The 59,836-nt window shown below is 41.2% G+C and overlaps 5 protein-coding genes across 5 annotated transcripts; 3 read left to right on the top strand and 2 right to left on the bottom strand.

Annotated features, from left to right (window-relative positions):
* Nucleotides 1-5,862: 5,862 nt before the first annotated feature.
* Nucleotides 5,863-8,548, bottom strand: mzt1 (mitotic spindle organizing protein 1). Its single transcript, XM_084021185.1, has 3 exons — nt 8,257-8,548; nt 7,943-8,088; nt 5,863-6,424 (listed from the first exon to the last, which is right to left on the bottom strand). The coding sequence occupies exons 1-3, from the start codon at nt 8,306-8,308 to the stop codon at nt 6,401-6,403; spliced, it is 222 nt and encodes a 73-aa protein (XP_083877311.1). The 5' UTR covers nt 8,309-8,548; the 3' UTR covers nt 5,863-6,400.
* Nucleotides 8,549-8,622: 74 nt separating this feature from the next.
* Nucleotides 8,623-12,597, top strand: bora (bora aurora kinase A activator). Its single transcript, XM_084021008.1, has 12 exons — nt 8,623-8,729; nt 8,983-9,143; nt 9,247-9,353; nt 9,501-9,546; nt 9,643-9,721; nt 9,816-9,851; nt 9,969-10,025; nt 10,131-10,411; nt 10,642-10,804; nt 10,919-11,490; nt 11,626-11,766; nt 11,962-12,597. The coding sequence occupies exons 2-12, from the start codon at nt 8,988-8,990 to the stop codon at nt 11,980-11,982; spliced, it is 1,659 nt and encodes a 552-aa protein (XP_083877134.1). The 5' UTR covers nt 8,623-8,729; nt 8,983-8,987; the 3' UTR covers nt 11,983-12,597.
* A 773-nt stretch (nt 12,598-13,370) lies between these two features.
* Nucleotides 13,371-20,129, bottom strand: dis3 (DIS3 exosome endoribonuclease and 3'-5' exoribonuclease). The gene is made up of 21 exons (XM_084021230.1): nt 19,826-20,129; nt 19,201-19,358; nt 18,759-18,955; nt 18,439-18,512; nt 18,150-18,317; nt 17,778-17,942; nt 17,423-17,536; nt 17,190-17,327; nt 16,868-17,014; nt 16,671-16,787; nt 16,476-16,577; nt 16,097-16,161; nt 15,860-15,944; nt 15,572-15,699; nt 15,229-15,315; nt 14,928-15,084; nt 14,613-14,827; nt 14,294-14,462; nt 13,997-14,155; nt 13,783-13,905; nt 13,371-13,642 (listed from the first exon to the last, which is right to left on the bottom strand). The coding sequence occupies exons 1-21, from the start codon at nt 20,042-20,044 to the stop codon at nt 13,574-13,576; spliced, it is 2,856 nt and encodes a 951-aa protein (XP_083877356.1). The 5' UTR covers nt 20,045-20,129; the 3' UTR covers nt 13,371-13,573.
* Nucleotides 20,130-20,561: 432 nt separating this feature from the next.
* pibf1 (progesterone immunomodulatory binding factor 1) lies at nt 20,562-36,459 on the top strand. The gene is made up of 18 exons (XM_084020646.1): nt 20,562-21,143; nt 21,355-21,455; nt 21,553-21,751; nt 21,857-21,976; nt 22,897-23,030; nt 23,358-23,466; nt 23,589-23,708; nt 23,808-23,869; nt 24,043-24,168; nt 24,722-24,820; nt 28,762-28,927; nt 29,135-29,285; nt 30,172-30,262; nt 30,660-30,762; nt 32,493-32,623; nt 33,860-33,944; nt 35,363-35,542; nt 35,810-36,459. Exons 1-18 carry the CDS (start codon nt 20,877-20,879, stop codon nt 35,861-35,863), a joined length of 2,298 nt encoding a protein of 765 aa, XP_083876772.1. The 5' UTR covers nt 20,562-20,876; the 3' UTR covers nt 35,864-36,459.
* Nucleotides 36,460-37,314: 855 nt separating this feature from the next.
* Nucleotides 37,315-46,867, top strand: klf5a (Kruppel like factor 5a). Its single transcript, XM_084020857.1, has 4 exons — nt 37,315-37,765; nt 38,827-39,979; nt 41,125-41,184; nt 43,706-46,867. The coding sequence occupies exons 1-4, from the start codon at nt 37,601-37,603 to the stop codon at nt 43,882-43,884; spliced, it is 1,557 nt and encodes a 518-aa protein (XP_083876983.1). The 5' UTR covers nt 37,315-37,600; the 3' UTR covers nt 43,885-46,867.
* The last annotated feature ends 12,969 nt before the right edge of the window (nt 46,868-59,836 follow it).

Here is a 59,836-nt window from a genome sequence, read left to right as displayed (position 1 = left end):
CGTAGGTTGCAGGATGCCCTGGTGGGAAGTGACTTTGTCTCACAACAGGAAGGTCATAGGTTTAATTCAGCTATTGTGCTTAAACTCCCATGAAATGAAACAATGAACCGATACTTGCTGCAAAATCTTTCCAGTTAGCGTAGTATAAAATTACAGCGTAGAGGAGAATATTAAAGGGGAACTCCGACGATTGAACGCATCAAAGTTTGTTTACGGGTCTTTGGGAGCACTTACTTTGCACGGCAGCTGGTTTCTCTCGATATCACGAGATTGCACTAAAATTCGTCTTGATAGGCTTCCAGAAGCCTGATGCATTTGATCCACAGTCGTTCAGACCAATCAGCATCCTGTGAGAAGCTACCGGCAGCTACAGGCGTAGTTTAGACGTGTGTGTGTGTGTGTGTGTGTGTGTGTGTGCTGCATCAGTGGAGGCTCCTGACGAGGTTAGATGCTGCAAAAGAATCAGGTGTATATAACTGGAGAGTATTTCTTCATTGAAAGAAGAATAAAGAACAACACCGAAGGCATTTCTCCATGGACTTCTCCCGACTTGCTCCAGCAAGAGTTTGATTGACAGGTGGTTTATCCAATCACCTGCCAAGCATTAATAGTTTCCAGATTCTCAGATGGTTCTGTGTAAAGGTGTGTTCACACGCCCCTAAGGAAGAAGGATGCAAGGATTTAAAAAAAAGATGATATTTCAGCTTATGGTGCATTGATTTGTATCCTTTAAAAAAAACAACTGTCCATCAGAGTCTGACTATGAGTAATGCGGCTAAACTCTTTCAAGTACTTTAATTTTCTCTTCCTCAGACTTTGCAAACCTGACCACCTGGAAAGATTCTCCCTTCACTGAATATTGCAGACTTAATTCATTTTTATACCTCCTTTGATTAATTGAATAACTTATTTGCTCCAGTACCACATGCATTTTGCCTTGATTCATATTATTGCATCATTTGGTCTACAACAGCTTGTTGTTTGAATGTTTTTGGATGAAATAAGTGGCCCCTGTTTTTTTTGCAGGCCTATGTTGTGATTTCAGGTAGACTTACTGATTAAATTAAAGATTCAGTGGTAAAAAAAAGAATCAGATCCCAAGTGAGTTGCCCTCACCGGACCTATGTGCTTGCCAGACATTTCAATCTGGATTCAGACACCTTTTCCTCATCATTTCCATAAAGAAACCAACTCTATAGTTTTCCTGTTTTCATATTTATCTTGCCATAGTGCTATCACGAGCCAAAGACACAAAGACGATGCTCATGTTGTGTCGCTGTTAGAAAGCCAAGCTCGGGTCCTTTCCACATGTCTGTTTTGGCCGGCGAGCAGCAGAAGCATGAGGGGAAATGTGTAGGTGGTTAGATCAGCCGATGAAGTGTAAATACCACTCAATCTGTTCTCATTAGAGGAGTAAAAACATACGAATCACTTCGCCTCTATTAAAAATGCCCCGGGGTCCTGGTGAAGTGTGTGCGCGTGTGAGTGTGTGTGTGCGTGCGGTTGTGTGAGAGAGAAGGAGGGGATGACAGAATGATGTTTTGGCATTTGGGTCTGCAGAGGGGATCTGAAATGCCACCACCATCAACGCTGCTTAATTCTCAGAAACACACTCTTAATCTGAACAGACAATCCGTTCCGACAGCCACTGTTATGGTTCAAATCAACTTGGAGTGAAGGCTGTGTGTGTGTGTGTGTGTGTGTGTGTGTGTGTGTGTGTGTGTGTGTGTGTGTGTGTGCGTGTGTCGCTCTTGTGAGTGAGTGTATGTCATCGTGTTTTGGTATGTGATTAGGTGTCTGTGTGTGTATGCTCATCTCCCGATGTGTGTGTATGACCAAGATTTCACACATCCATTCCACATTCCCCTATGATAATGTGGATTGATTATGGATATGATAATGAGAGGCCGGCGCGGCGTCGCGACCTTCACAAGGTCTAATTGAAACAAGCGTTGGTCCTCCGAAGCACTTATCAAGTCACACAGCACATCATTAATCACGGAGAATACAAGCTGTCACTGCAACACACATGCACTCACACACACTCACACGTTCTCTATTTTTCTGTTTTTCTAACACACACACACACACACACACACACACACACACACACACACACACACACACACACACACACACACACTTCTCTCTTCTGTCTCTCCCTCCTTCTCTTAAACACACACACACACACACACACACACACACACACACACACACACACACACACACACACACACACAATGCAAGCTGTCACTACAATATGCCTGGCATTGTCTTCTTTTAAGGAGAGTGGACAGCTAGTCCACCCTCCGTCTCTATTTTCTACGTGATAAGTTGAAGAACAACCAGGCTGTTCGAGTTAAACCTTAAGAACCGAAGAAGAAGAAGAAGAAGAAGAAGAAGAAGAAGAAGAAGAAGAAGAAGAAGAAGAAGAAGAAGAAGAAGAAGAGGAGGAGAAGAGGGAGAAGAAGAAGAGGGGAGAAAAAAGGGAGAGGGAATGTTAAAACAATTCAACAAACATGAACAGCTGTTCACTTCACCCAAACTGGCCTGAAATTGAATTAACTCAAGTTGTTTTACTACCTGCTTTTATTGGAAGACAATTTAACAACCAAATGTGATTCCAATGTCTGATTAAGGCAGCATATGGTGCCTACCTGTTAAACACAACGTGCTCAACACCAGCTTAACGCCTCAGTGAGCCACTCGAATAAACTAATAAGCCCAATATCATATTAGTCATTACATAGTCCAACACACAAAATTCCAATCTGATAAAAAGGTGGTTTCATTATCATCACGGGGAAAACACAAGGGAGTTTGCACGTGCTACGTCAATGCCATCACTAACTTTGTTAATTGTTATTCAATTAACCGCTTTTGTTAATGAAACTAATTAATACTTTAAAACAAGCAGGGAGATATATGATTATTATGCATCTATGCAGCAGACAGCTAATTACGACTGTAAATCAATCAATTCTACATTAATCAGCTTGGAAAATGGCCAAAAATAACAAAGTCACTAAAAGACTTTGGAAGTTTTTTTTAAATATTTTTTTTTACATATTTTGATTGCCATGCCATTATCCTGTCTAATGATTGTTAACGATCCTTTAAAGAGTTTATGATCCAATTTCCTTGGTGTGAATTTAATTGGGACCTAAATAGTGTAATCCTACGGTGTTAAAGTGTGGCCTGTAAGGGTGGTGTATTGGAGTAAGAATTAACAAGGTCACAGAGCTCCTCTCAGGGCAGATGCAGTGAGTGAAGCTATACATTGCTGAGGATGAGGGCCAGACACACTTGATCTGTTACAGAAATATTAATAAATAAATAACTTCAGTGCTGGAATACAGACCTACATGAATAGGATCTCTTCAGGACGTACATTACTGTCGAATGTCAATCATTCAGTTACACAAGATTCAGAATATTCTGATATCTATTTAGTTAGTTATGCTGTTTATTATCAACGGTGAACAGAGATATTAAGATTCTTCACTTAAATAAAAATAGAAATACCACAATGTAAAAATAGTCTATTAGAAGTAAAAGGCCGGCCTTCAAAACTTAAAGCACAACAAAAGAAGAAATAGTATTCTTCCCCGAAACTTAAGCTGCATTAAAGCAATTCAATGGTGGCCGCTGTGGAGACAATTCCACTTATTTTAAACACTGTGGTTAAATTGAGTATATAACGATGCATAATATTTTATATGCATATTATAGTGTTTTCAACCCTGAAACAGCGAAATACGTACAGCTCTACAGACGTGGAGTAAACAGCATCTTCCCCCTGAAATGTAATGGAGTAGAAGAATAAAGTAACACACAACTAAAATACTGAAGTAAAGTACAATTACCTCTGAATTTTACATGAGGAAATAGCTCCCAGCTCATGTGGATTCCAAAGAGACCAAAAATAAAGTTCCTTCCTGAACACATAACTGAAGTTTTTCCTTCTTTTTTTAACAATCATCCAACCAGAGGAACTCATCACAAATACAAACATTCTAGCCCTGAAATTATCATATAATTAACAATGAAATGGACATAAACAAAGCCCTGTCTCTGCTGGGAGACCATTAGACCTACCTGTTTGTGGCTAACGATAATTAGTAACCTAAATATAAATGTGCACATAGAGATCTCTGACTTATGGTTAAACTCTCCTTCTACTCCACACTGGAGTTGTTTTCATGAGACATTTTGTTTTTAATTTAGGTCCGTACAAACATCAACAGACCATCTCTTCTTATGCATAAGGAACTTCTAATCAGTCCAGTCCAATTATTTTTCTAATATCCATGGTGCACACCTGAACCGTAATCTTTCACTTTTAAATGAGACTGCCCTCATTTATCAGAAAAATAATCCTCAGCCCGGATAATTATCAGACATACAAACATAAACACCTTTAGAAGTTCAGATAGGAGGACCTGCTTGCCTCTTAAGTTTATACAGTCATGTGACCTGACCAGTGGCCTAGTTGAACACCTCTTAGATGTTTATGCATATATGGACGCTAATCTCTCACTCAGGACTATGGGATTTGAGAATATTTTGTTATATAGAGATCAAAGTAGCTGGCTGGGATCAGGAGCAACCCTTCAAACACATCAAACAGAAAGCAATGCATCCTGAATCCCACGCCCACAGTAGCCAATCAAGCCATGCATAACTCTTTGTAAAAGAAAAGGATTCTCGATGTGGGTCTCCGTCCACAAACATCTCCTGCGGCTCGCCCCCCATGGAGGCCAGGGGTTGTTCAGGCTCGCGAGCTATCAAGGAGAGCCACTGCGCCGTATCTGTATGCCTCTCATACTTGGCTTACACGGCGCTGGTATTGAGGAACAGAGAGATACTGTGTTAAGAGATCAAAGCAGCGGTACACAGATTTAGACTCACAGCCTGTCAGTCAAGATGGCGAGACAAAGCAGAAGAAGACAGAAATGCTTACACACACACACGCACTCACTCTCCTTCGCTCGCTGGCTGGCTTTCTCGGCGGTGTGCCTGTGAGGGGTGAGGCGTGACTGTCAGATGGCTTAGGGGCTACTCATTTGTAGACATCTACAACGCTGTATGAACACCTAAACTCCCCTCTCCCTCACACACACACACACACACACACACACACACTGAAAAGCTACTGATTCAAGCCCTTTCGGATGAGAGGTCGCTTCTAGCCTGTATATTGGCCTGTGGAGGAATGTTTTGTGCTCTCAGCATTTTCCCTCGTCTCGAAGATGAATAGAGCTATTTCACAGACAGTGGAGAAACAAAACAATGCTCTGTGTTGTTAGACACATGATGTAGCGGCTTCATTTCTGGTTGATCAAAGACAGTTTTTTTTTTTGTCAAGTTTGCAATAAATCCCAAATACTTTTTTTTGGTGTGGTGTACAGACATAAAGGGGGAAAAGATTGAAGTTCAACAGGACATCCTGCTGTCAAGAATGACCCTTGTTCATGTCTTCTCTTTTGTGCATGTTGATGTGATCAGCCCTGCATGGTCGGTGTTTGTAACTCTGTCCCTTTCACCTAGTGTGACAGGAAAGATCACTTCCTCTGTAAAATCCTTCAGAAAAATTCAGGTCCCATTTGAAAGCCTGTAAGAATTACATCACTGGGGAAAAATGCTTTGCTATATTCTACAATGGGATCAAGGCCGTTTAGAAAGAAAAAACAGCAATGCCATGGAAAACAAATAGGGGAAATATCATTTCAAAAGTACTTGATGAAATCACATTGTTATTCCCCATCAGGAAAACTATGAGACCAGAAACTTCCACAGTTAAAAACTACAACCTAACAAATACCTATATGCCTCAGATAATAAGAATGACACAACACCACCTTGTGGTCGTTGACTGTAACGTTTTAATTTAGACTTTGTTACATCGTTAATGGTTTAGTGGACAAAGCAAATACCAAAAGGATTAAGTTGAAAAAAATAATTAGGACATTATGCTTACAAAAAAAATAAAAACAATTCCATAACAAATGAGATATTTCCCAAAAAATTGTAAAAACATTTCCTTGTGAAAAGTGCAACTCAGAAATAAGAAGAACGCTCTTAAATTAAGGCAGGATGTCAATGTTCATACAAATCTGATCTTCCACATCCACAAATGGCTGTAGGAGAAACTTGCAAGCATGACTCATGTCAGGAAAACACTTGTGTTTAGGAAGAGGACGTAGGTTGACACCTCCACACAAAAACTCAGGACATAATTCGAACACAGAACAGGAGCGGTTAGTCTCCAAGGAGGCGCAAAGTACACAGTGCCAACACCCAGGCAAGTTTGAGTGGCTGGAGAGCCCGACGTAGGTGCAGATCCAGGAACGGGGCATGATCCCATTGGAGTTCAAACTGAGGTGTTCAGGCTGTGACTTCAGTTAGTGCAGTTTTCAGATGCCTGAAAGAGAAAATGAATACAACAGTATTAGTGATGCATCATCATGATCAATTATGAGATTTCTGTAACATATTTTCCAAATTACACCTGATTTTTGGTGGGCTACAACTGTGCACAGCAAACAATTCTGAAATATGTACATATTTTACTTTTTGTTCAGCCTCTCCGTGTTCACAACATTCTTGACATGTTTCCCATTACCAGATGTCCTCAATAGTGACAGAAATTTTTACAGATGCACTGAAACCGATATCAGATATTGCTCCGATACCGTCTCAAATCACTGGATCTGGTATCTGTGACAACAGGATAATCTGGTATCGGATAACATTATTGTAAAAAAATAACCATTCAGTATTTATATCTATGCCTCCATTTGTTACATTTTGTTTTACAAAGTTAGGAATGCAACATTAATTTAAAGCCTGTTGCCTTAAACTTATTCTCCCAGTCACTTCCACACAGTGAGGCACGTAGATTATTAATTAAACACTGGTAGTGGCCCAGATATTGCTATCGGGACTGAAAAAGTCATTGCATCCCTAGAAATGTTAATGATTCAGTCACTCAGATGATGTAAGCCTTTTATTTTTTTAACACGTTAACAGATATTAAGGTTAATAGAGGTGTAACGATTAATTCGATTAATCGATGAATCGATTGTCAGTCCTATAGATTCTACTAAATCGATCTGCTAAAATAAATAAATAGAATGAATCGTTTTGGCTTCAACAATAATGGATATAAATGCATTTAATCGGATGAATCGTGATTCTTACTTATGATTAATGTTTTAATACGTTTAAGACACACTCTCCCCATCCAGCATGTAGTCTATTGAATAATGTTCAAAATAACTGAGCAATGTTTAATTACATTTTTGTATCCAGCATAAAATATTATGCAGGACGACTTTTTTATAGAATAAATATGTTATTTTTCACCTTTCAGAAGAATACAGATAGTCTCACTTGCATTATTGCATGTTTATTTCATGGATATAGAATTTTGGTTACAAGTTACTGAATCGAATTGTGGTTTACAGAATCGAATCGTTACAAAAACAAACAAAAAAATCATCCTTGAATCGAATCGCCAACTACTGTATCGTTAATCGAAGTGAAGCCAAAGATTCACACCCCTAAAGGTTAATAATTCATATATATATATATATATATATATATATATATATATATATATATATATATGTATATATTCATATATGAATTAATTATATATATTATTGATATTCTCATGGAAAACATGACATATGGTGACATAAAAAAAGGACGCCAAACCCAACAAAGCAAAAGACCACCATAATGTGCAACGACAATGTCCAATTTGATAATATGTTAAAATATGTTTTCTGGAAAATGGACATAGTTTATGGATGATTGACCCTACAAAACAATACCTCAACATTTGTGTAAAACAATGTAGAACACAAACATTTTGTCTACATCTACAGTTTTCTCTTCAATATGAATATGTTGGCTCTTTTGGGGGGTTCTGTACCTTGAGGGTTTCAGAAGCTTTACGCAGTTCCTTGATGACTGCAGACAGAGCTTCTGGGTTGATACCTTGCTCACACAGTCTCACGCATATGGACAGAGACTCCATATCCAAACCCGTGTTCAGCAACCTGGAGATCTCCAGTAGCACTGTTGGAGGAATAAGATGACAGGTTTCCCAAACGTTGTTTACTAACGTTAGTAACAACAATACAGAACGTGCAAGCAATGTGTTATCAATACGGTTACAAACTAGCAGGGACAAGCTAACTTTATGTGTAATATAGATACAACAATTTAAGTAACATATATATTTACCGTCCATAGTCTCACGGACTGCGTTTAGGTTTGCATTTGCTGCACTTGCCATGGTGTAGACTGAATATAACGTTAGCTAGCCAACGCTTGCTAGCAGGAGGCTAACAAATTACACACTTCAAGAGGTCTCCGACGCGAAACGCTATTACGTTTTAAAAACAGTTCAGTCAGATGTTAACCTTTTTGTATTAATTTTAGATACGATCTCCTAACATTACAAACAATCATTAGGGACAGCTGAGCAGCTAGTTAACCACTTTGGCAGCTAAGCTAACTTACGAAACCGTGGGAGGAAGTGACGACAATTCTTCTTTGATTGGTTCCCAAGAACTTCCGGCACTGTTTCTATTGGCTACAGGGTCCTATGGGCGAAATTGAAATAAACGTTTGAACCCTCTCGCTGCTGATTGTTTGGCGACTCCTCAATGAAGATTGTTTTTAGCTGTTTGTCCAAAATCCTGTCGCATTCACTTGTAAGTATTAACGGCAGATCGTGATCTAGCTAATGTCGATGTACCATTCTTATTGAAGTAAAGTGGCGTGTTAAGAAAGTGGACCGAAGGGAACGGACAACCAACTTCCTCCTAGTTATAGCTAAAGGCGTTACGTTACCAAAACTAAAAACGACGCTGCATACTACCAAATAGAGGCTATTGTTTGAGTGTTTGTGCCTTGTCAATTTGATCTGACATGTCCTTTGCTTTTATGCCGACTGGAATATTTCAGCTAAAATGGGGGACCATGTCGAGCTAACGTTACAGATCACCCCAGAGACTCCAGGCAGGCCTTCTGTTAGGAACCCCTTTGAAAGTCCCAATGACTACCAACACCTGCGTGAACCCCTGGTGCCGAGCCCGTCTGTCTTCAAGTCCAAGCCTTGTAAAGCTGTACGTTTGAAAACCTCACACACACACTAGCAACATATTTAAGTGATGATTACTACTAGTATCTGACGGTGTTTTCTTCAATCCTCATCTGTATCTCCCTCAGACTCCACCCAAGTTTAACTGGTCTATTGATGAAATGGCCAGTCTTCTCCCAGTGCACATAGACCCAGAGGATATCCAGCGACAGTCTTTTTACCTCAGCCAGACAAGGTATGTACTGAACCGCAGTATGTAGCTTATGAGGATAACCTTTAAACATGGCAGGGAGAACTCACAAATACCTCACACATAAAATGTAGTTTGCAAATAAATACATTTATTATTATGTGATGAATATGTTTTCCACCAAACATTTAGGATGGACTCTGACATTGAGGAAAAGCGTCAGAATGCCATCGAGCAGGTATGACATCCTAATCAAATTGGATGGAGAAGTTAATATATTAATCATTTATTGATTCAATTTCTTAATATGTAATTTGTTTCTCTCCCAATTAAGTTTTTCACCAAAGGAGCCATCGTTCCTTCACCCTGGGCAGCGCCAGACAGCCGTAAAGGCCCTCCGATGATTATGAAAAGTAAGTCCTCACTATATTCTCTTCCTCATTTGGTTTTCTACATTATTTAAGCATTTCATGTTCATGTTAATATATTCTGTCTTCCCATTTGTAGATGCAATTATAGCAGAGGAGCCAGAAAAAATCTCAGGTTGGTGTGTTCTTTGAGAGGGTTTGACATCACTTTCTACAAACAGGGCTCCATCTCTTCGTCATTCATGCACTTCTAACATGTTTCTGGTCTATCTTTATTATGTTTTGTTTACAGTTGCTTGTCAGACAACTCTTTCGTTGCCTTTGGCTTTTGATTTGGAGAACGTACTAGGTGAGCCTCTAATAAATACCTGCGCAATCAAATGGGAGAGCCTCCATACCAGTATTTTGCCATCACGTCACCATGTTTGGCTGTCTCTTTCTACCCTCTCCTCAGGGGATTATTATCGCTACGAGGAAGCATGTGATGCTGTGCAGGAGAGTCTCAGCTCCTCCTCCTTGAGACGAAAACTCTTCCTCGATGGCCAGGGCTCTTACAGCGGCTCTGACAGCTCCAGCCCACCAAGCCCCGAGAGAAGCCATGCCATGCTGGAGAGGCTTTCTCCAAACCGATTAGAGGGACCTGCAGGGAGGGTTGCAGGTTCAGAGGGAGAAGCTTTATCGTCTATCTTTTCCTCCCCTTTATGCTGTGGTGCGTCGGCTCTGACTCCCTCTACAGTGAGTGATGAATTGTGGTTGTTAATTAGTTCTGGTAATTGACTAATCGTTTCAGCAGTAGAGTACAGTTCAGCAGATGTTGGTCATGCTCAAAAGCAGTAGTGGTAAATGTTTTGCTGAAATAGATTTTTAGCAAGGAGTTACATTCGTTTGTATCTGGAATAGCCTGTTTATTAAATGTAAGAGTTGCACTGTTAAACAAAACTATATTTGCATTATCTTTACTATAGGGTCAGTTTTCGTCCAGTCCCATCCAGCATGGCTGCTTCCGGGACTGCAGCCTCGGCAGCATCCCCAGTCCATTGTTCCCTGATAGGTCGTCTCCTGCTGGTCTCGTCTCGCCCACAATATCTCCTGTTGTTGCACATGCAGAACGCACACCCATATGCTCAGGTAGACTATTTGCTTTGTAACTAAAAAATAACCCTTGATAGGGTTTAAAGACACTGGTTAATGTTCCTAAGTCCATCCTCAATCTGAATCTGTGTTTTTATTTCTTTTTTTTAGCTGAGAAGAAGCAGCTGAGCAGTTTTACACCACTGGGTGTTCCCCTGGACATAAATGGCACTCCTTGCAGTCCATTTGTTGAGGGTTGCTCTCCCATTCGTAGCTGCTCCCCACACCAGCTCCATTGCCACAATGAGCACCAGCACAATGCCAGACCCAAGCCCCGGCCCAGAATCCGCTGCTGGGCCTCCCCTCCGCTCATCTCCCCGATCCTCAACCCTCAGCTCCAGGACTATCAGGACTTCAAGCAAGAACTGTCCGTCCTCTCCCCCTCCTCTTCCTCCTCTTCTCTCATTCCTATGGAGCTAGATACAGCGTCACCCCTGGCCCACGACACTCACCTCCCTGACACTGAGAGGGTTAGCCTGGATCCTATGGAAGCTGTGAACATGGAGAAGGACAAGGAGACGGAGATAGAAGGGAGGTTGGAGGAGGAAGAGGAGGAAGGTGCAGGGCTTTCAGGACAGCTGACCAGCTCTCGTATGGGCAATGTGTCGGCAGCAGAAAGCACTCATATGTTTATATCACTTCTGGCAGAGGGAAGCAGCATACGCTACGATTCCAGCATGCAGGTTCGTGTGAGCGGTTTCATCCAGGCAGAGCTACTTTGTTTTTTCTTTGTTTCACAAGTTCCTCTTAAATGAATAAATTCTTATTCAGCACTTCATGTTTGTATAATGAAATGTGGATATCTTGTGTGCTTTCAGGTGGACAGCGGGTACAACACTACCTCAGCAGGCACCACCAGTCTAATAGATGGTCTCAGCTCAGACTGTCACGGCAAAGAGTCCTTCAGTTCAAACTTGGGAGAAGAAGGCTTCCAAGTCACTCGACACACTAAAGTAAAGGTAAGCTTTTACACACAAGCACAGACTGGTGGATACATGAGTTTGTTTGTGTCTTTGCACAGTATCAGCACTTATTTAAACTGACTTACAGACTTCACAAACAGTGTTGTGCATGCTACAAGGCTTTATCATTTTTCTGTTTTGGTTACTTTTATATTTTAATTTTCATGTCACTAAAAGTTTCTTATTTTACAGGTATTTTATCCTCACTACTGAGCCATCTGATTGATGTATTTAAAGAGACGCCTCTTCCAGTGGAAGCTTAAAATGATTATTTTACAATCAAATACAACAAAGTTTACACTATTTTTTTTTGTTAAAGCATTTATGTTGCATTTGGTTATTGTGCATTGGTCAGTGTGGTTTTACAAGTGGTTGTGAGTCCTATTTAAGGTTCAAGTTGTCATACTGAAAGCCAAATGCTCTACCATAGTATGTCTTATCACAGGTTAGAAGGGAGAAGACTAACTCATAGCTTTATCCTAGTCCCTCTGTAAGACACTGAAAAGCTATAATTGTAAGTGAACAGTTCTTTTGGCCCCAGTACTGTATACTGGCATGATAAAGGGGAAGGGAAAAAAAGAAGTCGATTCTGATCGATAGATCTTGCACAACAGTAACCTCCTTGAATGCTGTATTGTTAATGTCATGGTGCTGACATGATCGACCTGATAGATCCTGACTTTCAGATGACACCACATTTGTACTGTATTTTATCTTTTTCATAAAACAGTTCATCATGATGTTTTTACATGATTTGCTTGATATAAATGTATGTAAATCAGTAATTCAGGTTACTAATGATGCCACTAGTGAATTAAAAGCTGACTGAGCCATTTGTTTTTTCGTGTATACTTAAAAGCATGGGCTGGATCGTTATCACATTAAATTAACTTGAATTCTTTGTCTGGCTTGAGAAGACATTGTTTATTTTTGAGTTTGGTGTTTCTACAATGTATTTTGTATCTTAACTTAATGGCGTGGTCCAGAAATCATACTGTAATATTCAGGATCAATAACTATCATCACTCCATGTTAATGCATTGTGACCATTCTCAATATTGTGCTTAACATCAGTTTAAAATATGTCACTGGGAGATTTGAAATAATTGAGTATATTTTTTCTAATTTATAGGATTTGTATACTAGTTTAAGTAGTAATTATATATAGAATACTTTATACCTTTTTACATTCATAGAGTGAATGCTGTGATATTCATTTGTACATAATTGGGGTTAGCACAATGCCAAACTTGCTTTGCCCGAGGGCCATTTTTGAAAAATAGGGCCAGGGGCCAGATAAAACAATTAGTATTTATCAGATAAAATGAATTCTCTTTAAAATACCTGTTAGGGGGTCTGGGGAATCATCCTCTGGCACTTTAAAAAATAAACAAGTTATATTAGTCTATTTTAAGACTAATGGCACCTTATTTAACCTAATTTCTTTTCACCTTTAAATCCCGATGTGAATACATTTATTTTTATTGTGAATATCTACATGGTCAGTTGGTGACTTGTTTCTATTATGAACCACTTTCTGTAAAAGTACTTTTCTAGATTAATTCATGCAGGGTTTACAAACACACACAGACAATTTGGTTAAAAAAAAACTCTTTAATGATTGAGTCACCTCCTACATCGTTAACAAGTTGCACTGCTCTGTCTAATCAACAAGTGTTCATGTAAAAAGAGCAGAGTGGTTCATGTGATTAGATTAATATTAGCTCCAAAATGGTTCTTTTATAGAATCTTACAACTTCTCGACCTGGATCTTCAGCTGGTAGTTCAGGTGTATTTCTGCTTGTCAGCGGTCCAGTTTTGGTTTCTTCGCCTGTGGTTCAACCTTTGGGGCTGGGACACTTACACCAGGGATCTGAAATGAAGACGATTCACTTTCAAAGGGCTCGTAGATTTGAGTTAATTGAACAAATTCTGAAAAACAGCATGTGAAGCCACAGTTGTGTACCACTAGTTATGAAAGTGAAAGCCATGTTCGATTTAGTCAGTCCTTACCACAGGCTCAATCAGAGACATGCGGATCTTCTGGTGCTGAATATTGGAGGCATCCAGGCTGATGGTGACCTTCACCGTGTCAAATATGTGGAAGGTGTGCTGCTCCACGATCAGACTGGGACCCTAAACACACATTGAGGAGAGATCTTTAAAGCACAGCATCCTCTGATGATTTTGGTTTATCAGTGTTGATATAGCCAGCTTGTGTTTATACCGCTTCATCAAAAACAAGATGTGGAGCCGCCTTGTCTTTGGTGTCAAAGAAGACCGTTCCCTCCAGGCCAAACTTTGGGATGAGTACAATGATTGCGTTCTTCCTCACAAACAGAACAAAGCCCTCTTCATTCAGTATCCCTCGACTCTTGAAGAACAACTGGAAAGAGATCATTTGCATTATAAGCATGGATTTGCAGCGTGGGGTCTAATTGATTCTTTTACTAAAACATGTTAATTATTATTAGTGAACATTATTTTTACATAAACATAAACCAGGGTGTCCACATGTGTTTACCTGTGTATGGAAAGCCACTGATGCCCTCTGTGCATACTGGGACATTTTGTGTCTGTAGTTGAGGTTGTTGGAGAGAGCAGACTGCTTGTGTTTGTCCATCAAATCTGGGTAGGTACTGTCTGCGGCTATGGCCACTGCCAGCAGGCGGTGTACTATAATATCTGCGTACCTGAGCAGATGAAGAGGGAGAGGAAGAGAGGTGGTAAAGGTTTAGGGAGAAAAGAGGATTAATGTGGATGACATAAGGAAGTTAGTAAGAACTGTGCTGTGGTAGTTTCTCAATTGTGCTGTGCTTTGTTACGAATATCTATTTTCATACCTCCTAATAGGTGACGTGAAGTGTGTATAAATGGGTGAAGCGAGGCCGTAGTGGTGGAATTCGCTGTCCATGCCGGAGCAAAAGTAGACAGCCTGCATCATGCAGCGAGTGGCCAAGATGCGCAGTAGCGTGTTGAAGTATGGGAAGCCATCCACCTTGGCCCCATCAAGGGAGTCTGCCAACGCCTTGGCTGAATCTGTATGAATTTCCACATCCTGGAGAGAAAAGCAAACAAAGTGTTGACTCCTGAACATATAGTTAAAGAAGAAATCATGGGCATGGTCCATTTCTGCATGACCGTCCCTCTCCACTCACCTTGGACTTGGCAGCTTTGAGCAGGATGTCGTAGTTAGATGGAGGTGGTGGGGGATGTTTCCTCAGCATTGCACAGTCTGGAAATTCGTCGTAAATCTTCTGCGCAACTGAAATGTTGGCCAGCAACATGAACTCCTCTACCATGGAGTTCGTCTCCCTAAGAACCAAGAGATTGCTTTATTTGCATATGTCCGAAACGGACAGCACCACAAACTGAAAAGGCATTAAACAAAATGGGATTCTGTGAAGAAACAGGCTTCAAAAAGGATTCTGCAGAATGCTCCTTTTTGAAGTTACCTACATGAGTTCTTTGGTCTGGAGGTCAATGGGGTCGTGAGTTTCACTGTCGATGTGGAATCGGACCTCTAATGATGACAGGGTCAGCGCCCTGAAGGATACAAAATGCAACATAAAACACAACTCATGTTAAACATAGTCAATTTAAATATATAGCAGTGACCGTTATGATCAACTAAATGATGTTGTTGATTATTTCCTCATATCTCGCAGTTGCTTCTACAAACACTTTTGATTTGTATTTTTAAGTTGTTGTATAAACCAATAAGCAATTTCTGTCCATAGCATTCAAATGCACCATCCTACGTTTTCTTCTACCTCTACTACTCCTAACCTCTGGTCCTTACCCGTTCGCTATCCTCTGCTTCTTGAGGACTTTGGCTAGTTTGTTGAGACCTCGCAGGCTCTTGGTGATGTCATCATTTTTGGTGGCGTCATCGATCCTCATTTGGGCCTCAGCATAAGTCAAAGATGCCTGTAAAACAAGCAAACATTAAATCACACTTGGAAATATCAGGAATAGATAATGACAGCAGGTGGTAGTAGTCACACTTGGGATATGATTCACACATCAGCAACACACACACACACACAGTGTATTTTCAGTCATCGTATATCATGTGTTAGTACTTTACCTTGGAGTTAATGACACTTTTTGTAAACCGGGTCTTAAGAATTTCAGCCTTGTGGTTCATCTCCCAGATACATGAGAAAGCCAGCCTGGTCAAAAAAAATAGAATCAGGGAAACATTTTATCAGCATTCAGATAAATTCATACATTGGTTTATTCACTGACATATTTTGGGAGAAAAAGTAGCATTGATGGTATTGATGATTGTGTGAGTATGGATGTATGTTTCTCTAGTCCTCACCTTTCCACATTAGAGCGTAGAGAACAAAGATTGGAGCTGAGCAGCTCAGGAACCATATCGATCCTCTGAGGGACACAACATTAAACATTATTTAAGTCATTTTGGTGTCAAAGAGTCTTTTTAGGAATCAATCAATTTCTAAGGAAAGCATACATTTAACATAAAATACCCCAAATATCAACACAAGCCCCAACAAATAAAATACAATGCAGAACTAGCTGAAAACATGGCCAAAGTGTCAGATAGTCTACTACATTGTAAACAGGTTATCTTTTCACCAACTTTTTCCAAATGACAAGGCTTAATTAAGGGGGTCTTGTGAAACATGATGTTGGTAGTGAGGTTCCAACTGTGATGGTGTGGAAATGTTTTTGCTTACTTTGCCACACAAGTAGACAGTGGTGCCACGGTTCGCTGCCTCTTTGTCCATAGCGTTGCCAGGTCTGATGAAATGACTGACATCCGCGATGTGGACGCCCACCTACAAAACAAACAAATGAAATGCTATAGGCTCATATGAAATACAAACACAAATGTTCTTCTACTCTATAATGCATGTGTCCAGTATGTGCACCTCAAGGTTTCCATTTTCCAGCTCTCGGCAGTGCAGGGCATCATCTATGTCTGTACATCCAGGAGGATCAACACTGCACACTGTCAGATTCCTCAAGTCCTCTCTCTTCTGCATTTCCTGTTAAGCAACATCAAATTAAACTGTGATACTAATACTGCTAATACTGCTCAGCGTATCTCAAGAAAAGCTGTCATTACCTCTGGTGTGATGACCCACGGCATCTTGGGAAGGAAACTGAGCACAGCCTGTGAGAAGGCCTGGTGGGGGACGTCATGCTCCAGCAGCAGCACCTCCTGCTCTGTGTCCTTCACCCCTGCATCTCCCAAACTGCGCACAAAGTGACCCTAACGAAGAAGAAAAGACTTGATTTATCTCCGTGGACAGATTTAGTGTTTTTGTGCACGTTATTACGTTTCATGATAGAGAAATGCAATATTTCAAAAATGATCAATATTTTTAAGGTGAAAATGTAGGATTTCTAAGCTCTAAAGATTTGACAGTCTGAGGGTTCCAACTCACATTTGGATATCTGGAGTGTTTGGGCCAGCCATCGATAGCAACCATAATCCTCTGGCCTGCCAGCGTGGATGCCTGACGTGTTTCAATACGAATGCGTGGGATGCGGCGGTCTGCCGGGGTGAAAAGATGGCGGGTTGACTGTATCAAAAGAAAAGAAAAGAAATCGTCAACACTAAGGGCAACAAACAAGGAATTTCAAACCAAGCAAACCGTGTATGACAGTCTAGAGTTACCTCTTTGATTTGGGAGGCATTGAGCATGCCACAGAATGGCCTCCAGTTCCTTTTGATGATTCCCACTACTTTGCCTGTTGGCTTTCTGGCTGATTCAGCTGCTGATATCCTCAACTGCTCAGAAACACAGAGGAATGTGGAAATCAACAAGACACTTTAGCTAGCAAAGGCCAAATTGGGGTTGTCATTCAATTGAAATTTAATTGGTGGAAGACAGCACCCAGATACTGTCCAACCACGCCAGTAAACACCCTCCTGAATTGAATGTTGACTATAGCACTATAAGAAACAGCATACACCTCCTCCAACTGTAAGGAGAGCCAAAACCTGTCTAATTAGTTAAACCCAAACTCACAGCTTTCTCCTCCTCCTCTTCCTCCTCATCGTCGTCCTTTGCGGCGCCTTCATCCTGCAGCACGACTGAGGAGGGTGCCACCCACTGATTGCGCGGCAACAACTGCACAGCAACCACATCCTGGTATACTGCTCGGTTGAGGTTCTGGAGACCCTGGATGAGAACCTGGCAGCAAGCCAAACGCACAGTACCGTGCTTTTAACATTTGCATGTTTTCCTAATACTGACATTAACTCGTTAACTTACAGTACTCTAATTGGGAAGTTACATCTCAAAACAACATGACAAATTCTCACCAAAACCCTCAAGGTCTGATAGATTCTTCCAGATTATGAACAGAAAAACATTGTGCGTTCACACAGACAGACGCACCTCTGTGCTGTCTTCCCCCTCTCCCTGGACAAAGACCGTGGCCTCCAGATAGTTGTCCCTGCTGGCCCGAAAGGTGCCCTGGAGGAAAGAGCCACTCTTGATTCCTGCTTGGATCCTGGACAGAGGAAGGTGCTCTGGGAATAACACCTTACTGCTAGTGATCTCATGCTGAGAGAAGGCGAAAAAATTGGAAGGAGAAAAACACAAAAAAAGGAGGTAAAGACACAAATCATGTGATAGGGAATTGTATTTGTATATGTAAATAGTAGAGAATTGTTTAAGTGTTTACCTTGTCATCATTGGACAAAGCCAGACGATCCACAAGCTCGGGGTTCGCGATCAGACCCTTGATGTACTCCTCAACTAGAATGTAAGTGAACATCTGCTCATGACATTTGAAAGCATGCTAGTATCCAGAAAATACAGAGGAAGCTTCTACCTGCTGAAACATGGATGGTGGCTGAACCAGAACTGTAAACAGTCTGTCTGCAAGTTGTGGTATAATTCACAACAAGCAGAACGCTTGACATGCAGAGTGTTTTTGAACTGATGAAACAAAGTGCTGGTGTGCCCCATGAGACTGTCTTTGTCTGAACGAGGACCACTTACATCTGTACACCAGCAAGTCACTCTCCGCTGCCTTCTGCTTGTTCTCTTGATCATTGGTGAGGAGGACCACCTTGAGTCCGTCCTCTGTTGACTCAGACGTCTTGAGGTGCTGGCTGTACCATTTTGCCGCCACACGGATTGCACGGTCGTTGCGATTGTTGGCGCTCTCCCCTGGTTCACGTTCAATGAACGTCTCTCTGGAAGAGTAGAAATGACAAAGATGAATGTGTAAGGGTGACACAAAAAAAATGACAAAAACGTATGTTGTTCTTTTTACTATCATGAGGGAGGTCTGATAAGGAGATATTTGTGTTAAATGAGTAATAACAACATGCACCTGGGCATGTCATTGAATACTTTTACATGCTATTGCTTTTTACATATTACTACTGTGCATTTAAGATGTTGTGATGCAGCAACAAGGTCAGTGGTGTCTTTTTACCTGTGGTGCTCGTTGGTAAAGGTATAGAAGTTTTTCTCCTTCTTGTGTACGATATCCTTGAGGCGTTTATAGACTGGTGCACTGCGGTGGCGTACCTCCTGCAGCACAGTCTGAAGGATGATCACATTACGAATCACAGGGTCTTCCAATACGTCAATCTGCAGGACACGGACATTGTAAACATAAGAGTTATGAGAAACAGAGCTGTTCAGAATCAGTTGTATTTGTGTGAATAAAAAGGGACGTGATAATGGCCTAGAATCAGAGAATCACCATCATCTACATGTTAAACATCCACTGCAACTGGTCAACAGGCTGATAATACAGTCATGTAAAGACCAGGAAAACACACACACACACACACACACACACACACACACACACACACACACAGAATAGATAGTATATAGCTGTTTAAAAAGTAAAATATCAGCACAGTAACCAGGGGATACCATACTAATGTCTGTATTATCAAAATTCATGAGACACAATCCGGGGCTACAAGTCTGTATGAAAATTGCAGGTCAAGATACCTGGAAATCATCATATTAGACTGCTTGACGGTCAAAAGGTCGTTTTCAGTACACACATACAATTAGATATCCAAGTGTCAAACGCGTTTTACCTGGTGCAGCACAACATTCGTGTCAGGGATCAGATAATGTGGATAAGGGCACAGGTTGCTCTCGATCAACGCGTCTCCCTGCAGCACCGTGGACTCCTGTTTGCATTCAACGCAAACTTCACTTCCGCACCAAATATCATCTCTCAGATAATGCTCGCGCACTATCTTCATGACCCCACCCGACCGGGTCTTCTTCATGAAGGTTTTAGATTTCAGCATGATGGCGATAAAAACCTCAAAAGATTAAAATCCCAATGTTTTCTCCTACCATCTGATGGCAAGCAGGGAGTTAGCTGCCCATGTGTTGGTAGTGGGCCGACAATACCTTGCCAGAGATTCGATGAATACGGGAAGGCAGATTGTAGGTGTTCTTTATCAATATTGCACGTTGATATTTTTACTACTATTATTGAAGACAATACACTGGCACTGTGTGAAGAAATAACGATAGTTTGAGATTTGTATGTTAAAAAATAATAAGAAATGTATTTGACGTTAGTTTTGTTTGGCCATCAAATAGTCGTTCAATGAAAACAAAGCAGAGGAAGGCTGACGAGAGACTGCTTGGGCGAATGTATAGCGACCCCTGTATCTAGGAGGACATACTGCATGTATTTGCATCGTAACGAGTGGACGTTCGTTGTACTGCAGGTCCATTGCCACAGAGGGCGCTGTAGTCAACGTCACTTAACACCATCGCATTCGAGCCGTTGGCGGCTAGCAGGCTGCTCGGAGCGGGACCCTTAAAAGTAATAATATTTCACAGTAAGCTCTGGTCAGCTCCGGTGTGTCACGTAAACGGCGTATTGGGTTGTATATCGTATTTTCACGAGTATAAGGACACTGCTACTACGTTTAAAACGTGTATAATAGCTAGACTCGTGTACGGTCGGGATTTATTTACGGTTCTCTCTACTGCAAACTAACGTTAAAGTATCATATCGCGATGTCCGTTAACGCTTGATTAGCGCAGCAGACTTTTCTAATCCCCGTTTTAGTAGCTGCCTCGCATGCTAGCTAGTCGAAAAAGGAGAACAGAAAACAACAGAAAATGCCTCCCAAGAAGCAACAGCTGAGGTCGACAGCCGCCAACGTCTCCACCTCCCTGGACCTGGAGTCCGAGGATATCAGCCTGGAGACAACCGTGCCCACCACCGAGGACATATCCTCGTCCGACGAACAGCGGGACGGCTCCCAGAAGGTGACCCGCCAGCTGATCGAGAGGAAGGAGCTGCTGCACAACGTCCAGCTGCTGAAAATCGAACTTTCTCAGAAAAACCTGATCATTGACAACATGAAGGCCGACCATATGTCCAAGGTAGGAGGGAGGAAACATGCACGGTGTTTGTACGGGTGTTAACAGCTAGTTTGTGCCTCTCGTATATAATATTCTGACTTTATGAGAGGTTACCGCTATGTCATGCCCAACTGATAAAGACAGGGGGAGGCAGTAACTACCATTTCCAAAATGATCTTTAACGCAGTAATAGCCCTATGATTATTTCCATGCATGTGATTATACATGTCAGGCTGAGGAGCTGGAGGAGAGGTTGAATGATGCTCTACACCAGAAACAAGTTTTGGCCCTGAGACTGGACAGCCAGCTGAAACTTACTCAAGAGGAGAACAGGTGAGGAAAAGTGAAGTTGGGGATGGACAGTGAAATGCACTGTGGGAAAACTGCCATGCCATTGTAATGGTTGATAACAAAAGATTGTCATCACCAGGAAACAGCAAACTCTGCGTAAGCAAGAGATGGAGGCCATCCTGCTCAGGCAGCAGCAGCTAGAGGAGACCGACCGACAGCTGTGTGAGAACGCTGGAGAGCTGCGGAGGTCCCTCAGGAATCTGGACATCTCCCAGGACAAGTACCAGGAGCTCCGTGACCTCCCCGATGACAAAATCTCCATACAGGAATACGTAGCGGTGAGTATGGGGAAGCACTCCCTGATCTCTACACCACCTTGTTGGAACAACTACGATACAGTGCATGATGAATCTAACATGGTGGCCCTTTGTCTGTGTGTTTAGATGCGTTTTTATGAGGCGGTCGCTCCTCTGCGGACTCAGCTAGCTGACCTCAGTGTGAAGAGAGGCAGTTTGACTGAAGACCTGGATACACACAGAACCCAAATGAAGGCTTTGATGGAGGTACGGCACACAAGTATACAAGCTTATACTACACCTCCATGTTTATTTTTTTCACCTTTCTGTATGATTTCACATGCTTTAAAGTTACACACATTTTATCTCACTTATGCATTATTGTATTCTTTATATTTTGTTACCATTTTTTGTTTCATTTCTGTTGAAATCACAGACTGTGTAGGGCGTAAAGTTCAAATAACCATAACTGTTGAACAGCATAACAACAAGTCACTGCTTATTGTAACCTTTTTCCAGGTGTATTTGAGCTACATGTTTTGCTTTATTTAAACACTTAAGAGCGAACACACTTTAAACAAACACTTATTCTTCAGACAATGAGTCACATGTTTAGAAAACAGACAGGAAGAATGCAGAAAGTGTCAAGTGGGGCACTTACCTTTAACTTAAATGTGGAAGACATGTAAGCTAACGTTCTGTTCATACTAGACGGGTCAGTTACAGCGTTCCTGAAATGGTTGTTTCCTCAGCCTTCAGTGTTTAGAATGAGAGTCGTATAATTTACAAAAAATGCCTTCCAGTCAATCAAGTCAGTAGTTGCCCTTTAGGCGGAAATGACACATTGATGAGATCATGATGCAATGTGCTGTAGGCATGGTGAGAATTTGGAGGAAAAAAATGACATGACAATGGAAATCCTGAGACCCCTTGAGACTAAATCAGCATTGTTTAAATGCCTCAGCGTACCTAGACATAATTACTGTATAGGTGTTTGCCTTTGTTATCAGTTTCCTTTCCCCACTTAGAAACATCCAGCAGGTAAATTCAGTGCAAGTTTGCTTGTTTAAATTCCTGTCTGAAAAGATGTAGGGTGTTCATGAGTTAAAAAGCCTGCTTATAACATAGTGTATCTAATGTGAATACTCCATAATGAAAAAGTTGTCTGTTCATGCGTATATCCACAGAGCTACGAGGAGGAGCGGCGGCTACGTACTGAGCTGGAGTTGAGGAGCCAGAGACTGACTCTAGAACTAGCCGATACCAAACAGCAGATCCAGGAAGGAGACTTTCGCCGAGACAACTACCCTGCCATCAAACGGTGTGTGTGTGTGTGTGTGTGTGTGTGTGTGTGTGTTTGTGTGACACAATGAGAGATCGTACCTGCATGTTTGATGAGGAGGGTTCAGCCATCAAATTTTGACTCCATTTGAAGGCTGCTGTATAGTTTTGTAGATTGTGTTGTTTGAAGGATGCAGCACTTGAATGAGTCAGGCAGCCAAAAGTCTTTGTCTTTGTTTTTAAGGATAATCTGGAGAATATCTGATGTTTTAGGGATCATGAAAACAAAATCCAAAACAATTTTAGTCAGATCTAGTTTCCCCTGTGCCAGTTCAAATGTATCCTATTTAACGTTGTGATTTTATAGTGAACGTGACAACTTTGAGGCAGAACTGAAGGAGTTAAAGAGAAGATTTGAGACACTAGACTTGACTCACACTGCAGTGACCAGAGAGAGGAACACACTCACTAAAGAGGTGCTTCACACACATCTGCACAAACACACATACACACTCTCACAGTATATTTTGTGTTGAAATACTCACTGAAGTTTCTTTGGGTATAATGTCATTGTAATATTTCTCTTCTTGCCCTCCAGGTGGCGACATTGCAGCAGTCAGTGACTCTCCTGCAGAAGGACAAGGAGTACCTACACAGGCAGAACATGGAGCTAAGTGTCCGCTGTGCACATGAAGAAGACCGCCTGGAGAGGCTGCAGGTCCATGGAGTTCATCAGCTACGACGCTCATCTTATATAACAGACATTCAATAAGGAGGAGTCTTCTAATGTGCTCTCATTTCCTGATTCTGTGTCCAGGTGCAATTAGAAGATGCAAAGAAGGCGAGGGAGGATGCCTATGAAAAATATGTAGCATCCAGGTTAGGCTCTGCTGTTTTACACCAGTCACCAGCAGCAGATATTCTAGTGTTTTTAATGTGGGAGACCTACCCTGTGCAAAAATCCCAACAATGATGTTTCATCTGCCAAATGGCATTATGATCCAGTCAGTTCATAAAAAAAACAAAAAAAAAAAACAATCTCTTCATTACAGAGACCACTATAAGTCAGAGTACGAGACCAAGTTGAGAGAGGAGTTGGAGAACATCCGGCTGAAAACCAGTCTGGAGATAGACAATCTGCAGAGAACCTCCAGGGAGATGTACGAGAGGGAGAACAGGTATCAATCTTTTTTTTATATAACGCCTTAGAAATTATATACATGTATATATTTTTGTAAAAAATATAAATAGATCTCAGGGGTGCTATTTAAACCAGAGGAATTTGCATTTTCTTTCTCCTCGTTTCAGACAAGACCACAACACCACGTTGTGTATCTAAAAACAGAAGTCAATTCACGATGTTCATTCTCAATAATCAAGTGCAGCTGTGGCCTGTAATTTTATTGCAGGAAGCTGTGTTTTCATTCTTATTTATAAACTGGAGCAACGGGGAAGAGATGAACTGTGCACACACCAGAATAAGTAAAGACAATTTCTAACCTGGTTTTTTGTTTTCAACCGCACATCTAGTTTAATCAGAAACTGTAATAATGAATTCTTATGCTTATTATTTAAGAAGAGGAAGAACTCTCAAAACAGATTCACAGGAGCATCAAAATAAAAGGAAATACCAACATAGCGTCAAAAGACTAAAGAATTTTTAAATTATTAACGCCATAACTGAACACGCTGATTCCTTTGTACTGCATACTGTGTGCGTGTATTTGACAGGAACTTGCGTGAGGCCAGAGACAATGCAGTGCTGGAGAAGGACAGAGCCCAGGCTGCTGAGAGAGACACCCAGTCCAGATACGACCAAGTGCTGGAACAGTGAGTTTGACCATTCATTCTGTTTTTTCTTTGAAACTTTGACGTTGTTATCTAGCCACACAGATGAATTATATTTGTTTATCATAAAGGGGATTCTATTCACATCGTTTGTCGAAAGACAAAGACAGAAAACACAAATCTGAATAGATAAAACCAAAACTATATGCAAAGTTAGATGACTGGAAGGGAGATAGTAGTAGTTTTTGCAGTTTTATGTTGTTTCTTTTTAGCAATTTAATGTTCCAATACATATCATTATTTAAATAGGGTTTAAAGTGGGAACCAACGCTTTGTCATTGTATTCACCATTTCTCAAATCTTCAGCAGCGACCTGCAGACCAAGTTGGGCTTGACCCTTTTAGATACTTTAGTGAATAAATAATTAAGACATGGTTTATTAAGCAAAACTCACCGTTTGACAGCTCTATTGGCCTTTTGGAAGTTTCTTAAATGTAGGTCACATCCTGGATGCATTCTTAGTAGGCGGTATATACCATGGAAGGAACTTCACCTGAGGGCAACTGTCAAACTGTCAAGAAATCAAAGGCAGTTTAGTGCATTTTTTTGTCATTGTCAACCATGTATGAAATTGAAATATGGCTTTGTGGTTAACCACATCATTCCTGATTTTTTGTAGTTTTAGCTTCAGCTTGTGTATGGAGGTGCCTAAAGCCAAATCATGTGATATATATTTTATAGCAGCACATTGCTGTGCTTATTTGTGACTTGTTTTTATAAAACTTAATGTTATACCATAAGCTTACATTCAGAGTACATTTACATTTACATTTAGGTCATTTAGCAGACGCTTTTGTCCAAAGCGACTTACAATAAGTACATTTGTCAAAAGAAGGAAACAAGGAAACCACAACGTATCATTGCCGATAAAGTAAGAGCTAAGAGAGTATTTTCCTGGAGTTTGTTGTTGCTGTGATGCTGATGTGTGAGCCAGCACAGTCACGTCTTTAGCCCATGTTGTGGGAGCTGCAGGACTGCGGCGGCTGTGGTTCACTTTCTCTTTCTAAAGATCACATGAATGCCTTGCTGTAACTGTGGGGTCAGAACGTCACATAGAAGTCAGAGTTCACTGAAGGTCAGTTTAGCAGCAACTGGTGTCACTGGTCTGGTCATATCCCCATTCAGCGGTGAGGTTTGAACATTTTAAAGGACCGCTCACACCGTGTTCACTCCGCTACCCTCCGGTAAAAAAACCACGCAGGAATATATAACACTTATCCTGAAGCAACCCGTCTCCTAAATGCTTCACTTGTATAAACAAGCACATGCACCTAAACATGTCACTTTAAGGCCACGAGCCATCTGGTGACACTATTGTATTTATTGTTTGGTTACTGTATTGTAATCGTGTCAGTGGGTTTATGTTGCGTGTGCTCTGTGATTATATGTTTTTTTTGTTGAGCTCACTGAAACAAATTCCAAATCAACTGCGGTCTTATGTGAATCAGAATCTTAAAAGTCTTAAGGCTGCCTGCCTTTTGGGAGGGATGTACTTTAAACGCAGGTTGAATGCAAAGTGAGACGGGAAACTGTGTGGTACCGAAGACTACTTAGATGCTGAGGAAATCCCTTTAAACTGTGGGTAAGGAATTTAAATTGCTTCTTTAGACATGCTTTTTTTCTTCTTTTCTTTTTTTGACAAAGCTGATGTCCTTTTGTTTTATTCAGATCTATCATATTTAAATGTAGTGCTACTTTTTAGTCATGTCCCCAGTCCCAAACATCCTTTTAGTGATTTGTTTCCAAGTTGCTATTCACTATCTCTGCCCCAGGCAACAATGCTCATCTCGGTATAGCCTCGAAAGGTGCCTTTGGGTCATGGCCTTGTAGGAAGTTTCAAATCTTGCATGGAAATTGCAACAGATAAATTGTGAGCTTATCTGCACGCACAGTCGCACACACATACTTTAAGGCAGCATTTATTTTTTCCTATTGGAGGTATTTCAGTCATATTCCTGAACAACGTACCCTGTTTTTTATTCTATATATTTCTGCTGCATACATACACGTCTGTCTATGAACAAATTATGTGTATTTGCTTCTGATATTTCTAATCACACACCCATGTTGGAAACATTTTTTTATGTTTTTGAAAGGAATTGTGTAGAAAAACACGTCTAGAAACTCATCTTTCAGTACTTAGGGCATTTTTTCTTATATTTTAAACTTCATTTAACAATATTGTATCAGCAACAAACAGACAGAGGCACAAGTACACACACAGCCACAGCAGCAGCAGCAGCAGCAGCAGCAGTAGCTGTAGTAGTGTCCCTGTCCTGGGTTACTACTACATACCAGTCATTTCTCTAGATCCAAACCACCAGCTGTTGGTCTTTCCATACACACACACACACACACACACACACACACACACACTTCACTCTCTCTCTTTCTCTCTTTCTCTCTCTCTCTCTGCTGCGATCACATTCCCTCTCTGCGTCGCATCGCAAGCCAGCAACGACAGATGCTAGCCACAAGCCCTTAACCCCTAACCCCACGCATGCCCCTATTTTTGGGGCAAAGAATGAGGTGGACAAGCTTGAAATGGCGTCAGATGATTGTAGCATAGAGGACCAGCTTGTATCTCAGTGCTGGCTAACTGGCCAGTTACGTCCATCAACTCGTCCAAAACAAAGACACAGAATTGAGTACGGTTTTCCATGTTCACCACTCTATCAGACCCCAAAAAGTGTTGTAATGAAATTGCCTTTGGGGAGCCCACCTGAATTAAGTGCTCTGTGGCAGTAAATATTGCCATTAAAATTGTCTTTTGAAAATACAGAAAAAGACCGTGGCCCACTTCACTCGTCTGGTAAAGTAAGCTACATTTTTTAGGAACGTTTTTCTTATTTGCGTCTAGATTGCAGCCCCCATTAATAAAAGAAGGCAATGTCGACCATGTGTACATGTCTGTCACTGTGAGCACTCAGCTCAGGCCCGCGCTCCATGGATGATGAAATCCTATCAGGTCAACTGTAATCGAGAGTTATTAATATTATCCAACCAACCTCCATGGTTTAATAGAGTCTGTGTTGGTGCTTGAAAGCTGCCCAGGGAATAACAGTGGGGTCTGCATTGCCTGTCTTTTTACTTTTAGCGCAACGGCAAATGATTATTTTCACTTTCTGTTGATTATTTATTTAAATTAATCCATTAACTGGTAAGGGTTTAAAAAAATCTGAAAATATTGAAAAAAAGTCCTTCATAATTTCCCATAAAATATTTCTTTGAGTTACTTTGACCTGCTGATACTCAATCATGATGTAAAACAGAGCAAAGGAGAAAAATCTCTAACTGTATTTTGGGAAGGAAGGATTAACAGATGTTTGGCTGCCTGATAAATGACTTAAAACATCAATCTTTTATCTGAAGGTAAAATGCTTTTAACTGTCCCTTTGTTGTATGAAAGCGTCATCACACACATTTACGTAACAAGACTTTGACTTAAAGCAGAACTGCGCCATCTGGAAACTGTTGAGATAATATGTAGAATACACTCAATATCTTCTTTGCTAAACATTTATGTCGAAACGCATTTCTCTTGCTGCCAAATAGAATCATCAAAAAAGCAAACAAATATTGCTGCGAGTGTCATTAAGAAATACTCCTCTCTTACCAAATGATTTCAGGCCTGCTTTCCTGCCTGGTGACTTATGGTGTTCATTGTGCAAGGCACGCTAAACAGTCCCTTTTATGCCAATTTCCAAACATGTGATTGTATCTATATAAGCAAATACATTGCAAAATTTGATTGAAACCACCAGACATGCCTGAGCTCAACCAGGGGCCCAGACTTGAGTTCTGTTATATCTTTCTGCACCAAAACACATTAACTCCCTCATTTAACACACCTACTCACATTTATATGGAGTGAGTCGTGTGCCCACAGTCGATGCTCAAACCGTGTGTCTCTATCTACGCAGGTATCGTCGGCTCCAGCTGGGTACCGACGGCCGGGTTGCAGAACTGTCCAACCAGGCCAAGCTGCACTCTTTTGAAGCTGAGCGCGCTGAGATGGTCAAGGAAGAGACCGCTAAGGCCTTGGCCCAGTGCCAGATGGAGTGTGAGAAACAGCAGAAGAAACTGGAGGTACTCTAAACAGGAAAACAATAAAAATCGTCCTTTCATTTAAATGTGTTCCTCCTTTTTTGTTTACACAATGATCTTGTACAATTTGAGGAAATTTTTTTATTTTTCAACTGGCCACAACAGAAATAATTTCTGAAATTTCTGACATTGACTATCTTTCTCCTCTAACTGCTCCTTCTTTTCTCTCTCTCCTCTCCCTCCCTCCAGCTCCTGACCCAGGAGTTTTACAGACTGCAGTCGTCATCAGAGAAGCGGTTGGCGGAGATGCACGCTCAGAATGCCGAGCAGGCGTCTCGGCTCGAGACGTATGAAAAGCTCGAGCAAGAGTTGGACCAAGTCACCATGCAGGCTGCTGAAAGTAAGGACCGTACTCATTACATTACACACATTACGGTGAGGTCAGAAAGATAAAAGCACAAACGGGCACTGCTTCCCAAATGCTTTGGTCTGGCATCAGAGAATGGGTGTAATAATATTAACAGATACCATCGTAGGGGATTAAGATCTAGGGGACAATAATGGAAAGATTAGTAATTGCTGTTGTGGAGCTGTAATGGCCGACCTTGTGACAGAAATTAAGGAGATAAGAAATGTGTTGTTGAACATAACCGAATTGTAATACAGGCTTGTCTGGTAGTAACAAAATACTAACACAGGACAAATGAAAACTAAGCATTGCCACATTGTTATTAAAATGGACACTACTCCAAAAAATCAAGGGAACGCTTAATCATCACAAACTTCAGGGGAAATTAATCAATTTCACCTGCTTTGGTGCAAATGAATGTGACAACAGGTGCAATGGAGAGGCAAAAGCAAGAAAACCTGTGCTCTGTGTCAAAGTCTGTGGCTGCAAAGGACCGCCACAGACTGTCCAGGAGCTCATCGATGCCCTGATTGTCCTGGGGGAACTCCTCCCAGACCTGGGTCAGGGAGGAGATCCTGCAGGACACCGTCCGCTGACTCATCAGGAGCAGGCCAGATGTTGTCGGGAGTGCATACAGGCAGACGGGAGCCAAACACGCTACTGAGTCACATTATGAATACCGTGACGAAATTCAAACAAGTTGGATCAGCCTGTGATTTAAATGTTCGGTGTGATTATGTGATTATGAATCCAGCCCTGAGTGGGCTGATGATTTTGTTCTCAACAAGTTATACAATGTACATCAATAATAGTAGTGTTCCCTTAATGATTTTGAGCAGTGCATTTAGACAGTAATTGTTGTTCTTTCTTTTGCCAGTTGAGAATGAAGAGGAGGCAGAGAGAGTTCTGTTTTCATACGGCTATGGAGCCAATGTTCCCACAACGGCCAAAAGACGACTAAAACAGAGGTACAGCACATGAGAGAGGAGAACACATTGTACGAGATGGCTCTAAAAAACCCTGGAATTTGCTCACATCACACCTGTGTATGCTTTCTGCTGAATATACTGTATTCATTAAGTAGACATGCTAATATAGTACGAGTTAAATTGATATGTTAGTTTGCTGACATATAAAACAGATATTGTTTTTTCTGCCGACCATTATGGACAGATTTGGCATCACAACTGGTGTGATGCTGCATTTTAACCCCACACTTTGAATACGATTCATGCATTTGCCGCCAAAAGCAGTCATTCATCCCAACTGTTTATATCAACTGTAGGGTAAACAACGCGTACACACTAGTGTAAACTTGCTGGTGTAATAATGATTTGGAACTTCCAAACCTTTTTGTTTGTGCAGCGTTCACCTGGCCCGCCGGGTGCTGCAGCTCGAGAGGCAGAACACGTCACTGAGGAGAGAGCTGGAGAGACACAAGTCACAGACAGGACAGATATCTGAAGAGGTAAACACCCACAGAGCATTCAGGTGTGTGCCTGCCCGGGGACCATGACGTTTTTAAAAGAGCGTTTATATAACGTAAAAGAAAAAACAACTCAAAGCACTGCAAGTCGGCACCTGCATCACAAGTTTGTTTTCCCACTATCACAAATCTCCTACAGCAACTCAGATTATGGTTATTCTACAGCTTGGCTATCAAAGCCGTGTGATTTATTTCAGCTATTTTCTACCTCTCTCTCTGATGACATAACATAGTCATTACCACGGAGCCAAGATCGGTGGCTCTTCTCTCTCAACACCCAGCATTTACTTCCAAACACGATCGCACGACACTCCGCTGTGAAAGTCAACGGCGAGAGCAGAGCTTATCGCTGGTTTAAAGTCTGGTCGGTCACCACACGTATCATCATGCACATTTCAGGGTTCCCTAATGAGAGAGCCCTCTGCCTTTTATTTTCTAAAACTTTGGTCTGAGTTTAACAATGGTCCCGGGGGTTCTCTGAACCTTTTTTTTTTTAAAGCCTTGCCCAGAAAATAGAGCAGACAACTCGCACCTCATATGGAAGGGCCAGAAGTTTGTCTTAGTACCTGTCATACTTGTTGGCGCAGTGGGAAACAGTGCCAAAGACTGTGACGGCCACGCTCTTCACTCTCCCAACAACCCAGCAGGCCAATCATTGAGGCTTTTGTTGTGTTTGGCATATGATGTGCATGTGTGTGCAACGCCGAGACTTGTGTGTTTTGTCTGAGCGTGACTGGGTGTGAACCTAAGTCACATGTCTACCACTCATGCCCTGATGCTAACAATCATCCAATAGGGTTTGACACTATGAGAGTGACAGCTCTGGCAACCAGTGTGCTTGCTTTATTTTCTTACTCATTTTCTTATTATAATCTCAATGAGAGGAGCGATTGTGCAAGATAACATAGAGAGGCCGGGCAGGTTTGTGACTAAATAAGCCGGCCATTCAACTGTCAACGGTGTGACTGACTGGCACTCATCTGGAATGCCTCATTATTCATCGAGCGTGAAAGAAAAGGCTGAAAAATTATACTTTTTATTCACTAGAAAGGGTGTTAACCACTTAACCACCCACGCAGATGCTCCACCCACTCACCCAGCTAACTACTGGCTGGCCGTAAAAGTGGTTTAATGTGTAACACCCTAACTTTATCTATTGTTTCGCCGATTGTAAGCACGATACTGACCGAGTAAAAAGTGTAATACACACAGTACATTCAAACGTTTTCATAGCTTGTTAAGTTTGTGAACATTCACTTTATGTCTTCATATGAATACTTTTACATGTTTATCCAAAGGACACATACCTTCATAAAAAGTCACCTTTATGGGCGACCCTGTATGACATCAGAGATAATGAAATCTTGGCTGTGGTTGTAACTTCAAGAGTCGGTCATATATATCAGACAGAATTGCTCTTTTTTATAACTTAAACTGTGTATAAAGTCATTTTTAAATTGGAAATATTCCTATTTTAAGAAAGTTAGTCTAATAAATATGATGACAGATGTTCTCTTTTTGTTGTATCATGTGTGACTCTCCACAGTCTGTGGACCCATACAGCATGTGAAAAAAATGTACACTCATTAGTCTCAGGTGTATCATTAAGTGAGGTTAAAAAAAAAGGAACCTCAGTCGACCCTGACTTGGTGTAGATGATGTATTTTTACTCATAATTGCTCAGTTGTGCACATATGTGTGTTGATCCTCAGTTGTTAGCAGCCAACCAGCTGTTACAGCAGACACAGCAGCCCTATAGCTACCTGATCGAGACGGTGAGACAAAAGGATAAACAGATCATCACGCTGAAGGAGCGTCTCACCTCGGTTGAGGACGATGTCAGGTACATGTACAGAACAGACCAGAGCATACAGCAACACATCTATACAAAGAGGAAGGGAACTTAAAAAGACAAGCATTTGTTTTTAATTTGAGGCAATTAAAGCTTTTGCCTTGCCTGCCAAACGTCTTTCATTAGTTACATTTTGTATCTTGTAATTTACTTATCATGGCAGCAGGCCATACCACCCCACCCTTGATATACATCCCTATCTCTCCCCATGTCCTCATCTGTACCTCTCATAGATAGCTTATTACGGCTTTGTGCAAATCTGCATGTGTGCATGAGTTTGTCTATGCTCAATAAGAGAGTTTCTCACATCAGCACACATGTAGCTTCCTGGCACGGACCTAAATCTCTCCTGCACCACCCCTCCCCCCTCTGTATTTTAACATGAGGAATATGCAAACTGACAGACAGCAGGTTTTCTCTTGCTGCTCTCTACCACTGAGCTCTCACCTGGGGCAAGCAGCAGAGCGAAAAAAATCCTTTAAAAGCCCCATAAGCTCCACAAACCTCCCTATCTGACAGATATATTGAAGTCTTCCTGTGGCTATGCAGTGCAATCTCTTTAACATCAGAAACACAGACTCACCAATTCATGTACTACAGTCTCTCTCTCTTAAATATTAATTGTATTCACAGTTTGTTTGGTGATATTCAAAATTGACAATAACAAAAACAACCATGTCTCTGCAGAGGAAGATATCAGGCCATAAGACGAACATGTTTAATATTTTTGTCTAGAGTTCTCAGCTGCTGTTTAAAGATTTGCAAGACGATCACCCCTCATAATCAGTGGTTAACATGATATGAACTGCTGTTGAGTTTTGATTAAGTTAACGTCATTGTCATCTCACCAATGTTAAATGCAAACGTCAGCTGCTGACAGGTTAGTTCACTTTAACTATAACGTTACCATTAACATAAAACAGTCAGACATTATTTAACTGGTTATGATAAACTTGTCCCAAATTCATTCCCAAATTAGTTTTCAACCTCCCTGATTGTATTTTTTCTGACGGTAAAGGGACGTCCTTCAACTTGAGCCCCGCTCTTCAGCTTATATCTCCAAAACTAGGCAACTCACACCAAAACAATCTTGACCGATACATAGCTCTACAGCAAAGATTAAAAATATTATGATTTTATTTTTGGGTGAACCGACCCTTTAAAATCTGGTGTGTGTGTGTGTGTCTCTCTCTCTCTCTCTCTGCCTGTTTTTGGGTGCAACACCAGTTCCCTGAGGAAAGAACGGACCGCACTGCAACAAGTGAAAAACAACATGGCTGCCGATCTGGAGAGACTCCTCAACCACCAAGAGGTATGCATGAAGAAGGTGCTCGCTGTTGTTTTTGATGTTAGCTATTTGATGTATTCCACTAGGATGGAACGTAGTTCATTCAACGGCTTTGTACTACAGTACATCGGGTTGTTTCAAACGGGCGAGGAACAGGAAATTCCAGCAGAACCTTCCTTTTTGAAAATAAAGATTTATGAGTAAAACCAACACAACGAGTACAGCCGTTGATGTAACTGCTAACCGCGCTGCTAATCCGTTCTTCTGTGCAAAGGCACAGATTCAACCATGCCTCTTCTCCAGTTTTCAAACTAGTAAAAAATGACAACCTTTGTTATTGTGGCTGAAACTAAGGATTATTTTCATCAATGACTAATCTTTCAATTATTTTTTTGATCTATCTATATAATTGTCAAATAATAGCTGACTAATTTTTCCATCGGTCAAGTAATCCAATGTTGTCGGACTGTTTTTTGTCAACGACCCCTAAACTCACACAAATTATACTGCGGACCCCAATTTGATTGATTTTGATTTTGTCCCAGGATCCCCAGTCTACTTCAGAAAGTATATGCTTGACACACATACATTCTGTCTTGTGTTACTCATGGATGGAATTATAGCAGAAAAAACTTCCCCTTTTTGCTGGCGGCCCCCTCAAGGAGCCATGGGGGTCCCCAGCACCCGCTTTGAGAAAGACTGAGCTGGTCGATAAATCAACTAATCGTCACAGCTCCAAAACAAAAATGTAATTTCACCATGTTGCAATGCTTCCTTCAAGATTGCGTATGCTTGTATGTACGTGCGCGTGGGAGTGCCCCCCCCCAACCAGCCGTTTGCCGGTTTGAAGTATGTGCCCTGTCACAGACAGCTGTTCCTCAGCCTGGCTGTTTGGGATGCCACCGGTGTGCATGTGTGTTTTTGTGTACGTGTGTGTGCTCGTGCGTGTGTGTGACATGCCAGGGCTCATGTCCTCGGGGGTGATAAATAGAACCGTGAAATGGTCCAGAGTCCTCCCCTCTGCTCTGCTGCCACCCCTGCAGACCCTTGAGCTTGTTGAGCTTGTTGAGCTTGTTGAGCTCGTTGAGCTTGTTGAGCTTGATGCAAGTTGTCCCATAGTTGGCGTTCAACAGACAAGTGTGTTATCAGAAAGTGGTGATAAAAATTCCTGAAAACCAGCATATTTAAGCAAATGTTTCACAAAAAATGTTGAAAAGGTATTATAAAATATACAATTGTTGGCATTATGGAAAATCAGTCATACAAAATATTTGTAATACATTTATAAGATGAATGTTAAGTTCATCCTTGTTTAACAACATTTCTGTCAAAATGACTTGGTGATTTAGTTGAGATCTTGAGTTACTTCTCATAAAGATCCCTGTTTATTGTTTTACCCTCGTTTTCACATACTTATTTTCATGAACTATGTGAATTTCCAGGAGTTAGCAGTGATGAAGCAGGTCCTGATCAGCATGCGGTCCAGACAGGGAGACGCTCTAAACCTGTTGGAAATGGATAAAACGGCTCTGAGAACCTCGGGTGCAGGAAAACATCAGTCCAAACGTATCAACAGGACCTCAGAAGAAGAGTCGCCAAACAAACCCAAACCCACCGTGTTTGTAAGTGTCTGACTTGGCAACACCCTTTATATGAGTCACACCACCTCAACCTGCCTGGACAGAGGCGCAGACAAAGGAGCAAGAGAGGGCGACACGAAAGTTTAATTTGAGCTTTTCATTGAGCTGAGCAAAGACATAGTTATAAATACTCGAATCACAAGAACGTGAAATAGGTGAAAATATCTTAAGAATTCAAGCAAGAGCTCCTGCTGGAATGCACTTCATTCTTCTAACCAATGTTTTCCTTTCTTTTTCTTTCATTTGTAGACCAACAAAGAAGCTCCCGACTGGTACAAAAAGACGAAGCAGAAACCCAAATGAACGTTAATTTCTGTTGCTATTTATTGTCACTCAGGGTTTTATTATTTCATCGAGGCTTTTCAAATGTCAACTTTTGAAATACAAAAGCAGAAACTGCTACTAGTGTCCGAGTGCTTTGTTGTTCTCATCCTTAGTTACATATTGTTCAGAGAGGATAAATTCCCAGCGTACTGGTCCAAAACCAGAGGTATTACCTTCCACAGGGTACACATTCCTAGCTAACTGACCGCCCAAAAATTCCTCTTTCTTGGCAGTGGTCTATTTTATTAGGTCTGTCTATCATTATTTTCTCATTTTTTCCAGGTTTGCAGATACTGGTGGCTACAGACAAACAGCATTGCAGGAACCTTAGCCTCTGATTTGCACGAGCTGGGGCTCCTTTGGCTTTAAATATAGACATAGTAGGCATACCTTTATCATTTCAGACATGTTCTTATTGGTGTCATATTAAACTCGACCAGAGGAGTGCTTCAAAGCAGTTTTGAGCCTATTGATACATTGCTTTCTTTTCCTGTTTCATGAAATAGCTAGAAAATGTAATATTTTCTAATTTGCTTAAAAAACAAAACGATGTGTATCACTTGTAAGACGTAGCAATTTTTCATACAAACTGAGTTTCTGAGTTGTCATAGCAGAAGGCATTTAAATTAATAAAAAATGTGATGAAGTGTGATTTTAAACACCATTTGTGTTCATGGTACATAGAAGTCCTGCCTAAAATATATATTTAAAGTCCTTCACATATTAAAGGAACACTCTACTCCACCAATTGTGCATATAAAGTTCAGTTTACTTGTCGGTAGGAGTGCTACTCAACCTGTGAAAATGGTTGAATATGTGTTCTGTGGAGGAGCTAAACTCGTCAAATACATCAGTTTGATTACGTATTGTAATACCGGTATATATGTTTTATATATGTTTGCATTATATAGGTATAGATAATATACATACATAAACATATATATATATATATATATATATGCACGCAAACAAGTACTGAGCATTAATAACGTGTTATAAACCATTTATTACATGTTTATGAAGTGATTATTCATGTTTAATAGAGTGTTAATAACTTGCTGTTCACCACAAAGGGAAAGTTTCTGCTTTTATATATATATGTATAGATACACTATTTATATATGTATATATAATATGTATATAATCATATTTATTTATATATATATATTTATATATACATATATATATATATACATATATATATATATATGTATATATACTGTATGTATGTACGTATGTATGCATGTATCTATGTATATATATTATATATACTGTATATGTCTTAAAAAATCTGGTTTTGGTTGAGTTTCTCCTTCCTTTATGCGTGTGTATGAGTGTGTGGCTGGTCCTGTGTACACTTTACGACAGTGTTGTCAGCGTATGTAGATGCAGCGTAGGGCGGTGGCCAGTGAATGAATGATCAAAGCCTCTTTAGAGGTTCGGAGGGCGGTGCGTGTGCAGTATTTACACCGGACCGCTCCGCCCTACAGCAGGAGATAGAAAACTGTCCGCGGGCCGGCGGAGGGATGAAACAAGTGGACGGAGATGTAGCAGACGGGCACGCGTTAATACCTCCACCATACGCACTACACCTCGTCGGCTCCACTCCTTTCACCCCACCACGCTGTAGCATCCTCCCTTCTTTTTTTTTTTTCCTTTTTTTTTTTTTTTGCATAACAGGACGAGCGATCATTTGCGCTGCTGCGTCGGAGCTTCATGGCCGCGACACTCGCGATGAGCGGCGGCGGGCAGGAGGATCCCTTCTATCCGCTCCAGAAGGCGACCCTGCCCGCTGGATTCCCTATGGAGGACTCGGTGTTGTTCGGCTTGGACTGCAAGATCACAGAAACGGACAAGGCTGGACAAAACGACTACACGCAGGTAAAAAAAAAAACGGTTGGAAATAAAACCGACTTTACACATTAGTGATGTATTTCATTGAATGGGCGTGGCAGAGTGGTTGTACATACAGTTTCTCTCCCCCCGCTGGCCTCCAAATGTCTATCTAGCCTAGCTGCGGGATGTTGTTCGCCACTTACTTTTGCATTATTTGCGCTAATAAGCGAGCGACCAGCTGGACGCGAAGCGGAGCCGCTCCGCCTGCCAAACGCGTTCGCCGCATGTTTTCTACGGCAGCCAGTTGGCCACCAGTTGTTGGTCCCCCCCCCCCCCCTCTCCCCATCATACCACGCTGACAACAACTGACTCCAGCTTCGGACAGAAATCTCCCGGCAACTCTGTCCCCCAGTTAGCAGGGAACTTGTGCGGCAGAGGAGAGAGCTGCTTAATAACAGCTGGTGGGATCAGGAGCCTAGAAATAGCAGCCCATCCCCAGACTGCTGCTGCTGCTGCTGCTGCTGCTGCTACTGCAGCGGACAGGGGAGGCATGGGTGTTTCCCCATTCCCTTTCATGTTGCTGTTTCATCCTGTGCTGCAGGGCTTCTCTAACTTTTATACCTGCCCCCAGATTCACACAGGAATTAGACCACACAGCCGAAACCCCAACATAAAGTTGTCCACCCATGGTGACAGTTTGATCAACCGTGTGCTGCTGCTTTCATCCTTTTTTTATTTTAATTGCAGATGTGCAAATTTCCCAATGTTTATACGAGATGTACTATATCAGGTTTTCATGGCCTGATCTTTAACTGTTGGCCTCCCGGCCGGTGGGTTTTTGAGTTCGGCCTTGCAGCCAGAGAGGGAATGTGGCAACTGCCTATTGATGACTACTTGATAAATGTTTTAGCGGTGACTGTCCTATCAAACCTTTTGTCTTCTCAAAATAGTGCCTCCGAATAGTTGCATGGTGGGTCACGAGAAGCAAGTCCAGGCTGGATACATTTAATTTAAGCAGAGTTTACTTTATTACCATAAAATAAGATGTTTCTAAACCAGACTTTAACATTTTTTTTTCTATCTTTGTTTGTCTTTTTATCCAACAGGCAAAGTATGAGATGGGCAGGTATCTCGCTCCTCAGTCTCATCCCCTTCCCCCTCATGCAGACAGCCAGCAGAAGTCACACAGAGACAGTGCGTCTGTGCTGGATCAGTTCTTCACTGCTGATCACACCGGGGCTCCCTACACCCTCAACATGAATCTTTACCTCCCCGACGCCGCCTACCTGAGGATGGGCTTGTGTCAGCAGGTGCGGCACCCTCAGCAGCAGAACCACACGGGTCTCACCCAAATCAAAACAGAATCCGCCTCCCCGTGCTTCTCCCCCAACATACAGCTGCACTGCCCCAACACGGCGTCCAGCGGTAGCTGCAGCACCTCTGGGCACGGCCCCGGCGGTATTGCCATGGAAACCTCAGCCATAAACATGACGCTAACAGGGTTACCAGACTTCACCAGTGTTTTCAACCAGTCGGGGGGTGGCCGTGGCGGCGACCCAGTGCCAGAAGTGTTCATCAAACAGGAAATGTCATCGCAGTTTGAGCAGCATGCTCTCCACCACCATGACAACAGTGGCTCGCTGTTTCAGCTACTGAACTCTGGCTTGGACCATCACCATGGCAATGGTATGGAGGCTCAGCATCAGCAGCAGCAGCAGCATCATCATCATCATCAGCAGCAGCAGCAGATAGAACACACTTCCACTTCCACAATCCACACGCCTTTCCACGATTTGCCGGTAGCTTCTTCTGCATCTCAGCAAGAGCAGACTGCCAAGCCTGCCTACTGCGGCCTGGGTGGTGGTGCGTACACACATCCCCACGCTCAGGCACACCCCCATTTCCTCCAGCAGCAGGTACCCTACCTGCCGCCCTCTCCGCCGAGCTCGGAGCCCGGCAGCCCCGACAGGCAGAAGGAGCTGCTCCACACCATGTCCCCCCCTCCCTCATATGCAGCCACCATCGCCTCCAAGTTGGCAGGCAGCACCCCTGGGCTCGGACCCGGCCCAGGACCGGGCAGCTTAGCCCTGCCCCTCGCTACAGGTCCCACACCGGTCCCAGGCCAAGCCACAGGCCTTCCCCATGCACCTGCCACAACGCCAGCCCCAACCCCAGCTCAGACCACTGTGCCTGCCCGCTACAACCGGAGGAACAACCCGGACCTGGAGAAACGACGGATCCACCACTGTGATTACCCAGGTTAGATCAATAACACAGGTCTGACACCGTGTGTGCAAGTCCTGTCTCTGTTGTGTGCTTGTGTTTATTTTTACAGCGCGCCACTCACAAAGGTCCGCTTTAAAAAAGCAGCATTATTTTTCAGACATCAGTGCTTTTTAAAAAAAATTTAGACATTGTTCATACGATGACTTTCCCAGTTTTACGAGTACTGAAGCCACAGCAGAGCTCCGACTGTACCGGAATTAAAATATTTCATCAATGCAGAAACATCAATCACTGTCTTCCAATTAACCATCGGGTTTAAAACCTACTTTGCCTTTGTTATCTCACCTCAAACGGCTGAAGAACTCTCAGCCCTGAGCTCTCACACATTGTTGTGGCTTTAAAGTAATCACTGGTATGATTGTGGAATGAACCGGCGTGTGTGGCTGCGTTAATTAAATGGATGTTCTCCGTAAGTCATTTGATCTTTTTCCAAAACATTATTTGCATACAGTCACACTTTTAAATTGTTGGCTCAGATTGCGCTTGTATTATGTGCAGCTACTTGTAGGACGTGTAATGTCAACTAGCCTGTGGCGGCGTGTAAAATAGGCTTAAGCGGAGCCTCCCGCAGCATGTTACCACACGTCTAACTTCTATTCCATCATATCCACACAAGGACGCATCCGCACTTTACCCGAGAGTATATTAGTCACACTGCTGCAGCTGCTCACTGTTTAATCTCCAACACGTTGACTTTCTTTTTGAGCTTATTTCATTATTTGAAGCCTGAATAAATCTTTCTACGTCATTTGAAATCCTCATGACCGTTTTTGACATTTTTATATACAAACTCTGTATAACATAACGCCCAAAAGGTTTTGTAATCTTAAAATATCTCGACTTGGATGTCAGGTGTGATTTTAGTGGCATGCAGTCAAATTCATTTTCTCCTCAATACATCACATTTAAACATTTTTGATACCAAATAAGACTGAAAATCTGAATAACAAAAACAAACGTTCACTGCATCTCATTCCAAACAGCTTCTGCTCTTCATTAGCTCACATTTCTAGCGTACACCACATCTCGATCTATTGGGCAAACGCATATCTGACACGTGAATGATTTGCATTTGGATTAAGCCTTCTGTTTTGGTTTATCTCCCTGTCTGTCGTCAGGCTGCAAGAAGGTCTACACCAAGTCGTCCCATCTGAAAGCCCACCTCAGGACTCACACCGGTAAGACATTCCTCTAATTAGTGCCCCTTTTTAAAACGGAGACGCATAAAAAAATAAAAAATCACGCTGCCCACGCGACTCGTATTTCGGCATCTGCGCTGGCACCATGTTGCTAGGCAGAGTGTTGTGTTCCTGGCATGTGTGTGTAAATGTATCCTACCCCATTCCCATCCTCTGCTCAATATACTATTCCATCAAAACAGGTGGAAGTGACACACTTCTGCCAGGGGATGACTCTCCGACTATGCTCTCTTAGGATCCCGGTGGCCGCTCGGGCGTCGATGTTTAAGCGCTTTAATATGCTTGTGTGGCCTGTTTGCCACTATAAATATAGACGAGATCCGTTACAAAAATATCTTAGATCATCTTGTTCCTAATATTTCCACTTCAGTTATCACTGTGTGCACTCCAGGGTCCGTTTCCCTTTTTCTTTCCTTCCCTTTCTTTTTTTTTTGGTTGTCTTTCTTTCAGTCTTTCTTCTTCTTTAACATTTATATTTGAACTATTCGTTTTGGATGAGCAAAGTCAACAAACAAGCGCTTAGGTGTTGGGGCCCCACCTCGCTCCAGCTAACAAAACAAAGCTTCTGTTGATATCTATGCATTCCTAACTCATCTGGATATGCACACACACACACACACACACGCACGCGCACACACACACACACACACACACACACACACACACAAAACTCACTCAACTCTTACCACTTTACAGTACAAAGTTTGTTCCACTTATGAATCTGAACTGCGTGTTCAGAACATCGCTGTGGGTGTGCGTGCCGCGCATTTCAGTTTTGGGAACATGACACGACAATTAGATCTGGCGTCATTCATGCTGCAGACTGATTGTGGTTATTGCAGTTATTATAGACCACAGGATGAGGACACGACACGTAAAGAGGGATGTAAGCAGCAACTTCCTTATCCTCCCCGCCTCTCGGCCTCGCTTAGTTATTTTCTCCCTTTTCTTTCTATCGCTTTCATTCATCTAATCGTCCTCTCCTCTGTGCCAGCCTCCCACCTTCAACCCCCCTTCCCATTTCTATCCTAGTCTGCTACTCATTCTACTTCTCTTATCCAGTGGCCTGAATGCACACACACACACACACACACACACACACACACACACACACACACACACACACACACACACACACACACACCTGTCAGTAATCTGTATGAGATGATTCCTAATGCGTTTGGGTCCCTGTGGGAGTTCCCACTCTAATCTCCATCAACATCCATTACCCTGATTGTTTGTGTGTCTGTCTAGGTGTGTGTGTGTGTGTGTGTGTGTGTGTGTGTGTGCATGCATGGATTCATGAGTGTACTGTAAGAGCCGAACATTTCTCCCTTCTTTTCATTTTCTCCTCGTGTTCAGTTTCAGGTGTGTGTGTGTGTGTGTGTGTGTGTGTGTGTGTGTGTGTTTCTGACCACGACGTGGTTAATAACAGGATTAAAGCTGCTGTTTTAGCGACACTGTAGCACTTGCCGTGCTTGTTTCAAAGGGTTGGTTCGCCCACGTGACAAACGGATAGTTTTACATTTTATTTGTCGGCGCTTTAAAGATTTACATCTCTTTGATTCCTGCTTCTAAGCAAATTTAATGGAGGTTAATGGAATAATGTTTATGGTGCATTATTGTTTGTTTTTTTCTCCAGAACTGATCTTTTATTAATCAGAATCAGACAGCCGCAGAACACAAAATTGTCAACAATTTTTGGAACTACTTCCAATGGAAACTGTACATAGTGAGGTTTGTGGACTATCCCGAGTTATGAGGACATTGTTTCTGGAAAGACACACTGTTGTTGAATTATTATTTGCTATTTGCAGGAGAATTTCTTATTATTAACTATCCTGTTTTTGATCATCAGAAATATGTAAATTGATTTAAAAAGGAGAAGAAGAACAAATGCATCCAGTCAGAGAGCACAGTTTCCATTAGATTCCAATATAATTTGCACTCTTTAATCCGATACATAGAGAAACAAACAACATTGTTAACTTGAATAGGCTTTAGCTAACCTTTAAAATGCAATTTAAAAAAAAGAAGCCAGCATGGGGTTAGCGTGATCTGAAACACAGGTCTCACAAGTTTTCTCAGAGTGGCTGGTGCTGCGGTTGTACATGATTGGAGTGACAGAGAAACTCCTGCCAAAGAGAAAATGCGCCGAGGTAAAGGCAGACAACACAGACGAGTCGGCCGTGGGAAACTTGTGCAGCATCGGCGCCTGATGAATGCCTGTGACAGCGTTATGACTGTAAATGTTGTTAGACAATTAGACTTTTCAGTAAAGCCTGTTTTCCCAGTTCCTCCACCCAACTGTATGAATCATTCAACTCAGGGAATTAACGTCCGCTTTAATAACAGTCGGCGTCATCAGCTCTTGCAATCGCATACAAGAGTCCTGGTGATCAGGTGATTGGACAAGAATTTCAGCCGAGGTCTGCTGTTGCTTGGTTTTTTCAGAGAGCGGCTGCACTCAGACCTTTTTCTCTCTTCCCCCGTCCTGCAGGTGAGAAGCCGTACAGGTGCACGTGGGACAGCTGCGACTGGCGTTTCGCCCGTTCGGATGAGCTGACGCGCCATTTCCGGAAGCACACGGGCGCCAAACCCTTCCAGTGCGCCGTCTGCTCGCGCTCCTTTTCCAGATCCGACCACCTCGCCCTACACATGAAGAGACACCAGAACTAGCAGCGTTTGCACGCACACACACACACTACAAACACACAAGCACTATCTCGACACACACAAAGCACTCAATGCGTCTCCCACAGCGGCCATGTTACAAGCTGCCCTGATGACACCACAGCTGCTCCCGGTGCTGCTATCCTCTGCTGAGACGGCACGATAGCCTAACAAACGCGTTGCTCTTAACCAAAAGTGGGACAATTTTCGGAGGTTGTAAAGTAGAAAGATAATGGCCAGATGAAGTTCCTGTTCCATTACCCTCCAGATCTACTTGGTATATATTTCATTGGACAAACGCAAAGAAGAAAATATAATATCAATAAGAAAACGGTAGCTTCAAAATGTGTCTCCAGTCCAATTGGACTCTTTTGTGTGACTGGAATGAAAGCACTTAAAACTCCAAACTGCATCTTTTATTGTCTCTGCCGCTCTAACATAGAACTGGCTTTATTTTTCTTATAACGGAGAAGCTTTTCTTTGCAAAAACTAGTCAAGCCAAATGTTTGTTCATATAACTGGAATATCCAGGTTTGACCTTTTGTTTTTTATTTCGTTTATTATTTTTTATTTTTTTTAACCAAATCCTTTCGGTTTGCACTAGAATTGGTATTCTAACTCTGAGCCGTTTTGGCTCATGCATCTCATTCACCACTGGAACAATCATTATCACTACTGGACTGAATGTCTGTAAACGCCAAACAAATCATTGCTGTTCAGATATTAAAAATTGAAGGCATTTATGCTCTGGAGAGGGAGAAGATAGTGCAGGACAAGACAAAGGAGGGGCTGGAGATGAAGAGATTTTTGTTTTTAGGGGGAGAGAGAAAGAGAGAGAGAGAGAGAGAGAGAGAGAGAAATGAGGACGACTGAGAAACAGAAGGAGGTGGATGTTTGCTATCGAGCAGCTATTAGGTGATGAATTATTCATGTTGTGTTTCGATGGATTTCCAACCAGAGAAATGTAAGCAGAGCCCGTTGACATATCCTAGAATCCATTCACTTAAATCAGAATTGACTGTATTTGATGCACAAGCTTGAATTAAGCATCTTCAAAATACTATTGCTGTACAGCTATCTCATAACCCCTTTTTTTTTTATTACTTCTTTAACATGTTTTAACCAAAGTATCATCTTCATCACCAACACCTTATTAAGTGCCTCCTTCTCTAATTTATGTGGTTTTGTTCAGTGGTAGCAGAGCTGTGATCAATGTAGACAGTCCTTTAGAACACACGTGGTGCTGTTTTTATTTCTTAATCTATTGAAATCTCTAGGAGAAAAAAAAAGTGAATTTCTTATTGATTTACAAGGTTCATACATCATCCATTGTGATTTAACAGACCGGGCCACTTCATGGACATCCTGCCTGAGATTATGTGGAACTTTGTTTTTTAATTAATAAGACAGTCCTCTCTCTGAGAGTTTTCACTCTGTGACTCTGTACACAACTAACTTGTAATTTGGCTCTATCAGTCAATCAAACATGGACATTATGTTATGTTTTGTTAAAGGATAAGTTCACATTTTTTAAACTTTCCTAAAACAACATGCCCATATGCACCAGTTGTTGGTTGTTGCAAGCGTTCCTCAAGCGATCCGAGCTCCAAACGTTTTCAGTGTAACTGATGCATTGTGAAGTTAAGCTGGAGATAATGTGAGATGTCGTCATCTTTCAGTTACTGATTCCTTCAAACATGTTTTATATCAGAAAAGCTGTATGGAAACAGCCAAGTTTGCTTTAGGTGTTTTTTTTTTAAAACCAGGATATGGAAACGCATTTGCCGAATACATTTGACGTAGCAAACATTTATCTCACATGACTGATCAGCTGTCTTCCCGTATAATCCCGTAATTTGTCTTTATCTTCGGACAGCATGAAACAACACAACAAAGAACAATTCAAACAAACCCAACCCAATTCAAACAAAGGGAAGAGATCACATACTTTACTCCATTCACTGGGGGGGAAAAGGCCTTTGAAAAATATGTTTAAAAACTGTGAATACAATGCATCTTTGCTTGTAGTAAGTAAGAAAAACAAATCTGCCAATAGAGTAAATGAAAAGTCACTTGTAATAAAATATAATTAGCTGGGAAAAGTCCTTTTGAGTTATAGTCCAGCAGCATTATAAGTTAGTGTGTCGCAATAAGCTTGTGATGCTCAAAAGTCTAAAACAAATTCCTTTAAATCCCTGACATTTGACTCGTTAGGTGATCGTGTCTTTTATTAGTGGATGGGTAAGATGGCCTGAATCAACCTCGCATTCATGTGAACAGCATTGACTGTATTCCCTCCAAGGAATACAAAGTGCTAAAAAGACTAACTTTAAAAAATACCCCTTTGTGTTTATCATTGGCTCGTTGGTTGAAGTCATTTTTACATCAGTTGCACTGAGGTCGCTGTGGACGAGAGGAACGATCGCATCAATCAAAAACTCTTAACAAGAGTGTTGTGTTAAGACAGACTTGAAAAGATGTCAACGTTGTCCTTTAACCTACACTTGAATGTCCGTTTTGATGGTGTGATTCAGCCTGCACCTATAACTGTATTTGTTCTTTCACTGCAGGTAGCATAAAGATAATATAGCACTGTAATGTATCATGGTAAATCTGACTTATTTATTTGATTGTGTAGAAGTGGGGGTTGTATCAGATCAACCGTCTTTCTCCCCAGCAAAAAATGCCTTAATGTAAATATATGCACTGTAAATAACTTGATTTTTTTCCCTCTTTTGTTATTGTTTTGTAAACAAAAGGGCAAAAAGAGGAAGATGCCCTGCATCCAAAAAAAATATTTGAGCCTTTTTTCTTTGGTTTTGTTTTCTTGTCAAAAGATATTTGATGCCATTGTTTTATATATTGTCCTTCCAACAAATTATTTTGTAGATTTGTTTTCCTTTCTAGTTAAACGTTCCAAAGACAAAAGTTGTTTTTTCTTCAACTGAGTGAAACCGATCCTAATAAAGTCAACTGACACTTTTACAGATGTGCTCTTGTGCTGAAGTTAATGGGGGAGATTTCAGATCAAAGCGTGTGGTACATTTAGATTTTTGTCCATCAGTTTTGCATTAAAGTCGTTTTTTTTTGATGAGCAAGCCATGCTGTGCAAATAGAGTGTCGTGTCTGTGGTGCATTTATACTGGCCTCGCCAGGGCCTAAATGAAACGAATGAGACATAACCACACGTAAATCTCTTAAAATCTTAACATGCTTTCTGTAGAAGTGCTGATCCCGTTGGGGGATTTTCTGCAGAGAGCCGCTTAACGGCTCGGTTTCAGCAAAAGGAGATAAGAAAGGACGATGTGGAGGCGAAGCGTTCTCATCCGAGACCTGCGAGTAACCTGCAGCACCCTAGCTGATCAACAAACAATAGTCCTTTGATGTCCCAGCAAGAGACAATGGACAAGAAAATAAATTTGACCACCACTTGGGGGCCGGAGGGGAATCCCACTGCATTGAAATGGACGTACAAACACACACACACACCATATGTTCTTGATTTAAGTCATAAATGTGACCCAGGGTCTCTGTTGTAATCTACCTCAGATGTCAGAAAAAGAGGGAGGTGGAGGGGAGAGAGAGTGAAAGAAATGTGAAATGCAGAACAATCTAAACAAAAGAATCTCTGGGGGGACCCAATCAACCACTTCCGTCCTCCTACATCTCCTCGCGTTCTCCTCCTCCGCTCTTCTGATTTAATTTCATTTTCTCTCCCTCTCTGTCTTTGTCTTTCCGTTCACCGTATCCCCCCTTTCTCCTCCCCGGTGGAAAGTATTGTATGAAAGTCCAGGGGCTGCACCTCCGTGGGTCAGAGTGGACACTGTTCTCATAACCTGCTCCGCTCCTCATCTTTTCCCCCCTTCTTTTAATCACACACCTCGTCTCCCTTTAGTCCTCTCTGTTCCCTCTTTCCCTCCATATAAAACTTTATTCTCTCTTCTTTCTTTTCTTTTCTTAGCTTGATTCTCTCTCCAAATTACACAGAATATATAAAATGTGCAGGTGTATTTGTGAGTGTGAGATTATTAAAAAGTTAGGAAGAATGTTTCACGAACACACACACACACACACACGGTGGTGATGAGTGAGTGGGAGCTACCGGTTCATGTTTTGGATCAACTAAATTAATGTCACACATCTGGAAGGAGGCTCCTGCCTGCTCCACCCTCCGCTGTGCTGCGTTGGTGTGATTCCCAGTTTCCCTTTGTGTGCGTGCGTGTTTGTGTGTGTGTCTATGTAGGTATAATGTTTCCAGTGCTCCTCTCTTGGAACGGACCACCCACTCAGAAGACCAATAGAAGGACTACGGGGAGCCCGGATAGACACACACACGCACACTCACTCACACACACTCACACACACATGCACACGTATGCAACTCCCTCCAAAGTCAACCTTTCCAAATATTCTCAGAATAGAACATGTTGTTATCAGAGATTGAAGAGATACGAGAACAGCTGACATACTATCGAAAAAGTCAAAAAGATCATATCAGACGGTTGAGGAGGGTTTCATTCCAAGACGCTACGTTCATTTTCAGAAATGTAGCCTCAGGTCAACTCAGTAGTTAGACATTGGTAGAGGTTTGAAATCAAACATCGGAGCCTCGCTGCGGCTGCTGACGTGAGCTAAAGAGGTTCTCAATAAGGGACTGTGCCTTTAAGTCCTCCGTAGAGAACTGCTTTGAGGGCGTTGCTGTCAGGACAAACCGACAACATTTTTGGGCAGCTGGGGGCTCAAGCAGGTTTGTCCACTATATGCAGGATTGGTAGTTTGATCTCTGGCTCCGCCTGCCCACATGTTGAAGTGTCCTTGAGCAAAACGCTGAACCCTGTGATGGTTCGACCTGCGTGTGTGAATGGGCGAACGAGTAGTAAAGCACTTTGGATAAAAGCACAGCATGAATGGAGCATTTCACTCAGCTCAACATTAGCCTCAACTTAAGATGAATTATTAACTGGGCAAATAGGACAACTGGTACCATGGCCCCAGACCTCCAGGGACCCCAGAGGGCCCATGATCGCTTAATTTATGGTTTGATTAATTGCAAATTTGTTTGAAAGTGCACACCAGGAAACCATATATAAAATAAAATGATGAAGGCTTGAAGCATCCATGATCCTTTCCTTTAGAGGGCCTCTATGTCAAAAGGTTGGGTTGGATGATTAAACGGATGCTGTGTGTGATTTCTGAAATCCAAAAACATTTTTCTAGTTTTGATTTTACTTGTGATTATTCAAACCCACAGCAGTTTATTGAACATTTTAGTGTAGATCCCAAAGATTTCAAAGATATCAAATATGTTGGGATGAATTTCAAGTCTTGGGACTTGATGTTTACACTTCTCAGTGTAAACATCACGATTCAGTCACACATGGTGGGATATGGGGATTTTTTCCCACATTAAAAACTCTCAGAGTGATGGGAATCAAAATTGGATCACTATGTAACAGAATACCTTTATTATTTCAATCGATATTATGCTTACATGGTTCATATATCCGACTGTATGGGTGATGAAGTGACCAGAAAAATGAACCAGCACACAGCAGGGTCCGGTTGTATTCCAAGACTACTGCTTAGTTTGTGGGGCAGCTCAAGGCAACCAAAAGTGTAGAATATTTTTGATCCTGCAAATTGTCCTCATCGACAGTTTCCCCAGTTGAAGAAACAAGGTAGCTGGCAGCGTTGAGAGAGCTATACAAGTCAACACACACAAATAGAAATCCTTAAAACGACATATTTTTTAAGATTGACATGAAAAAACTGCTCCACCATCACTGATTATGACTGAAAACGATGCCAGGATGGATACGTCAGTTATCGCTTCTGATTGGTTAGATAACAACCCTTTCCAAACATGGAAATATAAGAAATTGCAATTCATTCTGATAATCAGGCTCAGGGAAAAGGGGAATTAAAAGAGGCCCCCAGCAGTTTGATCTCTCCCCGGCATCGACATAATCATTTGGAGGTGAAAGCTCATAATCAATACAGAATCAGCAAATGGGTCAGCGGCGCATGTTAGCTGAAATACACACTCATAAAATGGTGATTTCACAGTCATGTCATACTTGAAATAAAGACACCGGAGTGCAAAAATATTCCTAAGCAGTTTCAGCTGCTGCTCTAAAGGGGAGGCGTTTTGTTTTACTCGCAATCACAAGATGTTTTAATAATTCCCTGTATCAAGTAATCAAGCAACTCAGCGATGCATATCAGCTGTCAAGGCGCTTTAACGTCACTCCGCAATGACTAGTCGATGACCGACGTGATGGTCTTAGTCACAGTTCCTGATAGAGCAAACATTATGGTAATAATTGAACTGTGCACTCCAACTCTTGCAGAAACCTATTGTGATAGCCTTGGCCCACCCCCATTAGTAGGGTAGGTTCCTCCGAATGTGAAATGAGTTCAAAGGACGAACCCATTAGGCTTCCCACCGTATCAGGCAAATATCTTTGCACCTGCTAAACACTCAGGGTGACACCCTGCGTGGGCCTTCAGAGGATACAACAAAACCCTTTTTTGCTTTCACACTTCAAGTGCGGAAGCGGACGCCTTTTTTCGTGAGCTCTTATCATGATTTGTTGAGGAGAAAAGGGTCTGTAGGCTATAAATATCTCTCTATATATACAATGTATTTTATATATATCGCCCACATACTCAACACTTAATCAAACCTGTTTGCTCACCCTTAACTCCTTGAGTATCGGACTGTGCTGAACGCCTCCCTGACCAAACAGCTTATAGTTTCCTCTTGTCTCCTCACATGTTTTATGGTTTTGCAGATTAGAGGAGTTGAAGCACATCTGGTTGTCGTTTGGTTAGTCATAGCAAGCACACGGGTTCAGTCCAACACAACAGTGAACTGTATTTACAGTATGAAGCGCACTCAAATCACCAATTACAAATCTGGACCAGGGACGTCACTAGGATCTTAAGACGGGGGGGGCTTAGCCCCCAGAAGAGGCATACAAAATATTTTTCTCCTTGCATCTTTTTAGTTCTGTATTAGAACGACACAACAACCAGTGAAGAAGTCAAGCTAGTAACAAGTTAAAAACAAGACTTTGTCTTCTTCCATTCTCTTCTGTTGAAGAAGAGTTACTGTCATGTTAACGTTTAGACTCATTAAAGCTGCATGCTTAGAACAGGCCCTGATTATGTAAATGTATCTTAAAGTGATACCATATCTAATTCCTCTGTCCATTAGATAAGCTGCAGGTCTAAAGAATGTCATTTAATTACACCATTTGCTGTCCTGTAGATTGGTTCAATCAGAGTGTGTTTGCTCAGTAATCTTTCTGTCATAAAGTAGAATAAACTAAGACGGATTTCAAAAAAACAACATAAATATGAATTTTACCCAAATAACTGTTTTTTGTATGTATTTATTCCAGCAAAATGAGGATACAGTGTCTGAAAAAAATACAATTAGGCTTTACAGAAATGCTCCTAACTAAATATTCTTTATACAGCCTATAATGCTATAATCCTAAAACTATAATGTATACCCTTTCATCAGTATGAGATTATTCTGAAAATAAATACACAAAAATATGTAATAATAATTTAGAAATAAAATAAAAAGCCAAACTATTTAGGGTAGCTCCAGCCCCCTAAAATACAACGTCGCAGATCTGGACTGACGTGTAACTCTATTCTATTTATTTAGGGGGTGAAGAAATAATTCATCCTGTTTTGGTGGGAGATTTTAGTTATTAAAACAAGGAATATGTGTATTAGAAAAGTTGATGACCTGTTCATGTAACAATTCAGTAATTACTACAACAGTTCATTTTCTGTTTTGTAATTCTATGTTGAACCTCGGTAGGCAGGTGCTTTTGGACATGAAGCTTCTGCTTCTAAAATTGAGTGGGAGAGTTCTCAGGTAACCTAACTGTATAATATTGCATTGAGGCGATAATTGGGAAATCTTTCTTTGGAAATCCATGCACATTTTGTCTTAATTAAAAGTGTTAAAATGACCTTTCAGGCACATTGTGGTAAAGTGTTCCCACCACAAAATGCCACACTACACCCACTCCTTCCTCCTTCGATTAATCAGAAACATGTCAGCAGATATTGCAACATGTAAAGCATCAAACATTTGTACACGTGAGGACCGCAAAAAGGCTTTCTGTGGACTGGGAGGTTATATGCAGTAGAGGGTCAACGACTTGCCACTCAATCTGATACTGATGACTAAAACCTGTGGCTTTATGATTGTGATGTCTAGTATTATTCTAGGAATCTATTTGTTCTGTTTTCATTGTCTTCATGGGAAAACCTTTAGTTCTTGTCCAAACAAAAACCCACAGGACAGATGCTAATAAAATACACTGCTGTCATTGTTAAGTTGCGTTTTTTTATTTTTTTATACAGTGATCGCTCATTCTTTGGAAGGCAAACTTCAAAATTTAAAATCCCAAAGAGACAGTACTGTTGAGACTATCTGACATTTATAATTGATATTTTTCTATTGAAACATTGTGCTCAGGCAGGAAATAAATCAGACATTATTCACAATTATGCACCAGTGGAAACCGAGGTAATTACATTACAGGAAAGGTGGGGGGTCAAGACTTTAAAAAATGTGATGGTTTTATTGCTTGGGAGTATTTAATTATTACCATAAGTGACCCCATGTTTTCCAGGATGTAAAATTATATTTTGATATAAAAGAGATACAAGGAAATACAAATGAATCTGTGAAGGTTCTCAGTCATCCAGGTCATGGTAAATCTTGAAAACTTTGTCAACTGGACTTGTTTAGGTTTTTCAGAACTGAGGAAGCCTCTTGACGGGAGGCGAAACTTCTTCAAAAAGGCGAAAACAAGTTTGTTATTTTAGTTCACTATCATTTTAAACTCACTATTACTACCATCACTTCTTTTTTTCAGTTTGCTTGAGCAGTCGTTGCTAACTCAAACCGGTCACTTGGGTTTTGTGCTTTGATTTCAACACTTAAATGATTGGGACATTATTCATTTAACGTCATTGTCACCCTGAAGGAAATCTGGTTTGCAGCCAACACAGAGAAATCAGTTCAGTGATTGTGCCTCATGTCAGCGGTTGGCATGCTCCCCCAGTTTCTGTCAGGGTTTCGTTTAAAAGTTTACATGCAGGTAGCGTGGATCATAATCTCTTAACATTTACTGACTAACATGAAAAGCCCCTTGAGGCAAATTTCTTATTTGTGATGTTGTGCAATATAAAACAAAATGGACGTGACTAAACTCCTACTCCTCATTTTTTTTGCTTATTTAAATCCTCATTAACCACTGTATTTCGACAGCAGCTACTCTTCCTGGGCTCCCCATTTATATTATTTTAAACAATCTGTAAAAGTATGGTCACAATTAGGCTCAGTACATAACACAACCACCCAAACATATAACACCAACTCAGGGCATGTCTATTACTGTACAACAGCTATATATATATATATATATATATATATATATATATATATATAATCATTTATTATCTTACATAATAGAGAAAACACATCACTTATTAACAGCAACTCATCCACTAAATTATCTGAAAAAATGTGACTATAATGTATATCTGGGTTTTAGTAAAGAGGATATTTCTGATACAGCAGACTGTAGGAGTCAATGTGTTTATCGGTTTCTCAGCCCCAGATGAACCCAAATTCGTTTTAAGTTGAATTCAATGGGAAAGGTTTTGTGCTGTTGAATCCAGGCTTCTTAACAAGTAGCATCAGACATGTGTAGCCAAAATAAATAATCATATATTACATTGGGAAAAAGCCTAGATATGTAAAAGAAATGGTAGATTTAAGTTTTCATCCTACATCTGGCAAATTCACTTTTCTTTCACATTTCTCACACTAGGATGCAGATAATATATAGCGGCCACATCTCTATAGCAGTCATGATGATGATCATTATCCTCATCTCATTTATTTATTCATTCATATGAACCTCATATCCTCGGTCCTCACCCCTCTCTGCCTGTGTCAATGCAGAAGCTAGTAGAATGCTGTTAAATATATTGTACATATGTGTGGGTTTTAATTTCAGCGAAATAGAATAAAGTGGAAACTGAGAATAACCACGGAATAATCATCCCTTGGTTGGGTCACAGCTTCAACGTGCTTTAAGGGGTTTCGAAAAATGTCTCCAGTGATTTAAAGAAGGTACAAACGATGATTCTAATGAATAACATTCCTATCGCATGAACCTCATACCTTTGAAAAATCCACAGTTAACCTTGACTGAAGACACATTGTTATTTCATCTTTGGACAGGAAGATGCACACTGTAATCCATGGCACCGTCCATTAGTCAGCCATGCCACTGAGTGGTCAATTTTCAGTTAATGAAAGCAAGCTCAAATTATACTGACTACATGAAAAAGACCTATCTAACTGGCAGCATGCACGCACACACACACACACACACACACACACACACACACACACACACACTGACAGACATGCAGTCTCTTGCCACTAAAGCACATAATTCTCGACATGAATAGTTCTTACATAATGAAAAGAAGTTCCTATTGCTTGTCCTAACCTGTCTGACCAGATACTACCCTGTGTACACAATATTAACGTGTGCATGTGTGCGTGAGTACTGCACATGTCCAACAGGTTATGAAGTTTTGTGGGTGGACAGCCGTGCCAAATTTGCTTCATGAAAACAGTCGGCCTTCCCGTCTCATTACCCCCCTCCCCCCCAATCCCCCTTTCTTCCGATGAGATAAAACATTATCCTGTTATATGACGAAGGCCTCTCTCATGCTTGAATCCCCCTGCTGCAGCCAAAATATCCCCTAACACCTACACATAGTCACTGAACACATGGTCTAAGCGCACACACACACACACACACATGCACGTAAGTAGGCTAACAATCACACATCCCCTACCTCTCAAGCCCCCGTCCTCCCTCCCACCCTTCCCTCCCCCCTTTCTCTCCCCTTTCTTCTTCAGCAGCTGCGCGTCATTTAACTGTTCTCTGTGAAACCTGGTATTCATAACCGCTGGTCATGATTCCACCCTCGAGTCCTACTAACATCACAATGGTAATAGTTTAATCTGTACGGTCTTGACCCTGTCCTGTTGTTTAGATGTGACCTGAGTGGGAGACAAGAGGCTCACTCAACACACACACACACACACACACACACACACACACACACACACACACACACACACACACACACACACACACACACACACACACACAGCTGTGAGTCATTGTCTTCATGAGAAATCATGTCAACATCTATCTATCTATCTATCTATCTATCTATCTATCTATCTATCTATCTATCTATCTATCTATCTATCTATCTATCTATCTATCTATCTATCTATCTATCTATCTATCTATCTCTCAGCATCTATTTCTCATGCTGAGAAAAAAATTGTTAGTCATGGGTGAGCAACCACAAGGAAAAATGGCAGAGAGGTGTTAGATCCCTGTCACACACACACACACACACACACACACACACACACACACACACACACACACACACACACACACACACTTGACTGGAAAACGACTGCACGCGTGTCTGCAGAGTTTCTCGACACCTTTGTGTAAAGAAGAACTCATTATTACAGAGACCTCATTAGCCTTATCCCTGCCCGTGTGGAAAGTCCACTCATGGTCTTATCTCGACAGGTTTCTCACTGCGAAGGCCGTGCTTGTGAAATCTCCTTTCACGTCAAAAATGAGTGGCTGCTATTTTTTTCCAAACAATTCTTTCTGCAGGCACGTGTGACAGTGTGTCGCAATGGGGCAGCGACCGGAGTGTAAATAGAAACGTACAGACTGGGGTTAATCATTGCACATCATCCAGAATCAGCCCCTTTCTTTGATACATAAATATATAACCACCCAAACAAAACAAAACAAAAAAAACAAAACAAAACAAAAAAAACAAACACGTTGACAAAAGAGGCTTTCAGGTGATTTCCTAAAAAGGAGGTGATTGTGTAAAGTGGTGCATCTTCCCACAGGCGACGCCTCATGACACGTCAACGACCTCCCAAAGCAAGATATCAAAAGAAAACCATAAATATAATCATTACCTCGGTGCCGCTTAGACCACTGATTACAACATAATGATAGCTGCAGAGGTGTGTGTGTGTGTGTGTGTGAGCAGGGTTAAGAGCTTGATTGAAAGAGTGTGGGCTGAGAATGTCATAACCTTGCACACATAGGATGGGTGGAGACTCCAGACATTGTGGAGACAGAGGTTATAAACTTGGGAAAGACATCTCTCACGAAACACCATTGTTCGTCCGCTTTTACAGTATATATATATTTCAGATGAGAATTCTTTTACGATATTGCGCCGAAAAAACAACAACATGCGTCTGTGTGTTGTTTGGGTGGACGTGATTAGCTTATGGGTGATATTTATGGTATTTACATTATGATGAAGTGATATAGAAATGTAGCAGTGGCTGTAAAATGCATCTTTATGTCTTCATGTTGAGATGATAGATGAGCTAAGCTACAAGCTGAAACTTGTTGTACTTGTAAAGCTGTGCCTCATCGTTGCTTGAGGTTCCTTTACGTAGAGTACGTCCCTCCTACGAGCACCTTGAAGTGAACTTGTGCCAGAAATGTGTTCCCTTACCTTTTACTCCACTGCATTTATCTGTTACTTTGCGGATTTAAATTATTAATGTACATAAAACGCAATAAACAAATACAGGATGAAGTAATAATATAGACTAAGCCGCCCAGCAGTATATGATATAGTTACAATTAGCTCCACCCTTAAACTGCAACATTAAATGTTCATACACGTGAATGCATCTGTAGTTATAATCCAATAATATTTCTATGATTCTGGAATGGGCCATTCTGCATAACGATTACTTTACGTTAGAATTTTGAATATAGGAATACTCCTTGTATTTCTACACTGTGGCCTTGCTGCTTTGAGTTCAGTGAAAGATCTGAGTACATGACAAAACATCACCCTACTGGCAGATTTCTTTTTTTTTTTTTTTACTGTGTTGTTTTTATTTTATTTTATTTATTTAATTGTAAAGTTTTATTCATAAAAAAGAAAAATAAATAATAATTTAAAAAAAATAGGGCTCTATACTATCCTGATAAGAAGAGCACATATTTTGCAGTTCATCCTTCTGTCTGTTCTCCACGGACTCCAGCAGCTGCTTTATTGACAGGACGTAAGTGAATCCAATACAGTGCAAGAGGTGACAAAATCAATTCCACTTACAACAGACAAATGAGAACTAATAAACTATTTACAATATCAGCCTATGTTGCTGTCCACGTTCTCTTCAGCGTGTGTCTGTCCGGCCCTGTGTGTGTGCTGCTTGTGTGCGGGTCAAAGACAAGCTGCAGCCCCGCGCTCGGCCCTACTCATGTTTTCTTATGTAACTTCTCTGTTTTAGAAAGCATTATATGTTTTACCTTCATGCATGGGAGAGAACAGAAAGCTGCCTGTCAGGCCGGCTTCATTCTCAATCAATTGCTCAATCTCTCTCTCTCTCTCTCTCTCTCTCTCTCTCTCTCTCTCTCTCTCTCTCTCTCTCTCTCACACACACACACACACACACACACACACACACACACCATGACACACACACACACACACACACACACACACACACACACACACACACACACACACACACACACACACACACACACACCATGACACACACAGTCAGAGGCAGAAATAATATTTTCACTAAAAGCTTCTTGAGCTCTGCAGATGGGATAACAAGCCACTATTTTTCGCCAAACTGCCTTCTTCCTGGAGGTTGCTGTTTCACTCCTGCTTTTAGGAGTTCAGTCCATGTCATGATCAGGCGCAAGAATAATTTAATTGTACAGTCTGACTTTGGCTTGGACCAATTATAACCCATTTACCCTGTGTGGATGATCAATGAGCTGATGGTCAGAGTGACTTGAGTGTGTCTGATTGAATTGTGATTTGCTGCCCTCTACTGCTATCTTCTCACATTACATCTTCTCTGTTAAAGTAGAGCATATCATACAGTATATATACGATATTATTGGCTTCACTAATGGCTTTAACTACACCAATAATTTCCCTAACTGATTGAATTTTCGTACTCCGACAGTTATTAGCTAATCTTTTCTGTAAGAATAATGATACAAGTCGAACTCTTCAAAAACTCCAAGTGAACAAACCCAGAGTGAATAAGTGAATCTTAAAGCCGCAGCACGCTCCTGCAACACATTTCCTTCCAGTCAAATAAACCTGAAAATTACATCATGCTTTTTTAATTTGTCATTTAATTAGTTTTTTCTTACAGATTTTGAGTGTTTATGAATAAAGTTATTAATGTTAACAACAGCAGTACTGTGTTGGTTGCGATGGTGGTCTTGGGTCTTTGTCATGCTCACTTTCCCGTCTCTTCACTTTGTCTTGTCTGTTCAATTAATACCTAACACTGAAAATGTGGTTTTGTCACATTCTCTGCAGAGCGAAGCAGGAAGGAGAAATGCCTCAGTCTGCTCAAACACATTTGAAAGATTGAGTTCTGCTGATAGTGAATGCAGAATTCATTTTTTTTTAATTCTATTATATCAGTTACGTTTTAAAAGTATTGGAAATTTTACTTTTGTTGTTGTTGTAGAAAGCAATGCTTCATTTTTTTCATGGTGACAGTTCATCTTATGTCATCCTTTACCATATTATTTACATGTCATATAAGTTACTGTTTGTCAAGATTTCAGTTTACGATTTGTCAAATAAGTGAGTTTTGATTATGTCATTCAGTTCAGACTCTTGGTGCTGCATGTGACTCAATATATAATACCCATGTTTGCATCAACAAAGGCATTTTTCTTTGTCATTGCATGTAATGCAAGTCCAACACATTAAATACTTCATGTGATCACGATAAATTCTGGAGCAGGACAGGAACATGTATCACATACTGCATGTGCTAAGTTAAGTAGAGATGGGAGAGAGGAGACAGAACACGGCGAGCGTTAACGCTGTCAAGGTTCACTTTTTTTTATTTTTCAGCCACATGTAGTCCAGTTTAAGCCCCGACAGATATTTCAAAACAAAACAAAAAAACACTCACAGGAAAGCATCGAGTGTATTCACACACTTCACAAGAACATCAGTCCTTGGCAGGAAGAGTAGGAGCTGAGGGTGAAAGCACAAGTGACAGAGGGAGCCATACACAGCAGTCCTTTATAGTTCAGTCTAACAAGGTGAAGACCGAGCCCCATCATTACCCACAGCAGCAAATACTCAGTTTAGCAGGTTGGCCTTTAAACGTCAAATTACAGGTTTGGTTCCTTGAGCGCTGGGTGCAAATTCTGTGCACAATCAGAGATTTATGGAAACATCAGACAGGTTTTTTTTTTCAGGCCATTGTAAAGTAAAACGACTCTCCAGGTCTCCAACAGTACAGACGGAACAACACAAACAGACCCACATTTGAAACATTTAAACCTGGTAATTGTTTAGTTTGGGTGACATTTTCAAGCAGCTGAACACAGAATACTACTTTTACAAAGTAGTGTTGCATTTTGTGTGGATAGTTCTACCCAATAAGAGACAGTACAAAAAAAGTAAAGGTCAGAAAAGGAGGATTTGGTATTTTATTTTGACTTCAGTAAAGAGTAGTTTACATTTTTTTGGGGAGAATGTTGTTATGTTTGACCTACCCAATATTTATACATCATTTCAGCCTATCCTTGTGAGATTTATTATATATAAAACAAATGGATTGAAAAAGTGGGTTTTGCCGTATATAACAATACTGTTATATTATTTTGAGGTTTAAGGGGTTAATGCTTTAAAAACGAAAACATAAAGTTCAGCCCCTCTTCACACCCCACTAACTTTCATACAGTCCTATGAACACATTAACAACACAAACTATGAACGGCTGAAGTGAAAACTAATGGAAAGATTATGTATTGCACAG

The sequence above is a fragment of the Eutrigla gurnardus genome (genome assembly GCF_963514095.1).
Source record: "Eutrigla gurnardus genome assembly, chromosome: 11".
NCBI lineage: Eukaryota > Metazoa > Chordata > Actinopteri > Perciformes > Triglidae > Eutrigla > Eutrigla gurnardus.
The sequence above is the reverse complement of the archived record's forward strand: the minus strand, read 5'-3'. Positions and strand labels throughout refer to the sequence as shown.

Coding starts and splice junctions, on each gene's coding strand:
- klf5a (XM_084020857.1), top strand. CDS start 37,601: ATGGCCGCGACACTCGCGATGAGCGGCGGCGGGCAGGAGGATCCCTTC. Junction 39,980..41,124: donor CCACCACTGTGATTACCCAG/GTTAGATCAATA, acceptor GTCTGTCGTCAG/GCTGCAAGAAGGTCTACACC. Junction 41,185..43,705: donor CCACCTCAGGACTCACACCG/GTAAGACATTCC, acceptor CCCGTCCTGCAG/GTGAGAAGCCGTACAGGTGC.
- mzt1 (XM_084021185.1), bottom strand. CDS start 8,308: ATGGCAAGTGCAGCAAATGCAAACCTAAACGCAGTCCGTGAGACTATG. Junction 8,089..8,256: donor AGTCCGTGAGACTATGGACG/GTAAATATATAT, acceptor TTCCTCCAACAG/TGCTACTGGAGATCTCCAGG. Junction 6,425..7,942: donor AAGCTTCTGAAACCCTCAAG/GTACAGAACCCC, acceptor TTTCTCTTTCAG/GCATCTGAAAACTGCACTAA.
- bora (XM_084021008.1), top strand. CDS start 8,988: ATGGGGGACCATGTCGAGCTAACGTTACAGATCACCCCAGAGACTCCA. Junction 10,412..10,641: donor CGGCTCTGACTCCCTCTACA/GTGAGTGATGAA, acceptor TCTTTACTATAG/GGTCAGTTTTCGTCCAGTCC. Junction 10,805..10,918: donor ACGCACACCCATATGCTCAG/GTAGACTATTTG, acceptor TCTTTTTTTTAG/CTGAGAAGAAGCAGCTGAGC.
- pibf1 (XM_084020646.1), top strand. CDS start 20,877: ATGCCTCCCAAGAAGCAACAGCTGAGGTCGACAGCCGCCAACGTCTCC. Junction 21,752..21,856: donor CCATACAGGAATACGTAGCG/GTGAGTATGGGG, acceptor CTGTGTGTTTAG/ATGCGTTTTTATGAGGCGGT. Junction 30,263..30,659: donor AAAAGACGACTAAAACAGAG/GTACAGCACATG, acceptor TTGTTTGTGCAG/CGTTCACCTGGCCCGCCGGG.
- dis3 (XM_084021230.1), bottom strand. CDS start 20,044: ATGCTGAAATCTAAAACCTTCATGAAGAAGACCCGGTCGGGTGGGGTC. Junction 15,700..15,859: donor AAAGTGTCATTAACTCCAAG/GTAAAGTACTAA, acceptor CTTGTTTTACAG/GCATCTTTGACTTATGCTGA. Junction 13,643..13,782: donor TGTCTCTGATTGAGCCTGTG/GTAAGGACTGAC, acceptor TCTTCATTTCAG/ATCCCTGGTGTAAGTGTCCC.